General features: G+C 40.7%; 3 protein-coding genes across 3 annotated transcripts; all 3 read right to left on the bottom strand.

Annotated features, from left to right (window-relative positions):
• Positions 1–8,800: 8,800 nt before the first annotated feature.
• Positions 8,801–11,515, bottom strand: LOC125249169 (olfactory receptor 52K1-like). Its single transcript, XM_048161398.1, has one exon. It carries the CDS (start codon positions 10,083–10,085, stop codon positions 9,141–9,143), a length of 945 nt encoding a protein of 314 aa, XP_048017355.1. The 5' UTR covers positions 10,086–11,515; the 3' UTR covers positions 8,801–9,140.
• A 6,454-nt stretch (positions 11,516–17,969) lies between these two features.
• LOC125249246 (putative gustatory receptor clone PTE03) lies at positions 17,970–19,866 on the bottom strand. The gene is made up of 2 exons (XM_048161494.1): positions 19,646–19,866; positions 17,970–19,269 (listed from the first exon to the last, which is right to left on the bottom strand). The coding sequence occupies exon 2, from the start codon at positions 19,238–19,240 to the stop codon at positions 18,323–18,325; it is 918 nt and encodes a 305-aa protein (XP_048017451.1). The 5' UTR covers positions 19,241–19,269; positions 19,646–19,866; the 3' UTR covers positions 17,970–18,322.
• Positions 19,867–50,504: 30,638 nt separating this feature from the next.
• On the bottom strand, positions 50,505–53,675 carry LOC125249049 (putative gustatory receptor clone PTE03). The gene is made up of 2 exons (XM_048161239.1): positions 53,450–53,675; positions 50,505–53,087 (listed from the first exon to the last, which is right to left on the bottom strand). Exon 2 carries the CDS (start codon positions 53,056–53,058, stop codon positions 52,141–52,143), a length of 918 nt encoding a protein of 305 aa, XP_048017196.1. The 5' UTR covers positions 53,059–53,087; positions 53,450–53,675; the 3' UTR covers positions 50,505–52,140.
• Between the last annotated feature and the right edge of the window lie 18,414 nt (positions 53,676–72,089).

The following is a 72,089-nucleotide window of genomic DNA, read 5'->3' as shown; positions in this document are numbered from 1 at the left end:
GAAGAGAAATGCAGGGAGTGGCTAATGTGGAGAAATTCATTGCAAGACCTGGAAAGAATTCATGTTCAAAGGACATATAGCTTGAAGTCACTCTCAAAGGCAAAATGTACAGAGCTGTGCATATTTTCAGATGGCTCCTTCAAGGCTATTGGAGCAGTAGCATATCTTAAGACAATCCATGAAGATGGACAGATCAACATTGGTTTCGTCTTGGGTAAAGCTAAATTGACACCTCCAGACGAACCTACAATTCCTAGATTAGAACTTTGCACAGCTGTGTTAGCTGTTGAGATATCAGATCTAATCTTGGATGAGATTGATTTCAAACCAGACTCTTCTGGAGGTTCTATGTGTATGTGCACAATCGTGTTCAAAGAATCAGGCAATCATCAAAGGCTGAGCAATGGCATTATGTGCCTACCGAGCACAATCCAGCCGACTGTGCGTCCAGGTCTGTTCCAGCTTCTCTTCTTACAGACTCCATGTTGTTGACAGGACCAGACTTTCTTTATAGACCTTCGGAAAGTGAGCTAACCTTGCAAGAGACTTTTGAGCTGGTGAATCCAGAGACAGATTCAGAGGTTCATCCTTTACCTCAAGCGAGCACTGCTGCCACTAGTATAACTGAGAAATCACTTAACCCAGAACGCTTTGAGCGCTTTTCAACATGGAAGTCACTGTTGAGAGGAGTGACGTGCTTGATCCATGTTGCCAGTTCCTTTCATGCACACATGCACACTGGCATAAGTGTCATCAGCCTTACTGCCTGTGAGTTAGACCAAGCCAAAAAGGTCATTCTTCTTTCTGTCCAAAAGTCTGTTTTTCCTGAAGAGTACAGTGCTCTTAAGAGACATGTTGAAATCTCTCAGAACAGTCCTCTGATCAAGTTGAATCCTGTTCTGGGCAAAGATGGACTAATCAGAGTTGATGGTCTTCTTACACATGCGCCTGTGGTCAGTGATGAGAGAAACCCCATTGTCTTACCTGGACCTCATCATATCTCCACCTTACTAATTCGTCACTTCCATGATCAAGTGAAGCATCAGGGCCGCCTTTTCATCAGGGTCCGCTAATCTCACACTATGAAGCATTAGTTAAGCATTAGTTAAGCACTAGTAAATATTCAATTCATCATTTATAAAACATTAATAGACATTAGTAAACCATTTAAATACAGCTATAAATGCTTTATTCTTGATTTATAAGCATATCTATAATGAGTTTAATAATTGTATTTTCATACTTTATTAATAATCAATTTATCATTTCTAAATTATGTATTACATTATTCACAAACCATTTATTTAGGAGTTGTCAGTGTTCATAAGATCATTTAGGAAGTGTAAGTAAATTATTAATAAAATATTTACAATATCAAGAATAAAGCATTTATAGCTGTATTTATAAACTGCTTACTAATGTCTGTTAATGCTTTATAAGTGATGAATTAACTATTTACTAATGCTTAACTAATGCTTCATAGCGTGCAGTTATTATAAAGTGTTACCCATAAGTGTGTTGTATGCAGGAAGTTACGTGGGAGTACAGAAATTCAAAAAATGGCTGACCTTCCAGAGGAGCGTCTCAGTACATCCCCACCTTTCACTTATGTTGGCTTGGATGTGTTTGGTCGTTTTTCAGTCTCAGCTCGTTGTACAAGAGGAGGTCACACAGAGAGCAAGCGCTGGGCCATTCTCTTCACTTGTATGTCCACACGTGCTGTTCACATAGAGATAATTGAATCCCTTGATACCTCCAGCTGTATAAACGCACTATGGTGCACTAGGTTTTTTGCCATTAGAGGGCCCGTGAAACAATGGGGGCTTGGGAGTGTTTGATAGGTGTAGTAAAGAGGATTCTGGACTCAATGTTGCTGCAGTACAGATCTCGTCCCCTTTCACATGAAGTCCTATGCACTTTCATGGCTGAAGTTTCTGCAATAATTAATACAAGGCCCTTAGTTCCAATCTCCTCAGACCCTGACTCACCTCTCATACTAACTCCTGCAATGCTTCTGACCCAGAAGGTCGGTGTTCCTCCATCTCCTGGAAACTTCTCAGGTAGTGACATGTTCAGGCAACAGTGGAAGCAGGTGCAGAGCCTCGCTGACAACTTTTGGTATTGCTGGAGACGCGAGTATCTCCCAACACTACAAAGTCGCCGCAAGTGGACTAGTACTCAACCTGACATTAAAGAGGGTGATCTCGTACTTCTTAAAAACAATCAGAGCCCTCGTAACGTGTGGCCTATGGCTCTTGTGTCCAAAGTTTTTCCAAGCATTGATGGGAGAGTACACAAAGTTCAGTTGAAAGTTACAAAAAGCGGATCTGGAAAGGATGTAAAGTATCTTAGACCAATTACAGAGGTTATTCTTCTGTTGTCTAATGAAAATTAAGATTTTTAGGATGTCTGGTGGGGAGTGTTCTGCTCCAAGTTTACTTGTCACTTGTATAGTATGTATAGTTATGTAGTTTTGGTGCCCCCCAGTGGCAGTTCTCCAGAAAAATAAGTGATCACATTTCTCATGCGGTTAGCTCCTCAATCTTCAGATGCCATCCTTTGTTTTGCGTTTGTAAAAGCATCATCTGTAAGTTAATTCTTCTTTACATAATACTTGATGATACATATTTTCATATATTTGTCATAAGTTTATTCAGATTCTTTGATTTAATGTCATTTTTGTGATGGTAGCCTTTAGCTATTAGCCTAGCCTTTGTTTGACAGCACTCAATGTGTTAATCTCAATCTACTTTGATAAGATAACTTCTGTATGAGTCAATATTTGTATTTGTTGCCAATTTCTTGGTCATCTGATAATCCCATTTAAGTAAATTGATGACATTGATTTAATTTGGGCTATTTTCAGATATACTTACATGAATGCTCTTTAGTCATTGGTTAATTTTTCTGATTGTTGTTAATTTGCTGTTTTACTCTTAATTCATAATGTACCTGGCATCTTATTAAAACGTCAAAGACTAAGATTAATCCTGACTCGTCTGTACTTTATGGATGGAGTTTGGCTGGCTGTTAAATTGCATTGGTAGATGCAAGGAGAACAGTACACCTTCTGAAGTGAAGCGATGCATTTATGTAAAATAAATATCTATATTTAACAAGTTATGAAGTAAAATACCTAGCTTCCACCAGACCGCCTTCCGTATTGAAGTTACGAAGAAAGTGTAAACTGGCGTTGTCCGTTAGGGAAGGCGTAGGACATAGCGTAACGCAGCATAACCTTTTTGAACTGAAAGAGTTTTAGACTTTCTTCGTGCGTTGAATACGGAAGGAGGAATTGCTGATTATATTATATTATATAGTATTATATTATCAGGAAAACTGTTTAAGAAATGCAATTATTCAGTGTCTATATAGAAATTTGTTTGGAAATGTAAAAGGTTGAGTGAAAATGAGTCTTGAGTTAAGAGTTTTATTCTTTCACAAGAGATTTATGAATTTAGAGAGGTGTGGAATTACTCAGGCAACCTTAAAATGAGAGAATATAATGTAATGTAAGAGACAAAAAATAGTCGTCTGATCTTATGAAAAAAATATTTTCCCATATTAAGTCTTTCTACAAATGTACAAAAAAAAAATAAAGATTTAAATGTCATTACTTCAGTTCAAATGTCATTTGCTGCATTAGTGCACACAATTTGGACTTTTTTCTTTCTTTTGGCTCAGTGGTAAGCATTGACAAAAAAAAAAAAGGTCAGAGCTGAGCCAGGAGTCCTTTCTGTTGTGGAGTTATCCCTGTATTGGTGTGGGCCTCCGGTGAACGTCATTTCACCAAGTACAACATGTTCCTGGATCAACATCTTTGTTAACATTCCAGATTTGAGGGACAAGTTTACCATTTATGTCAAATTTAGGCTTACAACTTGGGATAGGTGCTTCCACAACAGTGTTATTCAACTATCATTTCCCTCTGATTTTAGGGATAAGTTATGGGTAGGGTTAGGTTTAGGGGTTGGGAAAAGGTTAGGACTAAATTTTCGGATAGGAATGTTGTTCCAGGATCAACAAAATATGTTGATCCAGGAACATGTCTTACTTGGCAAAATCACGGTGACTGTGGGCCTCTGATTTTCCACACAATCACAAGACATGTAACGTAGGTGTTTTGGACACTGTAAAATTGGCTGTGTGTGTTCTTGTATACATGGTTTATGAGGAAACAAATGTGTATAATGGGTATTACAATGTAAACATATTTTATGAGGACACTTCCTGTGTCCTTGTGTTTTTTGTTTTTTTAATTAAACAAATGCAGACAGTTTTCTGTGATGGGTATGTTTAGGGGTAGGGGTAGTGTAGGGGGATAGAAAATATAGTTTCTACAGTATAAAAACCATTACATCTATGGAGAGTCCCTGTAAACCACATATACAAGTGTGTTGTGTTGTGTTGTGTTGTGTTGTGTTGTGTTGGTGCATGTGCATTTCTGGTATTCCCTACATTATGGGGACCAAATGTCCCCACACGAGATAGCCCTGGGATAAGGTTAGCAAGTAATATGTTATAAGCAATGTCAAAAATGTTAACAATAGGCTTAATAATCTCAGTCAACTTTAAATGATGTTGAAAGAAATATATAGACATGTTTTAAAAAATTCAAGAAGAGACATTTGGAAAAGATATGTATGATGGTTCTTTTTAAGCTCATAGCTAACAACTGAAATCATCATGCAATGGACCAAATGATGTAATTCATATGGGGCCCCATATGGCCTAATTTGACTTTAATAAACATGGTTGTTACAGGTCATTATACTGTCATATTGCCTTAGTCCTTATACCCAGGAGGCCTCTCTGTCCAGAACTGCTCTCAGTGGGATAACTGAACAGATAATTACCTTGTAATGACAATACTTTAATTAAACCCCACTGACCATACAATTAGACTTGGATCCCTTCAGGCTGATCAAAGCTTTTAGTGACCTCTAAAAACATTCAACCAAATAGATCTATGGAAATTGTTTATTTTCAAAACAAAACCTATTCTATTTTAAACCATCTGAACTCTAATTCATACACTTCTTTCAGATAGCTCGCAAAGCTATCAAACACAAGCAATATAGCCTTAACATATTAGGCAAGGCAAGTTTATTTATATAGCACATTTCATACACAATGGTAATTCAAAGTGCTTTACATAAAAGGAAATAAATACATAAGAATTAAAATGGAATGCATAAGAAATAAAAATAACAATAAAAGCAGAGAATACCCCTATCTGGATGGAAGAGTCAGAATATTTGTCAGGTAGCTGTGTGTTTAAACTGTTACAGACAAAGTACTTTTGCAGACAAATCTTCCTGGAACCACCAGGGCTAACTCAACTTTGTTGTCCATTAGAGCGGATCTAAATGGATCTCCCTTGCGCCGGAGTCATAAAAAATATTTATATTTGTCAGGTAGCTGTATGTTAAATAGTACCCTTACAGACAAATCTTCCTGGACTAACTCCGTCCAGAGCTCCATACAGGGATAACAAAGTCTTACTTCCTAATTCTTCCAGCTCTTCCAACCAGACAGCAAGATTTAAAATGCATTAAAACAGTCAGAAATAAAAAGAGAATGCTTAAGAAAGTGATATAAAATGCAAATATATATATAAAATAAAAGAATAAAAAGATGATACATATAAAATAAAGTGCAATCAGTTTGTACAGTTTAGCACAGTGCTCAATTAATAAATGCACAGCTAAACGGAAATGTTTTGAGTCTGGATATGAATGTGGCTACTGTTGGAGCAGGTTTTTGTTGCTGTTGTTTGTTTGTTTTGTTTTTTTTAAAGACTAACAATTTAACAATTTAGCAGCTTGTTTAGCAATTATAGGTATGCAAAACTCAATTGAAAGCTAACCCAAATTAGATTTTCGTCCTTTATTAGCCTTTAAATGCTGGCAAATTAAAAATTTAGGTAAAACTAAGTGTTACATTGTCTGTTGCACATTAAATATACTTACTAAAGTAATAACAAAAAATTATACATAATTAAAAGCAACTAACCCAAAGCCAATCCCTACTCCTAACCCTTACCCTATAGTAAGTACATGTTGTTAATTAATATTATTCAGTACTTAATTATATAATTACACAGTAACATGGGCACCTTAAAATAAAATGTAACCAAATTTTATTCATTAGTACGGAACCCCGGACATGACATGCAGGAAAAAAATAGTAGGCTAAATCGTGTGCACGATTTACTATTTCGTTCCCTTGATGTATAAATCAAGGGCATGATTTATAAATCGAGGGAACAAAATAGTTAATCATGCGCACGTTTTAGTAAATCGAGGAAATGAATTAGTAAATCGTGTGCATGATTTCTTTTTTTCTTGCATGTCAAAAAAAGAGGTTCAACATGTAAAGTCAGTTATGTTCAGAGATTAAACATGTTAAGTTAAGCGAGTTATCTGCAGTATTCCATTCAGTTATCATGGATCTATGTGCAAGCCAGAGAAAGTTTGAGTTTAAAGTTCAAAGTAAAGTGGTCTTGCCACTTAATGTGTTTGGATTGAAATGTGTATTGTTTGGGTTGAAATAATTGTTTTTCCAAATTCTCTAGGCATGATTGTTTATATTTACAGTTCTGGTTTGAATTTAAAAATTAAAATCAGTAATAACAATTAAGTAGTTGTGTTCTTATTTTTAGATAATCTAGTGTGACAACTTACCCGCCGATGGGGCAAATTGTCACAAGTGCACATTCTCTATTCAACAGTCTACAACTCCGTAATGAGATAAGATATGAAAATGTAATGAATACAACATATGTGCCCAAGACTTCCTTCTTTCATTTGGTATGACATTTATACCATTGTGATGTATGGTGCTGAGTAAATGTTAGACAGTGTGAAAAGTGTGACAACTTACCCCGCTCTCCCCTACTACATTTCAGCACTTTTTTTTTTGATTTCATGTTTTGTAAATTTGCTAATTTTCAGTGTCAAATAGCATTCAGTGGTATGGTAGCAAATACCAATCTTTTTAGTGCACCATCAAATGATGTAACTCAAAACATGTAATTAACAAGTCGTTAACATGTTTTCATTCCTAATATGGTCCCTTGACCATTCCAGGAAAGCATTTTGACCACCACATTCTCCCAGTAGGCTAAGATAAATGGACCTTCAGGTTTAATTAGACATTACAAAAACAAATGAATCCCTTTGGTCAAAAGGTCAAAAGGCCAGTCCCAGTGAAGCTTGACTGATGTTTTTAGATGAAGAATATTCCGTCATTATAATGGATGATTACACAGAGATAATGCATACTTTTGAGATTTATTTCTCAGTTGTTTTCTCTGAGAACAATGAAATATACTGTATTTGTATAACAAAATAAAATAAGATAAACGCTGCTTTATGCCTTTGAAATAAGACCATCAGGGGCCAAGATGGGGGTTAAATAGAAATTTGATTTGGACCAAGCAATATATTTTTTTACATTCATATTGCATTTTCTGTCCAAGACACAGATATAGCACATATAAATATTTGTTTAGACTTTATTATCCTTACTGTAAGTATTCAGTCATATTAATTAACAAAATGTACTCACTATATGGTAGTTCGGATTAGTGTTTGGTTTAGGTTTGCATATAATTAGGCATAATTTACTGTAACACATTTCACATATAGCAATAACAGCAAATTCTGCCTATTTATTTGCAACCCTAACCAAACACTAATCCCAAATACCATATTGGGATTAGTGATTGTTTTAGGGTTGCATATAATGTGGACACTATGAAATAAAGTGTTACCAAATATTTCAGTTAAATCCTAGTAGGGTTTTAATTTATAGGATGGCGATTAATGACATTCAGGTGAAAGTTTCAGAAGTACTTGGGAAATAAATAAGGTGTGAAAGTGCATTGCTCTGAAGTCAGGGGGTAACATTTGTAGATAGAATGACAAAAATGCCAAAGCAAAGAACATGTAAAATGTAAAACACTTTAAACATGTAAATTAAAACCTTAAAAATCAATTCTTTGTTTCACAGGGTGCCAGTGGAGAGAGGTCTGGATAGGTGAAATATGTTCCCTCTTTTTTATCCAGGTCAGGAAATGAGCTGCAACATTTTGGACAAATTGTAATCGTGAGAGTGATTACCAACTGATTCCAGCATACAAGACATTGCAGTAATCAAGCCTTGAGGAAATAAAAGTGTGAATAACGGTCTCCAAATCCCTAAAAGTAAGAAGGTGCTTTAACTTTCAAAGTCACTTTAGCTGAAAAAAAGCTAGCCCTGACCACTGAATTTATTTGTTTGTCAAACTTCAGATCGGAATCAAAGATGACCCCCAGATTTTTTAAATAAGAATGTGTGTTGGTTCCCTCTGAGTCCCTGTTTGCTTTGATAGCTCCATACACTGTAAAAAACATCAAAAGTTGAGAAAACTTAAAAGTTTAAGGCATCAAACTTCAGCAAATTTTTGTGTTTTCTCAACTTGTTTTTGTAGGAGATTTTTTGAGTTCTCAACTTTTTGTTGTATAAATTGAATACAATAAGTTTAGAAAACTCAACCTGCTGAAGTTTGTTACCTTAAAAGTTTAAGTTTTCTCAACTTTTGATTTTTTACAAGTGAATGTACTATACACTATTCCCACATGCCCATGTAAATACAATACCTAAGGACAGAATATTAAAACAAGTATATTTTTATAGAGTTTTTCTATACATTTATTTTTTAATATAATTTAAATATTAAACTTCCAAAATTTAACTGCTGACATACAGTACAGTACTTCAAGCAAGAAAAAAAGAAGATTCAAACACAGTTCAGACAAAAGCATGTTAATACAAATAACAGCAAAATATATTCAATTGCACCCAGTATATTAAAATGTGTAGTGTTGAGTAACAAGTAACAAGGAAACTTGCCATAAGTATTTTATTGAATATTAAATTGGAGATTATTACAGAACATCAAGGAGATTATGACTTGTTTTATGATGACATAAGAAGTATATGTTACATGAGAAAATTTGTGAATGATGTGCCTCATCATATAGCACTACACAAATCATTTCAGGGAATTAAGTTTTAAGATAAAAAAACAACAACAACAAAAAAACATTGTAAAACCAAGTAACTTTTTATATGTCATATTCTCCTTTAATTACTTATTCTGGAAAATTGACAATTTTTGACCGCTGAAACAAACATAAAATGTTTTTGCGAATTTCTGGCAAATTTAAGCCATAAATAAGAGGATTGAGAACAGGAGGAATAACAAGAAATTCCACTGAAAAAATTATAGCCACAATCTTGTATTTGTCTGAATCATATCGACTTAGAGCAATGTCACAAAATGATGCAATAGAGTAGTTCAGAAAGCTTATAATGTGAGGAAGACATGTTTGTAATGCTTTGCCCCTAAATTCTTTGGAGCTTTTTTGACAAATGACCAAAATTCTGACATAAGTATATAAAATGAAGAAGGCAGGGAGAAAAATTGTTGTTGCTGTGACAAAAAATCCAATTATGTTGTTACTCAAAGTTGAAGTCCCACAAGAGAGTCGAACCACAGACCAGTTGGAGCAGTACAGTCGAGCTATGTCAGTCCCACACAAAGGCAACCTGGCTGAGAAGAGAATAATGAGACCCATAGAAAACGCTGCATAAAGTGATGCTATTGCCATGTACAATGCTGTTACTTTTAATGTCATAATTTTATGATATTTTAAAGGGTTGCATATGGCAACATATCTGTCATATGCCATCAGAGTTAATATTGTATATTCAGATATTGCATAAGAATAAATGGTAAAAATCTGAACATAACATGCTGGCCTAGAAATGGTATTTGTATCAGAAAGGAGATCAACCATTATCCTAGGGAAGAAACCAGCTGAGCCATAGAGATCATTGACAGACAAACAAGATATCAGTATGTACATTGGCTCATGAAGAGATCTGTCTTTAAACACCACAAACAAAATGATGGCATTAAATAATATAATTGCTAAATAAAGTGCAAGTATCAATATTAGGATGAGATATTTCATGTGAACAAACTCCTTGAACAAAGTGAAGTAAAAATATGAAGGCATGGTTCCATTTTCCATTTGCTGAAACAACGAAATAGCCACTTAAAAAGAAATATATGGATTCAGTCTAGTCCATTAATATTTTTTAAAGTAGAAATCAAGAGAGAAAAATTCTCTGAATAGTGAAGGTGAAAGTGAAGATAACTGGTTGTTGCTGTTGGTCTGAGGCAACTTCTGAATTTGCTGTAAACAGTTTTTATATAAGCTACTGTGACAGAACACATGGGAATTGACCACATTAGATTTGCTATTCATTAAGTAAAAAAACAAAACAAAAAAAACAATGGCAATAGATAATGGCTGTATATAAATCATAAAGTCACATAAAATGTAAGCTCACTGAATTTCAACCCACTTTGAATTGTTACAGTGTCAATAGAATATGTAAATGAACCATGTTTACTCTCTCTGTGTTTCCTGGATCGAGAAATTCCCTTTTTTTTCAGCAAAAAAAGAACTTTTGACTGCTTCCAGGATTTTCCTGAAAACTACAGATTGTACTTCTGCATTTTTGTATCCCAGCCCACGGACAGTTGGATTGACAGAAGGTTAACAAAACAGCTATTACAATAAGTTTATCACTGAAAATTGTATAATATTTTGTCTGCTCTTTAAACAACATTATGGTACAAATTGAACACTTCAACAACCTTCTCACCTGTATTCAATGGCTTTTTGCTTCAGGAGGTTGGGCAGAACATGCTCCCTTTTCTGCTTCTTCCAAATTAACAATTTTTCTCATTTTTTCCCTATCCCTTGGCCTTATGGAGGAAAAAAAGGAGACTACAAACACAGAGGTTTTTTTTTTTTTTTTTTAGTTTATCCATAGCAGTGTAATCTTTGTATTTACAATTCTTTGCAGTAGCCACTGCCTACAACATGCCGGATTCTTCACTGGAAACCAAAATTAACTCACTCCTGCTAAATGTTTACTCTCTGAATTCTTGCACAACTCAACAGAAACTCAAGTTGCCTATGTTTTGAATTGTTTATGGATGGTGCACCAAAAGTTGTTGCTCATAAGAGGGAAAATTTCAGGAAATTGAGGCGTCAAAACCTGTGTCAGGAGGAGCAGCTAATGTTCGTATGTGCAGTGATCACTTTGTCCAAGGTTAGTTAATATAACTTAAATATGCTAAGCCCTAGTGATTTAAATCATGTGGAGTCTGTAGACTGGACTCTTACAGTTCTCATCGGTTATCAGAAATGTAAGCCCATGTCAGAAGCATTGCTTAAAGGAACAGAGAGGATCAACATAGACGCGCAGAAGCTGCAGAGGCCTTGCTGGATCTCTGTGAGTCAGCTGAGAACCCAGAGCAAGAGGACAACACAGAGATGTTACTGTATATGAGCAACAAGGTAAAATGATTGTATTAATAAGTTTTGCCACTAAAAGACAGTTGTCAGCAGATGAGGTTCAACAAACTAGAGAAATAGCTAATGTGCATATTCATGTCAAAAGGGTTATTGGATTAGTTAGAAGGAAATATCAGATTCTGCAAAGTAGGGCCATGCCCATTGAACACATGGCAACAAAACCAGACGAGTCACTGACTTTGATAAGATTGGAGTTATTTGCCATGTCAAATTTTTCAGTCTGTGGTCCAACTAGAGTAAGAAATTATGAAACTATGGAATAATTAGTAATGATATGCCTTTTTCTGTCAGCTGAGCTGTATGAAAAAACTTTGGGTGGATAAATGATAGCTATATAAAATGTTGGTATATTACATAATAGCACACATTGCTACAACAAAAACAAAGCATATGCGCTCCAGAACAAACAACACTCTACTTTGTGTACATAATAATCAAATGACCTACCCAGGTATATCAGCAACACAAACAGGGAAAAAGCATGATAAGAGACGTACAGCTCCAAATCAGTGACCGTGATGGCAGGTTTGTAACAAAACACATGCTCAGAAAACAAACAATATTCTGTTTATTGCACATAGTAAATCAAATGACCTACTCGGGTATTATCAGCAACACGAACAGGGGAGAACAGACAATACAATTTATGCACTGTGTTCAGCCGCTCTCCACACTCCCACCAGTACAACACCAAACAACCATGTGCTTGTCTCGACAGTGTCACGCCAAACAGCGTTTAACCAATTTGAGCGGAAGTTACATGACAAGCATTCTTCCGTGATGTCTTCATCAAACAAAATAACTAAATAAACGAACCCACTACACATATAATGCAAAATTAATATTGTTTAACACATTCACTCTAACAAAGGCTAGGTTTTTCATTCAGGCAGCATTTACACTGGCACAAAAAATCTTTTGCTCACATCTGACACAGATCGGAATTAGGTGCACACGTGTGAACACAAAAATCCACACGAGATCCGATTTTTTCGCATCCGATCTGAGCCACTTCCAAATGTGGTTTTAAATCCGATACATATCCGATCTCTGGACATGCGACTTACGTCTAAACACGCATATCCGATTCCCATTGGAATTCCAAGCCACCACACAGCGAGGGCGGCACGTTTGCTCACTAAAAGATAGCTTTTATGTTGTAAGCAGACGTGTTTGTATGCACTCGCACTAAAATTCGCAGCTTATTATTGAGGTGGGAACTTTATGTCTAACGTTATCTATTTTTCTAGAAAGAGATTGCACACACACACACACACACACACACACACACAGCAGCTGAATTTCAACCTTTGCCCACAATGCCCGGTTAATTTAAAAGAGACCGCCGTTGTTATTTTCTTATAAGCCAAAAGCTTCACTGTACTCTCTCTCTCTCTCTCTCACTCTCTCTCTCTCTCTCTCTCTCTCGCGTGCGCGCGCTCTCCCTAGCCTGCTCGAATTCAGTTAAAAAAGTGGAATTCTAAATCTGATTACTGTAGATAAAATATCAAACTCAAATTACCTTTATTTTCCAGTCTATATTCGTTCAGTCAGAATTCGCGCTGCAATACATCCATGACACTGACAGCTGTCCATTCTGGCAGGTAATCATGACCACCCGACGTGAAATATATGAATAATTTTGATAGAACGGCCATTCAAAACCCGAGGATCTACTATGTGCATGTAAAACTATCAATGACAATCATTTTGGGGTAGGAAGTAATGTAAACACAGATATCGGATACCAGTCGCGTCTAAAGTCAATGTAAACACACTGGCCAAAAAATCGGATATGGTCAAAAGATCGGATCTATGCATTAAGACTTGCAGTGTAAATGCAGCCTCAGTCTCTCTTGTTAATTTATTTATTCACGTTTAAACGCCATAACCCTAGCAAAACATTAATGTGGTGGGTTGAATTTTTTTTCCCGGTCCAGCTCTTATGATTCCTAAGCAAGACAAAATTTCTAATGATGAAACTATTTAAAGTAAACTCATTAAGGCAGTTGTATGCTCAAAAGTTGTTGCTCTTTCTGGAAACCTTAATCTGTTGTAGCCTGGGATATTTATAATCCGGACCTCATTATGTCGGACTCACCGCAGGTAACTCATAATCTGCAGTTGTTAATCCTGTCTCCTGACAAAAACATTGCATGCGGCACCTGTAGTGTGTGGAAAGTTACTGGAGTGCGCAGCCGTGCATGTCTCGCACGTCTTGCAAAAGGAACGTAATGGCAGTGATTGACAAGCCAGAGGGCCAATCCGCGCACGTCTTTCACAAGGAACGTAATGGCAGTGATTGACAAGCCAGAGGGCCAATCGTTTACGCGAATGGCTGATGTTTTTAAGGCCCTACCTCGTGCACAGATGATGTATATTAATATTATTCCTTTCAGTGCACCTAATAAATAGTCTTTTATCAGTTAGTAAAGACAGTTATATTGCAAAAGTAATATTGCAAAAATGTATAAAACAAAACATCCTCTTTAGCACCTTTAAATGAAAGAAACTTATCCAAGATGACGATGGTGATGATGATGACTATTTAAACCAATTTGTTCTATCATTATAGGTGGGAGAGAAATGCTGAATTTCTTTATTCAATTCTAACAGTGCTTGTTGCAAACAGCACCATAGTCATTAAGGGCTTAAAGCTGCAGTCCGTAACTTTTTTTTTGGTTAAAAATTATCCAAAATCTATTTTTTGAGTACATTACCAGCCAGTGTTCAAAACTATCTCCTTATCTTAGCTCGATTCACAACGGTAAGCTTGTAATAATGTTTTATAATAAGAGCTGGTGGATTTCCGCGGGAAATTCGAGCATGCAGCAGTTCGTCTTTGCATCATTACGTCACGTCTGTAAACAGAAAGGAAGGAGTCCAGGCAAGTCAGTTTTATCATGTGAGGATGCTGCTTGTAGCGGATCATTTATAGCCTGTTCTCACAGCAGCTGAAATAATTAAATGTCAATCTGACACTGACAATCATCAGTGACAACTGGAGATTCACCCGTAGTCAAAAAGCAAAAGACTTTGGACTGTGGAGTGGCTACAGAAATTGAAATCTACAGGTAACACTAATATACACTAAATACACATATAGCGTGCATCTCAATCAGGCCCCTAGTTCAGTAGTCAGGGCTAGAGCCCTGCATTTCTGCCCGAGCCCGATGGGCCCCACGGGCCAGGCTTCGGGCCGATTTTCACGTCATAGCTCAGAGGTGGGATGGGCCTCAGGCTTGTTTTAGGCTTCTCCTCCTTTTAATACTTTGGACATCCATTAATTAAAATGGCGGGAACATGATGAGACCATAGCTGCGTCTCATTTCGTGTCCTCATGTTTAGTGTAGCAGAGAGTGCACCTTCAGCGCAGCAGCTGGAAGAGTGAGAATAGAGTGCCTCAGGGATGACACATTTTTGTAGGCAAAACCTGGAAGCGAGTTAGCATTTTAGGACTTCCGGTTCCAACGCCGTAAAGTCTATGGTTTTTTAAATGGGTTTTTGCTAAATCGCCTGAAATAAGGTCTGTGGTTAACAAAGCCTCTAAATACTTTCACGTTTTGATCTATGACATAAAACACACCAGTTATAACCCACTTGTGATTTTTTTAACTTTTACTGTGTCTTAAAATCGGCGGTTGCTAACAAATTGCTAAAAGGGACATGATTAAAAACGGGACATTTGGACAGCATTTCTCATGAAAAAGTGGATAAGTATTCATAACAGCACAGATCATAATCAGCGAGCATGTTTATAAATAAAGTTGTTTTCTAAATAAAGTTTGAGGAAGCTTGGTGGTGGTGACGTTGATCCGCGACCATGGTGTGCTGTAGTCCGTTTATAGCCTACTGTTAGCCTTTTATATCTGACGACTTTATTTAGGCTTCAAAATCTATAAATGTTGTGTTAACTTGTAAAGATTATCTTGATAGACAAAACGTGTCATAAGTGTCATAACCCTTTGTTAAACACAGAGCTTATTTTTAGCGATTTTCCAAAAGTCTATGGGAAAAATGCATAGGCTTTCAATCGAGGGAACCCATGCGCCGCTAACTTCCTGGTTGGCCTACAAAAACACGTCATCCCTGGGGTACTCTATTGGATTCAAATTAGGGATGTTCATTTCGGTGTGACACATTAAAAATACCAACATGTTATTTTCAAGGCTTTAGTTTTATACATGTGCAAATACGGCATATAAAACAACAGAATATGAGTATGAATGGTGAAATCGCGCCGGCGCCTTGTGCACATACACAACATAGCCTATCAGTTCTCACATTTTTAACTTGACATCACAGCCTGTTTATTATCAAAATAAAATACAGTCAATCAAAGTTACACTGCTCAATGTATATATAGATGTATATATAGGCTAGTCTGTACAATCTGTGGTGTTAAGGCCTATATCGACTCACTTAAAAAGCACAATTGAAGGATGTATTGTTGGAACGCGAGCGAAGTACAAAGCCTATAATTTACATAATAAATAATAGTTTAGCATTCAAATACTTCAAGAATATGGAAACATTTGGATTTGTGCCGAATTGGAGAGGTAGGCGACATGTTCTTTTATTTTTCATTATGGTTCTGTTCTGAATAGGCAACCGTTTATAGGATATGTTGTCTATAGCTATATGTTTATAGTTTGTTTTCTTTTTAAACCGTCTAACCGATAGTATTAATTGGTCAAACTTCTTGGTTAACAGTTAACTAGTCAATTATGAGCATCCCTAATTAAAACTTTCCAACGCGGATGCCGTGCTTTTTCTCTCACGATTCTCTTTCTCTATCAGAGCGTTCTTCTGTCTGTAGCATGTTGTCTCGCTTTTCATTTGAAAATAAAATGATCATGTTCAGTGGTGAAGCTTTGATTTTGATGCACAGCTGTGGTGTAAGGTAAGACAACCTGTTAAGTTTGTTTTTAAGCCAGTTTTGTTTTTGTTTTGTTTATTTTTCCGCACGCTGTTACGAGCAGCAGAGCAGCCTGCCTCAGCTTGAAAAAAGTTTCTTTTTACTGTGGTAGTGCTAATAAACGTGTCACGGGTGTTTTGGTTTTGTTCACGTTTTTGATTTCATGTCTTTTATTTTGTAGTTTGTTTTATGTTGCTTGTTGTGTCATGCTTCCCTTGATCCTCATGTTCTCCCTTAGTCCATGTGTCATGTTCTGATTGGGTGTTTATGGTCATGTGGTTTTCAGTCCTGTTCTTTCATTGGTTCTCTTGTTCCTTGTGTCACTTCCCCATTGGTTGTCCTAGTCATGTGTTCATTCAGTTCTTGTATTTATAGCCCTCATGTTCCATTGTTATCTTGTCTAGCTTTGTTTTATGTAACCTGCTGTTTGGTGAGTGTTAGTGTTTATAGTTCAAGTCAAGTCACGTCTTTGTTTATGTTCATGCTATGTTTTTGTTATGGATTATTTTCATTATTAAAGCTGCACTTGGGTTCTAAACTACGCTTGCCTCCAGTGGACTCCCTCTGTGTTACAACGTTACACTAACATTGTGATATGTTTATATTAGTGTTTTACATCTATGGCTTTTATTGAACAAGTGTTGATTTGAGAGTCTAAATCGATCAAACGTGCTCAACTCACTGTCGGCCGCTGTGGTCGTCACTTTAAAAACATAAGAAGTGCTCCAAACATTTTTCTAAATTAACTAAATAAAGAAACGAAAAGGTTTACAACTACTTTGCAATTAAAAACAAAACTGAACATTTTAATGGCTGCAACAAAGGCTGCGTTATGGAGAGGATTTAAAAAAAGGGCTCTGGTCAGGGCACTGATCAGGAAATCGGCCACATTCATTTATTTACATGATATACTGATTCACGACCTTTGGAGCAAGGGAGCTGAGTGAGAGTCAGGGATAGGCAATGCTGATGTTGTTAACATTAACAATTTGAGAACAAAGTATAACAGTAATAATACATTTCACGGATTGGCGTGATCCAAGCTAAGGGATCATTAGATTTAATCATCATTGGCAGCACAATTTATTGTAGGCCTAATGCTTTTTTCCTCAGTTGGTCAAAACAAAAGTGGCAGAAATGTTACATACTTGTTCAGATGATATTTTCCAGTGAAAAATCTTAAATTGGCCTTACTTTCAAGACATAGAATCTGTGATTCTGAAGCACAGTATCCACACCGGCGCGTTGACTGACAGCAAACATTAGATTCATCCGCTGAGGAGTCGTGCTGATGCACAACGCACGAAACGATAACTATTCCGCATATGACTGCAATCGCAGGTTTCAAACAGAAGACAAAGAGGAAAAATTGCGGAATGCAGCTTTAAGAAAGCATTGCATAATTTAAAGGGGAGGCTCGTGTCAATTTGTAACAAGTAGCTGGATTCATTTTTGTGCTCATTTCTTGTTTCCTTCCAGAATGCAGGGAGACATACTAACCTTAGCACATATAGTGGACAGTCACAATATTTCACAATATTGGATGTAAAGTGAATATAATAATGAGCTACATGGTTAAAGTATACACACACACACACACACACACATTTGGTTTTCATGTTTTATGGGGACATTCCATAGACAAAACTATTTTATATTGTACAAACTCTCCTTATGCTAACCCTACCCCTAATCCTACCCCTTACAGAAAACGTAGGAGCATAACACAAAGCAGTCTTCATTAAATCCACAGTGGATAAACAGAGACATTGTAGGAGAACTCAGAATACTACCACAATGAGTTAATGAGACAGGACAATAAGGAAACACAGGGCTTATAAATGCAGGGAGTAATCATTAACACAAAACACTTGCACAGAATGATTAACTGCTTGGTGATCTAGGAGACAAACTGGAACTCAGGCAGACACAAAGGGAAAAACAGAACATACTTGTGACACTACCTGAAGGGGTTTATAAGACAAATAATTTTTTTGCGAATATCAGGCAGGTTTAAAGCATAAACAAGGGGGTTCAGAATGGGTGGGATAATAAGAAACTCCAGTGAAAGGAAAACTGACAGCCCTGTAGGAAGTTCTAAATTCACAATTCGACTCAAAGTGACCTCAGAAATAATAGCAATTGAGAAATTCAAAAGGACCACTATGTGTGGAATACAAGTTTGAAACGCTTTGCTCTTGAACTGTGCTGAGCTTCTTTGACAAATTATAATAATTTTTACATATGAATATAATATTAAACTTAAAGGTATTACAGTAGTTGTGATTAATATAACCAAGCCAAAAACATTATTAATTATAGATTTTTCACAAGAAAGCTTGACTACTTCATAGTTGTGGCAGTACACTTTAAATAATTTGTTACCACACATTTTCAGTTTTGTACTTAAAAAACTAGCAACACTAAGTAAAATCATTGGATATGCCAGGTTTATAACTACTGAAACAGTCAAAAACCTTGGTGTAATTATGTTGTGGTATCGTAAGGGTTTACAGATTGCAACAAATCTATCAAATGCCATTATCATTAATATCATATATTCATTTGCGGCATACATGAAAATGACAATACACTGTAAGACACATGCTTCAAGAGAGATTGAGTGTGTATCAGATAGCAAGTCTGTCAGTACTCTTGGGAAAAAGCCAGCAGTTCCAAACATAGAGTTGACAGACAAACACAAAATAAGAATATACATGGGCTGGTGTAAAGTCCTTTCCAGAAATATTGCAAGCATAATAAGGACATTAAATAATATGATAGCACAGTACAGCATAAATCCTAAACTGAAGAAACCATATCTTGTGTACCCAAGATTTTCAAATAACATGAAGTAAAAATATGTCCCATTTTCCATTTTGCATTAGGCAGAGTTCCTTTATTGACCTGAAGAAGAAAGTACACAAAGTTTCTATGATTATTAAACATCTTTACTACTTTGCATTATTAACTTGAGATCAATAAGGTTAAATTTAAATTATATTAATTTCTGAATATTCTAATACATTTCTACATGAAGTAGCATTAGTTGATGAATTATGAACAAACATGGATTATCAATGAACAGTAGTATATTATAAATAAATTCACAAAAACTTAGATTAATATTTGCTGTGTATATAAGATATGTATATATGTGTGTATATATAAGAATTGTGTATACATAATCTTCAGGTTTATTCGGTTTAACAAAATACTTGTGAGATATCACACCAGGCAAATATTTCTATACCTTAAAACACACATTACATAATGGAAATACCTTCTGTGATGCACCATGAAATGACCATTGTTGCTCATTTAATGTGCGAGAGAAATCACTATATGTGTTTTAGAAAAACTGTGGGTCATCATTCTTATAGCATCCAACATGTCTCAGGAGGTCTCTCTGCTTTTCTGCATAAAGAGCACAAACCCCTCCTAACCCTTTATCTTTTCTTTCTTTTTTTTTTTTTTTTTTTTTCCTTTTTTTGTCATTTTGCCTGTGTCAATGCCAAATGCATACATTTTGGCAGAAGTATGTATTTTTATTGTAATTTTAATATTTCGTCATTATTTCTTTCATAAATCTATTGGTAACACTTTAGGTCATGGTAACCCACTAGTAATGACTGAAGTATTACCAAATACTTAAGAAGAAATTACTAATTATTTGGATCAGTATTCTAAAGTGAGAAACATGATAACTCATGATAACTACTGGAGTCATTGTAAACTTTTGAGGTTTTTGTAAAGTATTGGATAGTATTAAATCAAGAGTTACTATATAACTCTAAAGTAACTACTTCTTATTTGTATCAGTATTCTAAAGTGAAGATCATAGTAAGCCACTAGTAATTACTCAAGTGTTACTACATCCTTCTAAAGGAACTACTAATTATTTGGATCAGTATTCTAAAGTGAAGATCATGGTAACCCACAAGTAATTACTCAAGTGTTACCAAATATATAATAAGGAATTACTGTAAAAAAACATACAAAAACATCAAAAGTTTACAAAGATTTAAGTAGTTACTAGAGAGTTATCCTGTTTCTCACTTTAGAATACTGATACAAATAATGAGTAATTCCTTCTTAAGTATTTGGTAATACTTCATTACTAGTGGGTAACCAAGACCTTTACTTTAGAATTAATTATACATTATGCATCATTCATGTTAATTATGAACCTGTATATAGTAGTTCTTAGTAGTTCTCTGGGAGGTATGAAAAAACAGTAGTTACTGATTAGTTAATAGTGAACTACCACCTTCAACTGAGCACTATTACTTACTAATTCATTCATCAGAGTTTCTTGTTAGTTAATAGTAGTTACTAGAGTGTTAATAATGCATTATTCATTTGTTCCTGTGTAGTTATTCATTAATGAAGGATCAGTATTCTAAAGTGTTACCAATCTATTTTACACTATAGGTGCACAAAATAGATACATGTAGGAGTTTGAAGGCAAAAATTTCCTCAATGAAACCCGATAAAACTGCTATTATACTGCCATTTCTACACGACACAAGCAGTGTTGGACACGTTACTTTAAAAAAGTAATTACTTATAGTTATTATTTACTTCTCACCAGTGTTGGGAGTAACGCGTTACAAAAGTAATGCATTACAGTAACGTATTACTTTTTGCTGTAACGCAGTAGTGTAAGGCATTACTAATCAATTTTCAGTAATATTTTACTTGGTACATGTTCAGTAACGCTTGCGTTACAAGACACTTTTAGCCCAAAATTAGCCCAGATTATTTTGATAGCGGCTGGTTCTGAAGTAGATGTGTCTGGAGAGCGCAGTTCATGGTTGCATGGTTGCATAGCAACGACAGATGCCACGGGAGCGCAAGTGCTTTGTAAAGGAGAAGAAAGAGGCGCGGGCGCGCTTTCCACACGGCATGTGAACGGCCCCTAATATTAGAGAACAGAGAACTGTCCGTCTTGCCTGCACTTTTTCACTCCTCCACTCACTACAGCCACCTACTCTCACCTACATTTCAGGCGAGGCGCATCTCAAAGACAACTATGCGTTCATCCTACCTGGTTTTGTGAATGCAAAGTCGGTGTGTCTTATCTGCAACGAAGTTGTCGCTGTTTGCAAAGAATATAGGCTTGTTTGAGATGTGCCTAGCCTCGCCTGAAGTTCAGCCGAGAGTAGGCGGCTGCAGAGGAGGAGTGAAAAAAGTGCAGGCAAATTTGCTGGATTCGAGTACTACGCGTGCACAGAAGAGTCACCGGGTTTTTGCGTAGTATAGAGTGACAAATCGTACCAGCGTACTTTGAGGACAAAATGCATACACGCTACGCAAAATGCGTACATGTTGGCAGGTCTGCAAAGTATTTCTTGCATTAAACCGATTATTGATTTATGTTACCAGATGCAATACTTTGCATTAAACCAGTTATTCGCGTTCCCGCCTGACCCACCCATTGTCCTGTTCTTGTCGTTCCCCTGTTTACAGGGTTAGGAAGCTGCTGGACGTGCGCCACCAAGGACGTGGTCATCAGTATTTGGTTGACTGAGAGGGTTACGGTGGAGGAGGAACTGGAGAGGAACTGGATTCCAGGCCGGGATGTCCTGGACAGCTCGCTTATCGAGGACTTCCTTCGCTCTCGCCAAGTTCTCTTCCTCGGGAGCGCCAAGGGGCACTCCTCGGGGGAGGGGTACTGTCATGAGCCAGGTTTGATTTTGTCCTCATTCTCTCTTTTTCCCTCTGCCCTCATTGCATATTGGATTCAGCTGTTTGTCATTACTATCGGCGTTCGCGCTGATTGCTCTCACACCTGTCACACTTCTTCTCTGATTTTCTTGACTATTTCTCCCTGCTGTTCTTCACGCTTCTTTGCCGGATGATTAAATACCTGTTACAGGCGTTATCTCTCTGCTCTCCGTCAGATATCCATAACCTTTGTTTGTGTGTTCGTCTCTGTCTAAGTCCCAGTCCCAGTAGCCGTCTTGTGAACCATCCATCTGAGCTCTCTACTCCTCAAGTCTGGTTTCTTCCAACTGCCAGGCATTGTTCTCTCCATCTACAAACCGAGGTGCTTCCAGATCTGAGGTCGAGCTACTGTTCTCTGCGGACCATTGCCTGTGACTGCTACTTGTTTTCTCCTTTGTGATTTCCAGCTGCGAGCAGCCCTTTGTGACGGCAGTTGGCAGTCTGTCTTTGTTATACTGTTTGGACTGTGAATTAAACACTGTTAACTTGCACTTTCACCTCTGGGTCTTCTGCTTCACACAACAGTAACTACATGAAACAAGAGTGTAACAAGCACCACTTTAATTTACGGCCCGCAATGTCATGCTTAACCTGTAACTACATGAAACAAAAGCATATTTCCCCATATTAGAAAAGACTGCAATAGTTCTTTCTACTTGCCTTGAAACAACTTAATTCTCACTAAATTGCTTCCAAACGTGAGATTGTTGTCTATCATAATAGTATGAGTACCCCTTAGTTCTAAAATACTTACAGTATAAATAATTTATTTTCCTGGTTGTTACCCTTTTATTCCCCAGACTTTACATATTGTTCCCCTACACATACTTACTTTATTGGTACACTATAAGTACCGAAAGTTGCGGTGTAAATTTGTTGTAATTACACAGTACTTTCCGGGCTGTAATCTATAGCGTTACCAGAAATTTTAATTAGAAAGTGGACTTTAACAAATGAAAAATGCTGCAAGTAAGTTCTATTACCTGTTCGTGGCCAATCAATAGCCACGTGTGGTGTCCAGGTTTGTAAGATAGCTTCTGATATATTTGTTTAGCTATTTATTTCATTCATCTCCCTCTCGCTGGTGTAACTTTGTATTGTGTGACATAGTCCAGTGAAGGCGGGTTTTACAGGAGTGCCGCGAGGCTAATAGGCCGACAGTGGAAACACAGCACGATTTCGGCCTCTGTGTTCACGCTGGCCAGTGGAAAGGTGGCTAATGGGTGAAGATGGCAGAAGAAGACTGAACATTCGCGAGATGGGCATATGCACATTACTTCGAGTTTGTCAGATAAATACTTTACCTCTACCATACTTTTAGACTTGGATCGTTTGTGATTCTGTCTGTCATCTTTTCTTGCATTGTCTTGAGCCTTCACATTGCCAATTATAAGCTATATTGTTAGTAGCCTGGATAGCCCACAGTCATTATGCTACATCATATTGCCCTCTACTGGATGTAAAATGCTCTGCAGTACATTTTGTAATTTTACTAGTAGTTATTTTGGTGAAAGTAACTCAAAAGTAATACAGGAGTAATGTAACGCATTACAATTCTGAGACAGTAATATTGTAAAGTAAAGAATTATTTTTAAATAACAGTAACAAGTAATCTATAATGTATTACAGTTTGGAGGTAATTTGCACAACACTACTTCTCACAAATAGTAACTGAGTTAGTAACTGAGTTACATCATTATAAAAGTAACTAATTACCAGGGAAAGTAACTATTGTGTTTTAAAAAAAAAAAAAAAAAAAGTCAATTAACTTGGATGCCCCCAATATTAAATAAGTCTAAAAAATAAATTATTTGTTTAAGTAGGCCTATGTTATGTTTTAAATGAATCTATTTGATTATGAAAAGTGAACAACATGAGTAAGATAGAAAACATCATAAGATGTGCAATATGTCGGGAGACATGGGGTGGGTCAGCCATGATTTTGACCACTTCATTAAGTTTTGTTTTGTAGAAAGCCTTTCTTTAAAGTGAATTTCATTTTGTTAAAATTGTATCTTAATTTTAAACAATGTTTCATCAACCAATTGTCTGGATTTAATAAATAAGAAGCAAATATACCAGACAATATAATCATGACTTGAAGGCTCCGGCGTGATCACTGGCGCGTGAACTGGAGCGCGTCTTATAGGCTAAATGAACCGAAACTCAGCGTATAGGCTGCTTGCCTCACAGATATGAGAAATATATCTATAGAAAGCTTGAAATGTCTACTTTTAAACTAAATAATTTGAAACGAAAAGAAATAGGCTACTCTCTGATTATGCAATAATCTCTCTAAGTGCGTCCACGGAGATGATGAGAGTCAGCAATGTCAACTTCATCTCTGCAGCCAACACGGATTCAGAAAACATTAGTTTAATAATAAACAATTAAAATGTCTCCTTGCTGTTTTTGTCACATTCAGAATCATTACTTTTGCCGGTTCTTTATGGCAAGCTTTATGTGTGTATACTTTATATATACCCAGGTGAAAAAAAAATTTCAATAACGTACTTGAAATATGAAGCCCTATGTAGAACACTTTGGGTTCAAATGTACTATAAGTAGTATCTAAATACATTTTTTAAAGCTGCTGTCCGTAACTTTTTTTGTGTTCAAAATGTACAAAAATTATATAATGAGAATGTACAACATGAATCCATTTTCCCAACCGTGTTTTTGTCTTACACTGAATCATTATGGTACACTTATAATAAGTGTTTATATTCTGACTATTTCAGACCGGACTAGTAGGACCCGCCGTGGAGTATCACAGTAACTGCATGAGTCACCATAGACATACAAAGAGAAAAGTAGCTCCGGCTACAATGTTCTTCCGCAAGACACATGCAGTGTTGAGAATTCCCAGGTGGTCACATGACAATGTCAGCCAGGGGTGGAGCTAAGTCTCCTCAGGTGCACAGAATCATTATTTAGCTGATGTTGTTTGGTGTGTGTGAAGCATGCAGCTGAACCTGACATTCCTTGTCCTTCTCCTCAAAGAGAGCCTCTAGTAGAGTTGATGCGTTTCTGACTATACACCATACAACTCTGTCAGAAACTTATGTTGCCATGGCTCAATTCCTATGCCTCCAAATGTCAAATAAAGATCATGGACTGAGTACTAGATCCACTGTGTTTTAATGGACACACCATCCTGGTAGCACATTCCTGAACCAATCTAATCTAAACTTTACATGGTCCTTCGAGCCGGAGAGGCTGCTAGGATGGGGAAGGATGATGATTCTAGGAGACCTAAACGTGTATCAAAACCTCCTAGATGGCATCAGGATTATCTATTGACTTAGCCCAGTATCCCAGTTTGTACACAAGGAGAAATCACTTCTGAGCATTCTGTGCCTCTGGAATTTTCACAGGGTGCTGCCATATCTGAGACTCAAGCTGAGGTGAGAAGTCTTGCTGCAGATGTACAGCAAATAAAAGGAATGTTGTCAGAACTGAGCCAGACCATGAGAACAATGCATATAAGAAGTAGAAGTTCTTCTTTTTCAATCAGTTCTGACCAGAGTTCTAATCAATCATCTCCTGTTGTTAAACCTAATCAAGAGGATGGCAATACCAGAGCTTCTCTTGTCCTTGAATTGGGTGAATGCCTAAGACAACATGAGGCAAAACGAGATACTGATCCATCTACATCTCCTCCTAAACTCAGCAGACAAAGTACTCTCCCTCCTCCACCACGATCTATGCTGCCTACACCATTGCCACAAGAAGGGAGAGGGTCATTAGAACCATGTTCTCTACAGCTTCCTGATTCACAAATGTCAACTGAACCTGTTGCTACACAGCATATTCATTTGCAGTCTCAGTCTTCAGAAAATCCTCCTGTAATGAGTATGAATCCAACTCAGTTTGGCAATGTTCCTCCTTGGTTTTCATCATCAGTACAACACCCATTATATCCAATCTATCCATCCAATGATCAGCATGTAACACAAAGTGTTGGGCCTGTTTCCAGTCAGATGCCGGGTAATGCCTTCTTCCCATGGATGTTTCCAAATTATCCAGCGCCCTTTTTTACTCCTGGATTATATCCACCTTATGGTCCATTTGTTCATCCAAGCTCTCTCTTTCCAATGGCAGTAACATCCTCAACTAGTCAAGTTCCTTCGATACCTCCAGTTTCGATGAGACCAGTAGGGCCTCTCACTAGACCCTCAGATGTGACCGCTATTAGTAATGTTCCTGTGTCTGTACCTCAGACATCATTTGGCCGTCCATCAGTGATCCCTACTAGAGCTTCATCTATGAGTCAACCAGTAGCAGCAGCAGATTATGTTCAGCCCTCTCTACCATCTGGGACTTTATGGTTGGGTCCAGTTGAGAGACCTTCATTTCCATGCTTTAAAAGTAATGATCCTCAAGAATTTGCAATGCTAAATATGGCACTGAAGAATCTGCTGTCTCCAGAGGAAACGGAGCAGTATAAATATCATATACTTTTGGATCATTTAAAGCTAGATGCTGCTCGGCACTTAGCTTTGGCCTATGCTCATGATCCCCAGCCTTATACTACAGCACTAAAAGCCCTCCAAAGGAAATATGGTCAGCCTCATCATTTGGTGTTGCGGGAGATTGCTTCCATTCAGAGTCTTCCAATGATTCGTTCCGGGGATTCCAATGGATTCAGTCAGTTTGCATTACGAGTCCAGGCTTTTGTAGGCATGCTTCAGTCATGGGGTCAGGATGAAGGGGCAAAGGAACTGGCATGTGCTTCTCATGTTCACCAGCTTTTAAGTAAACTTCCAGCACATCATGTTTCCAGTTTTGCTAGACATGCTCGAACTGTCAATCCAGATGTTCCTTATAATCTTGTGGATTTTGCTAAATGGCTTGAAGAGGAAGCAGAATGTCAAAGTTTAGTAGTTCAAGTATTTGATCAGTCAAAAGGGGCACCCAAGATTCAAGTGAGAGAAGGGAAACCTATGAAGGCTTCTTTTTCTACAGCTACTTTTATGCAGGGTGTAAATCAAGATGAGAGCTGTAACCAACAAGGAAGGTTTCCATCTAATAGTTCATATCGCAAACCACGAGTAGAAACCAAACCATTCTGTGCCTTCTGTGGAAATCAAGCTCATCACCTGAGTCAGTGTCCGGAATTCCAACAGTTTGATGTAGATGCTAAGAGAAAATGGATCCTGGATAATCGTCGTTGTTGGAGATGTGGTCGGACACATCATTCATCTAAGTGTGATTTGAAGAAGTATTGTCCTTCTTGTGAAGGGCGCCATCTAGGAATCCTGCACGAAGTCAATGTTCGGAAACCTGACTCTGGTATATTCTATTTGAGTAGACCAAGTGGTCTTAACTCTGTCCTTTTGAAGGTGGCAAAAGTTATTCTGAGTTATCAAGGAAGGACTGTGGAGACCTATGCCATTCTTGATGATGGTTCAGAAAGAACTATGCTCCTTTCTCCTGCAGCGGATATGCTGGGTTTGAATGGGGCGGCTGAGTCCCTGAGGTTGAGAACAATTCGACAGGGTTCGGAGAAGATTGAAGGTAGTAATGTTACATTTTCGATCTCTCCAGCTTCCATTAAGCAAAAGAAATATCAGATCAGAGCAGCATTCACATCCAAGATGTTGGATTTACCTGAACAGACTTACCCTGTCCGCACTCTCCAACGATGTTATCAACATCTCAGAGGTATTCAGCTTGAAGAATTTAACCAGGTTAAGCCTCTGTTGTTAGTAGGAGCAGACCATCCCCACCTGCTATGCTCTACTGAACCAGTAGTGTTCGGTCCTCCCGGAAGTCCAGCTGCACTACATACTCCCTTAGGATGGGTATTGCAAGGTCCTACTTCTTTGATACCAGAAATTACTTCTACCTCTCAGTGCTACTTTTTAGCTGCTTCAACTAGAGATCAGTTACAAGGGGATGTGGAAAGATTGTGGCAGGTTGATGTACTACCTTATTCCCAGACATCAAAGGCTGCTTTACGATCAAAGCAAGACAAAGAGGCTCTCGAATGCCTGGAGCAGAGAACAGAATTTCTAGAGATCAATGGTGTTGTAAGATATGCTACTCCCTTACTTCGAGCCAAACATGCACCGAAATTGAATGCTCCCCAGCAATCAGTAATGCCATCACTGCGTCGCACAGAACGGCAACTTGCAAAGAATCCAGTGCGTGCAGCAATATATGATCAGGAAATTCAAAAACTTGTGAACTCTGGCTATGTGAAGAAATTGACTCCAGAAGAAATTGCTCTCACTGATGAATCCTGGTATGTACCCCATCATTTAGTTGAACATAATGGGAAACATCGTTTAGTCTTCGATTGTTCCTACCAGTATAATGGCAAAAGTCTGAATTCCTCCTTGTTGCCTGGCCCTATCTTGGGCCCGTCTCTTCTTGGAGTTCTTCTTCGTTTCAGAGAACACCAAATTGCAATTAGTGGTGATATTCGAGCCATGTTCCATCAAGTTCGATTACTGCCTTCGGATAGGCCTTTATTACGTTTTTTGTGGAGAAATATGACCAGAGATGCTCCACCTGATGTGTATGAGTGGCAAGTTCTACCATTTGGTACTACGTCAAGTCCCTGTTGCGCTATCTATGCCCTTCAAAGACATGTACAAGGTTTATCCATGACCTATCCAGAAGTTCAAGATTCAGTCCTTACCTCATTCTATGTGGATAACTGCTTGCAAAGCTTTCCTACTATGGGTGAAGCAAAGGAAATGATCATGAAACTATGTTCTGTTTTGAGTGAAGGAGGCTTTGAGATTAGGCAGTGGATCAGTAACTATACCTCTGTGATTGACCATTTACCGGAGGAAGCTCGTTCCCTGCAGACCGACTTATGGCTGAGTCATGATTGCAATGATCCATGTGAGGGTACACTTGGACTGAGTTGGCATTGTATGCAAGATACTTTGGGGTACAAGCATCGTCCAGTGGAATACCAGACCCTTACTTTGCGAGTTCTGTATCGCATCCTTGCCCGGCAATATGATCCCTTAGGGTTTATTATTCCTTTTACTACCCGTGCTAAGATTATGCTCCAGCAGTTGTGGATCAAACCCGGAAGAGGATGGGATGATCCAGATATTCCTGAAGGCATTAAGGTGAGCTGGGTAGCTTGGGAGAATGAGCTATCCTGCTTGAGTAAACTTCAAGTTCCACGGTGGTATGGATCAGCAGGATCAAATGACGAGATGAGGGAATTGCACATATTCTGTGATGCATCGGAGCAGGCTTATGGAGCTGTAGCCTATCTTCGTCTTTCAAATGAGAGTGAAGTTATCACCTCATTTGTTTTGGCTCGATCTAGGGTCGCCCCAAAGAAGACCATATCCATCCCACGTCTGGAGCTATGTGCTGCTCTTTCTGGATCTCAGCTAGCAAATCTCCTAGTAAAGGAACTCTCTGTGCCCCTTCATAAAGTTACACTTTGGTCTGATTCTACTACAGTTTTGACATGGATTCGCTCTGAATCTTGCCGGTATAAGGTGTTTGTTGCTAATCGTGTCACTGAGATCTTAGACCACACTACAGCAGAACAATGGAGATATGTGGACACTGGAAACAATCCGGCAGATGACATTACTAGGGGAAAGAGGTTGGCTGAGTTATCCCCTACTAGTCACTGGTTTCGAGGACCTCCTTTCCTCACTTTACCTTCTCATCAATGGCCTAAATATCCAAGTATTGCTTCTGATGATGTGGCACTGGAATTGCGGAAACCTTTGTTTTGTGGCCAGACACAAGTTTCATCAAGTCTTTCCAAATTAAATCCTTCCCAATTCAACACTTGGTTACAGCTTGTTTCATATACCATCGAGAACTTTTCTCCTGATTCTACACCAGAGAATCGACTCAGTCAGAATCAAGCAGAGCTGTTACTACTACGTCATGCACAAGAAGAAGATTTTCCTGAGGAGTTTAAGTTACTCCAATTAGGTCAGAATGTTTCTGCACGGAGTAGGCTTGTTGAATTGGCACCCGAGTATGACCCTGTGACATGTCTTATAAGAGTAGGAGGACGCCTCCGTCAGAGCAAGGACTTGGAGTCAGAAGCTCTCCATCCAATAGTTTTGGACCCTAAGAATCCAATTACTAAGCTTCTGATTGCATATTTTGACTTAACTTTGTGTCATCCAGGACCACAAAGAATTTTTCGCTCAACTTCGAAGAAAATATTGGATTTTACGTGGACGGCAAGCGGTAAAGTCAGTTCAACGATTATGTTGTGAATGTCGGAGATGGAAAGGTTCTCCTTCAGTCCCTAGGATGGCAGACCTTCCTCCCTCAAGACTCCGCCTTTATAAGCCCCCCTTTTGGTCAACAGGCATGGACTGTTTTGGCCCTTTCAGTATCATTGTGGGTCGTAGACAGGAGAAACGGTGGGGTCTTCTTTTCAAATGTCAGACAACACGATGTGTTCATCTCGAGCTTCTATCTGGGTTGGATACAGACCGTTTCCTACTAGCCCTCCGACGTTTCATAGCTCGTAGAGGTCGTCCCTATGAGCTCATATCGGATCAAGGAACTAATTTCCGGGGAGGAGAGAGAGAGCTCAGAGAAGCCTTTGATCAACTTAGTCCTGCTCTTCAGGAGTTGCTTTCTCAATATCAGATTCGATTTAACTTTAACCCTCCATATTCTCCACATTTTGGAGGCTGCTGGGAGAGAGAGGTCAGATCCATTAAGACAGCCTTACGGGTGACACTGGGTTCACAGATGCTTTCAGAGGAAGTTCTATATACAGTACTTGTTGAAGTGGAAGAGATGTTAAATTCTAAACCCCTTGGATATGTGTCTTCTAATATCGCAGACCCTGATCCTATAACTCCAAATATACTGTTGATGGGGCGGCAAGATGCTTCCCTTCCTCAAGTAATGTATGCTGACTCAGAAATTCTTTCATGTAGGAAGTGGAGACATAGCCAAGTACTGGCTGACAGATTTTGGTCGAGCTTCATTAAAGATTATCTTCCTTCTCTTCAAGGTCGCCAGAAGTGGAAACAGGATGGGAATTCAATTTCAAGTGATGCTGTAGTTATGGTAGTGGATCCTCAGCTTCCACGGGGACTCTGGCCTATAGGAACTGTTACAAAGATCTTGCCAAGTTTTGATGGCAGGATAAGGGTTGTGGAAGTTATTATTGATGGGAAAACCTATGTACGCCCTGTCAGCCGTTTGGTGGAACTTAGTAAGTTTTCAGATGACTCAAAATAATTGTACAGAATTCTTTAAATGCAAATATGTTGCCATATTTGGGGGCGGCTGTTGAGAATTCCCAGGTGGTCACATGACAATGTCAGCCAGGGGTGGAGCTAAGTCTCCTCAGGTGCACAGAATCATTATTTAGCTGATGTTGTTTGGTGTGTGTGAAGCATGCAGCTGAACCTGACATTCCTTGTCCTTCTCCTCAAAGAGAGCCTCTAGTAGAGTTGATGCGTTTCTGACTATACACCATACAACTCTGTCAGAAACTTATGTTGCCATGGCTCAATTCCTATGCCTCCAAATGTCAAATAAAGATCATGGACTGAGTACTAGATCCACTGTGTTTTAATGGACACACCATCCTGGTAGCACATTCCTGAACCAATCTAATCTAAACTTTACATGCAGTTCTGTTTATTAACCGCTAGAGGGCCAAATATCTTGGACTGCAGCTTTAAATACAGAGATAGTATATTAAAAAAAACATTTAAGTTCATATTTCATGGTGTCTCAAAATAGCACAGTTGAGTACACTTAGATGTTCTAAAGATTATCTTAAGAAGTACTAAAGAAGAATTTTTAGTATATTAAGAACAAAATTAGTGCATGAAAATACAGCACTTTAAGTACATTATATAAATGTATTTTTTTTTTCACCTGGGTAGCCTATATTATGTAAATGCTCATTATTATGGTTTATTCTCTCCAGTATTTAAGAAATTAAATTAACATAAATGTGATTAGTCAACTAATGGCTTAAATGCTCCTAGTTGACATGAAAAAAGAAAAAAAAAGAAAAACTTATTTCACATATTTTTGATCTAGCATGTCACAAAGTGTTACATGTGTCCTCAGTCCATGCTCTATTCTGATTATATGGACTCCATTTCCCACAGATCACCACTTAGGAACTAATCACACACTCACACCTGTTTCCCGTCAGTGACAATTTATAAGCTGCACTCAAACACACACTTTGCTGAGTATTGTTTAGCCTTGTTTTTGACCTTTTCTCTGTGTTCTGTGTTCTTTGTTCCTTGCCTGTGTTTTTTTTTTTACCCTGGACTGTTTCTTTGTTTGATGATCGTTTGCTGCCTGCCTTGACCATAGCCTGTGTTTGGATTACTCTTTTGCCTTGTCTTCCCTGTATCCATTTGCTGGTGTTTGACCTACTGCCTGTACAACTATACTCTCCTGTAATAAAGCCTGCATGTGGATCTACAACTCCGATGCCCTGTCCAAACCAAGATCCAGCGGCTTTTATGAGTGTTTCCAGCCACAACATGGATCCAGCAGTATGTCTTGTCTGCCTACGTCAAGGTAATTGTACCCTCAAGGACCACATCCAAAAGTTTCTGGACATTGCACATTTATCTGACTTGCCTGACATTGCTCTCATTGATTTCTTCTGTCATGGATTAAACAAACCACTGCAAGATTATTTAATCAGTTATGGTCCTTGAGGGTCACTCATTAAATTTTTGGATTTTGCTCTACTGTTAACTGGCTCTCTTTTCACTGTGGGGGTCGCGGAGGAATGCGACATTACTCCAGTGCCTTTAATGGTGGCTACGCTAGAACCTACTCACAAAATGGCGGCCCCAACAACATCAAATCAAGTCACAGTTGATCTTCGTGAGCCCAGTCAAGTCACAGTTGATCTTTCTGAGCCAAATCAAGTCACAGTTGATCTTTGGGAGCCCAGTCAAGTCACAGTTGATCTTCCAGAGCCTCGTCACGTCTCAGCAGTCCTCCCAGAGCCTCGTCACGTCTCCTCTGATCGTCCAGAGTCACGTCACGTCTCCTCTGATCGTCCAGAGTCACGTCACGTCTCCTCTGATCGTCCAGAGTCACGTCACGTCTCCTCTGATCGTCCAGAGTCACGTCACGTCTCCTCTGATCGTCCAGAACCTCGGCACATTATGTCTGACACCCCAGAGTCACGTCTTGTTGTGGTTGTCGTACCACAACCCTCCTCTGTTACAACCCTGATTCCTCCCTGTTTTCCAATGGTAACACTGTAGAACCTCCAGAGGTGGTGTCATCTGCTGCAGACCCTCTAGAGGTGTCAGTGGTACTTGGCTATGAACATTTGCCCTGTCCTGTCACGGCTAAGGAGGCCGTCTATGAATTTTCACCATGTCCTGTCATGGCTAAGGAGGCCGTCTATGAATTTTCGCCCTGTCCTGTCATGGCTAAGGAGGCCGTCTATGAATTTTCGCCCTGTCCTGTCACAGCAAAGGAGGCTGTCTATGAACATTTGCCCTGTCCTGTCATGGCTAAGGATGCCGTCTATGAACTTTCACCCTGTCCTGTCACAGCAAAGGAGGCCGTCTATAAACATTTGCCCTGTCCTGTCACAGCCAAGATGGCTGCCACACCTGAGTCCTCAGCCAAGATGGCTGCCATGCCTGAGCCTTCAGAGATTGCAGCGATAGGCCATTATGGCCACAGCCATTTGGTGTGTGTGGGCTGCACATACATCGAATCCAGTCCTTGAATCCGCTCCAGAGCCCGTTCCGTTCCATGAATCCTCTCCAGAGACTGCTTCAACCTATGAGTCCAGTCCAGAGTCCCCCTAAGTCAATGAATCTGCAGGACCTGGAGGATTTTTCTGAAGAACAGAGCTCAGTTTAACTGCTCCGAACAAACAAGGGACTCATGAACAACCATCACAAAACACAAAAACAGTCATAGATCATCCAGGTAACCACTCACAGTATTAAGAACCAATGGTTCACATACCTTTGAATGGGGCCATTTGAATAAATTCAGCTTTTTTTTTTTTTTCTCTTGTGGACTATATGTAAATATCTTTTATGTAAAATATCTTACTCAGGACAGTACTAAACAAAAAATAACATGCATTTTGTATGATCTCTCTTATTTTATCTGCATGAGATTTTTACAATTTCTTCGTACGTTGAATACGGATGGCGGAATTGCTAATTATATTATATTGTATTATATTATATTATATTATATTATATTATATTATATTATCAGGAAAAACGTTTAAGAAATGCAATTATTCAGTGTCTATATAGAGAGAACTTCGTTTGAAAATGTAAAAGGTTGAGTGAAAATGTCCAGAGTCTTAAGTAAAGAGTTGTAATTCTTTCACAAGAGATTTATGAATTTAGAGAGGTGTGGAATTACTCAGACAACCTTACAATGAGAGAATATAATGTAATGTAAGAGACAAAAACTTCGTAATTTCAACCTGATCTTATGAAAAAATGTACAAAATGGTCAGGTGGTCAAAGACAAAAAAAAAAAAAAAAAGATTTAAAATGTCATTACTTCAGTTCAAATGTCATTTGCTGCATTAGTGCACACAATTTGAACTTTTTTCTTTCTTTTGGCTCAGTGGTAAGCATTGTTGCCTCACAGCAAAAAAAAAAAAAAAAAAAGTCAGAGCTGAGCCAGGAGTCCTCTGGTGTGGGCCTCCGGTGAACGTGATTTCACCAAGTACAACATGTTCCTGGATCTTTGTTGATCCTGGAACAACATTCCAATCAACCAATCAGACTGGAGGGACAAGTTTACCATTTATGTCAAGTTTAGGCTTACAACCTGGGTTAGGTGCTTCTACAACAGTGTTATTCAACTATCATTTCCCTTTGATTTAGGGATAAGTTATGGGTAGGGTTAGGTTTAGGGGAAAAGGTTAGGACTAAATGTTGATCCAGGAACATGTCTTGGCAAAATCATGGTGACCGTGGGCCTCCTCTGATTTTCCACACAATCAAAAGACATGTAACATAGGTGAATTGGACACTGTATTGGCTGCAGTTTTGTGTGTGTGTGTGTGTGTGTGTGTGTTCTTATATACATGGTAAAAGGAGGACACGTGTATAATGGGTATTACAATGTAAACATAGTTTGAGGACACTTCCTGTGTCCTCGTAAACAAAATGGCTTAAAAATCATATTAAAGTGCAGACAGTTTTCTGTGATGAGTAGGTTTAGGGGTAGGGGTAGGGGTAGGGGTAGTGTAGGGGGACAGAATATACAGTTTCTACAGTATAAAAACCATTACATCTATGGAGAGCTCCTGTGAACCACATATACAAGTGTGTGTGTGTGTGTGTGTTGTGGCCGTGCATGTTCGTATATATAAGGAGCGCCTAGAGAATCAGTCAGTATCTTATCGTCTGAGGGACTGTTAAGCAGGTAGCCCCGGAGCATGGCAGGGAAACGCAGAGCCTCGTTCCCTGTTCTCAGGGAACCCTGGTTACATACGTAACCCGAGACATTCCGTTTAGAAAGGGAACTCTACTCTGCATTTGAAACGCATATGGGGAACAATATACCCTTGCTGCCATGCTTGAGGGGAGTGCATGCCACATTGGCTAGACAAACATAATGCAGTTTAGAAAGAAACACCAGCAACTCACCCTCGGGTCACACAAAGGCTGTCAGTGACAGCATTCCCTACAGCCCAAACTAAACCTCAAAGAGGCTTTCTGTAGAAAGCCTACCAAGGCTGCTCCAAAAGCTTCTGGGACCAAATCTTCCGCAGAAGGAAGGTCCCTTTAAGGGAACGTGGCCAAGGATCTGAAAGGAACCCCAGCCAGTCACTAGAAGGGGGACATAGTCACCACAAATGCCACCAGGGAGGCCTACCTGGTCTGACAAAGGACAAACCTAGTCTTTGGCCAACCCTGTCTGAATACAGAGTCTCAACAACGCGTTCTTCAGAGAAGACACTGAGGAGGCTGTGCGCTAAGAAACGCTGATAAAGGGGAGCACAAACCAACCTGAGGACTGGTCCTCAAACGGGAGGCCTCATGGAAGCCTTTAACCAATGACCAGCATAGGGAGCTAAGCACTATATAGCAACCCTAGCAGGGGGGTACAAAGCTCAACCTAACAGATAGACCATACTGTAGGCACATAATCATGGAGGCCAGAGTGGAGCTTACAACATGACAATAGTTCTACATGGAGTAGAAACTCATACATGTTATTCTGTCACAACCCCAGAAGCGGGAGTGGGAAAAATCCAAGGGCGGCCTTTCAAGGCCACACACCTTGAACACCTATCTTGCTGGGAGCAAGAATCTACCACTTGAAAGTAACCGCAGATAAGACTGTAGAGTGCCCACACAACAGTCTACCTAACACAATCCAACAAGCATTGTACTCAGTAAAAGCACCTTTTACTCTTTAAAGCAAGAGGAGTACAACATACGCCATCATGATCTGAAGGAGGCCCAAAAAGCGGGCCTACAACTTCAGACAGACACGTGGCGTCAGCTTGTGGCAGTGTTTCAATCTCCAGGTAGGACAACAACCGAACTACAGAGAGGTTCACTAAATCAACTCAACCTGGGGCCATGGCCACCCAGCAGTGTACTCAGTAAAACAACTTTTAAATCTCTAAGCGAGAGGAGTACACATTACATACACTAACGTACTCTCAAAGGAGGCCCCGAAGGCCTACTACTTGTAAACATGTGGCATTAGCTAGTGGCCACTAAATTCTATGAGCAAAATAGAACCAACCTACTCATGAGGTAGTTATTTAGCTCAACTAGAGCTAAAGGAAACCGACATAAAACCAAGCTCAAGGGAGCAAATGAAGAAAACCGAACCGCAGTAAAGTTTACTAAATAAACTTGTCCTGAGAGGCCAGCCACTCAGCAATGTACTCAGTAAACTCTTTAGTCACTTTAGTGAGAGGAGTATGAAAAATGAACACCAACATGCTTAACAGGAGGCCCAGAAGGCCTACAACTCACAGACACGTGGCATTAGCTAGTGATTATTATGTCCACACAAGCCATTAGGCCATGCACTCACTAAAACACCTGTTACTCTTTAAACAAGAGAAGTGTAGGGAAAACACCCTAGGAAGTAAAATTAGCTCAAATGAATAAAGAGTTGTTTAGATTACGACTGAGCAACTGATTCGTCCAGCGTTCATTTGCTCGAGCCGTAATAAGCTCTTGTAACGAATATAAATATCCAACAATCGTGAAAACACTGATTAGAGCACGGTAACTTGAAATCGACAGTTTAAGACATTAAATCATAAAGCACATAATACAAGACACTTTCTTTTTAAAATCTACAAGAGATTTTATTTATTCTAACACAAACTAATCTAACACAAAGGCACGCACATACACACACACACACACATACATTCATACGCGTTGCAGTAAGAAGGAAATGAGAGAGAAAGAGTTTTGAGAGAGAGGGAGAGAGAGAGAGAGAGAGAGAGAGAGAGTGATCTGATTAACAGAATTACTATCAATGCATTTCAAAGATCTGACCTGAACGAACCCTGAATCAATTTAAATGCACCAGTTCAGTTTAATCTGGAGGTACTTGCTTGCGTTGACTTTAAATGTGAATATCCCTCGTTGGCGTGTAGAGAAGGGTTTTCCAAGTCGATAATTTGTCGCAGGGTCTTCAAGGTCCGTGTTGTGTTCGGTAGAACCCAATCACGTTTGAGCTTGCTGAAAAATTGAAGGGAAGTCTCTTTGTCGCTGGAGTTAAAGTTGAAGCGGCAGAAGTAGTTGGTTGAACTTTTGCGGCAAAACTTAGAACACAAGACTTTCAGCGGTAAAGGAAAATTAAGTAAAAGAAAAGAAAAGTGAGTGAAGGTCGGATGGCTTGAATGAGCAGCTTGTCTGTTCTTTCTTGTTACTCCATTGTTCTTGGTACTTGTCTTGACTTCTCTTACCAGAACAGAACCAACTCCTTTCTCGTTTACTAACCAACTTCTCCCGCGTTTAGTGACCAACCTCTCCGTTCACTAACTTGCAATATGATCATTTAAACTTAGTTGTTTGTCACACCTCTGAGGAGTCCTGGCCAATCAGACATTGTCCTGTTTCAAGAGGGCCTTCCTCTGACCCCAATAAAACATAAGTGTTACATCCTGTTTCTGCTTCAGCAGAGAGTGCCATTTTAACATAATTTCTATTAAATTGAACACAATACATTTTAAACAGATTTCATTCAAGCCATGATTTAAGAAAGATGAAAAGAAATAGATCAAGTCCAAATAAGGCATACTTTCAGTCATTCAGTCAAGAGTTAACACATTTACATGAATTGTGAGTGTTCTAAAGCCTAACTGTTTACAGGTAGTACTTGTGGACACATAATGCAAAATGTATGTAGTTAAAAGATGTTTGATAAGTCCGTTAAAATTGTTGAAACAATTTTGAAGCAGTTTTATTTGTTCAACAGTCTCTTTGGCTTTCCTGTGAAGTAAGGAGACAAAAGGGTCTGGAATGTCTCTCTGTCTTCTTGGGTGACCCTTTGGTATGTCGCTTCTGCTATCAGGAAGCATGTGTCGTAAAAGTAATCAGCCTGGCTTTATCTGCAGACGGGCCGGAGCCGGACCCTCAATTCTGAATTAGAATTATGTTTTGAAAGAATCATCTGAATGATTCATTTGTCTGGTTCGTCCACAGTTCCTACAGAAGTACACACTCCACCACAATACTCTGAGAGAGGCCTCACAGAAGGCCTACTCCTAGCAGAGACGGGCGTGGCCAATGGTGGTGATGGAACAAAACCAGCACAGAACTGTGCCAACATGCCATTTGAAAGGAGGCCTTAGCAGGGCCTACAACTCCAAACAACACGTGGCACCAGCCCGTGGTTATAAGGGGACCAAGCTCAAAGGGGACCAGCTCTAAACCCAAAAAACAGTTGTGAGTAACTAGCTGAACACAACCTGAGCTAAGTCTACACATTCCAACAGGCAATGTACCAAATACCATTACAGGGGGCACAACAACATGCTACCATGGTCTGAAGGAGGCCTAAAAAGGCCTACTACCTCAAACAGAAACGGGCATAAACCTGTGGCAGTGCTAAATTAAGTAAGCAAAACTCATGAACTTCTACCACCAATGCTTGTAAAACACAAGCTACCATACTAGAAGGAGGCTCAAACTGATAGAGCCTACAACTCCTACAGTATATGCAATATAGCAGTTGTGGCAGTGATCAATCTAAATTGACCTAACAGAACTAAACGGAACGTGAGGTTCCCTACACTCAACCTGAGTGTGCAATCCATCAGGTGATGCACTCAGTGAAACACCAAACCCTAAACGTGGAGTACAAATAGGAACAAACATACTATCCTGAAAAGGATAAATGCTCTCACCAAACAGAAAAACATCTGTACTGAACCCTAGAGAACGGGAGCTAAATAAGGTAGCACCATAACCTCAAACTTGAATGTTAATTCAAGGGGCTCAGGGGAAAGACAAATTAATAGCATGAATAAGGTTCTAGAAAGTGGGGCCTAGCATACACAGCATAAACTTATCTACGCAAAGATAAGGGCCTACCATCTGAAACAACAGCATCAGGGAGGCTCACAACAGCCTTCTACCTTAGCTGTTAACTTCAGCCATTGCACCTACACTATTAACAAGGGGAAAATGGGCATATGGCCTAACAACTAGCTCAGGAGGAGGCCAGAACTAGGAACTATACAACCTAACAAGGGATAGTAATACAAAGAGTGATTTATAATGATAAACACCTAATCCTAGTCCTAGCCTAGGCCGCTAAGCTGTGGGCCTGCAAGCCCGCAAGCAGCATAGAAATGCCTGGGCTTCACCTCTGAACTCCACTGAAGAAGAGGAAAAGAAATAAAGTGAAGCTCAACAAGCAAACAATGTCAGGCGACCGAGGGGCTGACACTAGACATAGATCTAACTGAAGTGACGAGTGCTAACTCAAACTTACTCTAGCTAAAACCAGAGAAGAAGCTACTCTATAAAATGGTGGCTAAGAGGCGGCCATTTTGTGGCCTGCACAAATATCATTCTAGCCAACCTAACAAACTTCAGTTTGCCCAAAAAACCCTTACTTTTTCCAACTACATTGGAAATATTTAGAAACAAAAATATAGACCCAGCTAACATATATATATATATATATATATATATACATATATATATATATATATATATATATATATATATATATATATATATATATATATATGTATATGAGGCGGAAGAAGAACAGGAGAGGGCAGATGTAAATTAACCTTGCAGCTGGGGGAACGATCACGAATGGCGCTGGTGTTTATAATCGATCACCCATCTCAATCTCGCTCCTTCCACCTCCCGTCTGTCTGGGCCCAGATTCAGATCTGAATGGCTAGGGTTTTTCTATGCCCTCCCTGATCTCAAACATGGAAATCAGGAAGGAATGGAAGGCTCACTGGAGCTGCAGAGCTATGGACAGAAAGGAACCGCTCGTTGAGCCGTCCGCGTGTGGTCCCTTTCTTAACGCGCCCTCAAGGCAGCTGCAGCCTGCCAGGCACGCATCACACAAACTCCAGCAGTTCCGCATATACAGCAGCCAGAAGAGCGCTCGCTGCCGGACGTGATGACGACATCATCATCCAACAACTTATCTTTGTCAGCCCCAGTAGGAGCTGAGAGAGAATACACCTCTCTCAAACTTCCTAACGAGTTCACCTGCAAGCCCCATGACTGCATCTGCCGTTTTGCCTCAGCACAAATGGGGCCAGAACCACCAGGCACAGATGCGGACACCTCTTCCCTCAAGAAGAGTGCCAAAAGAGAACGGAGCGTCCTAAAAGAGAAGGGAGACGCTCACAGTAAATAACAGAAAAACACAGACAAAAACACGGACAAGTAAATAAAACAAAAACACAGCGACCTCAAGCGCTGTCTATGCGCGCTCCTCTCCCAGACAGAAAATGCCCAGAATGTGTATATCAAGTGCCAAAAACCTGGGACACGGATGAACACACTCTCTGATATGTTTGTAAGGCATAATATAAGATTCCCTTACCAGATTCGATGAAATCGCGATTAGACAAAACAGTCCCGAAAGACGAAAAGATACTGACTGATTCTCTAGGCGCTCCTTATATACTTCCGGGTCGCTCTATGATGATGTCATAGGCTGTCGCGGGCCAATAGGATTGGAGAGATTTGATACTTGGCTTTCAGACATCGGTTCACGTGTGACGTTCCCCCCATATGCGTTTCAAATGCAGAGTAGAGTTCCCTTTCGAGAGGGAACAGAAACAAATAAACAATACAGTATAACTAAATGAATAAATCAATAGAAAAAAAAAAAAACAAAAAAAAAAAAACAAAAAAAAAACAAATAAACAAACATTCAATACCAGGAAAAACAGTGGTCTAATGTTTGATCAGCTCCCAGGTATGTCTGCTAAAACACAATTACACATTTAAATACACTTACTTTCATACACTATATAAATATACAATTTAGATTTAGACCATACCTTTCAATTCATTGTACTCTTATAAAGTATTAAAGGTGCCCAAGAACGTTCTTTCACAAGATGTAATATAAGTCTAAGGTGTCTCCTGAATGTGTCTGTGAAGTTTCAGCTCAAAATACCCCATAGATTTTTTTAAATAATTGTTTTTAACTGCCTATTTTTGGGGCATCATTAACAATGCACTGATTTACACTCGGCGCCGCCCCCTTAAATTGCGTGCTCCCTGCCACGCCAGCTGTCGACTATATTACAGCGCTTTTACAAAGTTAACACAGCTAATATAATCCTCAAATGGATCTTTACAAGATGTTCGTCATGCATGCTGCATGCATGCTTCGAATTATGTGAGTAAAGAATTTATTTGGATGTTAAAGTTTTATTCTTAGTGAATTTGAGGCTGTCCTCCGTGGCTAACGGCAATTGCTACACTGTTGGAGAGATTTATAAAGAATGAAGTTGTGTTTATGCATTATACAGACTGCAAGTGTTTAAAAAATGAAAATAGCGACGGCTCTTGTCTCCGTGAATACAGTAAGAAACGATGATAACTTTAACCTCATTTAACAGTACATTAGCAACATGCTAACGAAACTTTTAGAAAGACAATTTACAAATATCAGTAAAAATATCATGCTATCATGGATTATGTCAGTTATTATTGCTCCATCTGCCATTTTTCGCTGTTGTTCTTGCTTACCTAGTCTGATGATTCGGCTGTGTGCAGCTCCAGACGTTAACTGGCTGCCCTTGTCTAATGCCTTTTATAATGTTGCGTACACCCCGACTGTTACGTAACAGTCGGTGTTATGTTGAGATTAGCCTGTTCTTCGGAGGTCGTTTAAACAAATGAGATTTATATAAGAAGGAGGAAACAATGGGGTTTGAGACTCACTGTATGTCTTTTCCATGTACTGAACTCTTGTTATTTAACTATGCCAAGGTAAATTCAATTTTTGAATCAAGGGCACCTTTAAAACACAATATTCAATTACCTCCACAATGTTTTCTATTTTAGACACATCATATCACAAGTTAAATGACCATGCTGCCCAATTTGTTACTACAACGAAACAAAACGTACTCGGTTACTAACGTAACCTCGATTCCCTGAGATACGGAACGAGTACTGTGTATGGGGAAAGGTCTCCTTTTTCCCCATTACTGAAGCCTTTTTCAGTAACGCAGTGTAACTGCATCGTCATTGGTTCACTCATAGACAAGTTGTTGAACCAATGACGGCGCAGCATAGCTGCGCGACCTATGGCGACAGAGCGCGCGAATATTCCCGCCGAAATGGGCGGGGTTTAGGGCTATATAAGCGGGGGTTTCGCCATAGGATTTCAGGTCATTCGACTGAAGCGACGACACTGAAGCCGCAGCCTCGTGGCACGGCATGTAACGCAGTACTCGTTCCGTATCTCAGGGAACCGAGGTTACGTTAGTAACCGAGTACGTTCCCTTTCGATACTTCACTCGTACTGCGTATGGGGAACGAATTCAACCGCGCTGTGCCACGGCAGGGAACGACTGGACTTGTCTTGGGCACCGTGAGGGAACCAGAGGACAAGTGAGAAGGCCGGAGCCGTCGAACCCTCGTTACACTACAAAAAGGGAGTTAACTCCCAGAGTGGCATGAAGCGGAGCTCGATAGAGGCCGCTGGATCATACCGAGAGGACCCGAGCTTGTAAGGTCGGGACGTCCAAATGATAAAATCTGACAAAAGTGGACGGCGAGGACCAGCCGGCCGCCTCACAGATGTCTTTAATAGAAACTCCACTAGACCAGGCCCAAGAGGAAGCCATTCCTCTAGTAGAGTGAGCTCTAACTCCTATGGGGCAGTCGAGGCCCATAGAGGAGTAACAAAGAGCAATAGCGTCGACTATCCAACGCGAAAGACGTTGCTTTGAGACCGAAGACCCCTTGGTGCAGCCACCAAAGCAGATAAAGAGCTGATCAGATTGCCGAAAAGGCTGTGATCGATCAACGTAGGTCCTTAATGCCCTGACAGGGCAGAGTAGTTCCAACTCTCGCTCGTCCGACGAGGGAGGAAGCGCTGAGAGGGAAATAACCTGTGCTCTGAATGGAGTCGAGAGCACCTTAGGGACGTAGCCATGCCTAGGTTTCAAAACGAGTTTGGAGTCATTGGGCCCGAACTCAAGGCATGCAGGGCTCACGGAGAGGGCCTGCAAGTCACCAACTCGCTTAACCGATGCTAGTGCAAGTAGCAGAGCGGTTTTGAGTGTCAGGGGCCTGAGGTAAGCTGAACGCAGTGGCTCAAAGGGAGGCCCTTTAAGAGCTCTGAGGACCAAAGAGAGGTCCCAGGTGGGAATAGTGAGAGGACGAGGAGGATTTAATCGCCTAGAACCTCTCAAGAAACGCACCACGAGGTTGTTTCGTCCCACTGACTGGCCAGCGATAGGAGCGTGAAACGCTGCAATGGCTGCTACGTAAACTTTGAGCGTTGAAGGGGTGCGACCCAGATTCAAACGCTCCTGGAGAAAAGACAGTATCGGAGATACGTCACACTCCACTGGGTCTATGTTGCGTGTAGAACACCAGTCAACAAAGACCGACCATTTCTGGGCGTAGAGGCGTCTCGTGGACGGAGCTCTTGCCTGAGAATTGGTATTCAGCACGTCCCCAGGGAGGTTAGCAGGCTCCCGTCGAGGGACCAGAGGTGCAGAGCCCAGAGTTCTGGCTGGGGATGCCAAATCGTCCTGTTCGCCTGAGAGAGGAGGTCCCGTCTCAGGGGGATCGGCCACGGAGCTTTTGTGGAAAGCCTGAACAGCTCTGAGGACCAAACTTGGCTCCTCCAGAGCGGGGCCACCAGGAGGACTCTGTGCTTGTCTTCCCTGATTCGTCTGATGACCTGTGGGATCAGAGCGATCGGGGGAAAAGCGTAAAGGAGGGTGCTGGGCCAGACATGGGCCAGCGCATCTTCCTCCTTTGAGAAATAAATTGGGCAGTGAGAGTTGCCTTCTGAAGCAAAGAGGTCTACCTCTGCCTTTCCGAAGAACTCCCAGATCATGAGAACCGTCTGGGGGTGGAGCATCCACTCGTCTGAGGGGACATTGCTCCGAGATAGCATGTCTGCTCCCAAGTTTGTTCTCCCGGGTATGTGAGTCGCCCTGAGCGACTGAAACCTCGGTGATGCCCATTCCAGAAGACGCTTCGCCAGAGCGCATAAGCGGCTGGACGAAAGACCGCCCTGGTGATTTATGTATGACACCACTGTCATGCTGTGCGACTGGACTAAGACGTGGCGCCCTGTCAGGTGTGCCTGGAACGCATGAAGGGCTCGAATCACTGCCAACATCTTGAGGCAGTTGATGTGCAGATGGCATTCCTCGTGAGACCACGAGCCGAAGGCCGGTCTGCCCTCGCAAAGAGCGCCCCAACCTGTGTTGGACGCATCCGTTGAGAGCACCGTCCTTCTGGACACCGCTTGTAGGGGTACCCCTTGGCTGAACCATACAGCGTTCATCCAGGGTTTCAGAGCTGCCAAACAGGCCTGATTGACCTTGAGATGCAGGCGGCCGTGCCGCCAGGCGTGAGGAGGGACCCGGAACTTCAACCAGTACTGCAGAGGCCGCATCCGAAGAAGGCCGAGCTGCAGAACCGGGGAGGCGGAAGCCATCAGCCCTAGCATCCTCTGGAAAAACTTCAGAGGGAAATAGGCTCTGTTCCTGACCGATGCTGCGAGCTGCTGAATGGCCAGAGCGCGCTCTGGAGATACTACAGCCGTCATACGGACTGAGTCGAAAACTGCACCCAGGAACGTTATACGCTGGCTGGGGAGCAGTGAGCTCTTGGCAAAGTTGACCCTGAGACCCAGGCACTCCAAGTGGCTGAGTAACACGGATCTGTGATGCTCCAGCTCGGCTCGTGACTGGGCTAGGATGAGCCAGTCGTCGAGGTAATTGAGAACCCGGATTCCCATCTGTCTCAGTGGGGAAAGCGCCGCGTTCATGCACTTGGTAAAAGTGCGAGGAGCTAGGGACAGTCCGAATGGAAGGACCGTATATTGGTAAGCCACACCCTCGAACGCGAATCTCAAGAATCGCCTGTGATGGGGGGCTATCTGGATGTGAAAATATGCATCTTTCAGGTCCAGCGAGCAGAACCAGTCCCCGGGGCAAACCGGCGCGAGGATCTGCTTCAGCGTTAGCATCTTGAACTTCCGTCTCATGAGGGAGAGGTTCAAGAGCCTGAGATCTAAGATGGGTCGGAGACCGCCATCTTTTTTTGGGAACTAGAAAATAACGGCTGTAGAACCCCAAATTGCTCTCTGAGGGGGAGACTATTTCTATAGCTCCTTTCCTCAGAAGAGACGTGACTTCGGCTCGGAGGACATGAACGTCGTCCGTGTTGACTGAAGTCTGAAGCACCCCGCTGAAGCGCGGGGACCTTCGGGCGAACTGAAGCGAGTAGCCTCGACTTATGGTTCCCAGAACCCAGCTTGACACTCCGGGGATGGCCCGCCAGGCCTTGGCCCGCGTGACAAGGGGCTGAATGGTATCGGGTGACGGGCCGCCAATCGGGGGCCCGTGCACTGGAGAGAGTGGAAGAGGAACTTTGCTCTTTCTTAGAGAAGGTAGAATATTCATAGTGTTCACCATAAGAATAGCGTTTTGCATGGACGCAGCACTGGGCCCAGTTAGTACAACACTGAACATATCTCCCACGCCTGGAGCTGAACGAGGCGGAGGGGGGTGGAACGAAAGAGCTTTTGGGGTGGTCCGGCCGTGGCGAGACTTTGCCCCATCCTCTTCCTTCCTGAAATATCAGGAGGGCTTAGGAGGCATCGGGTCCAGCGTAATCTTAGGCCGGGGTCCCTGACGTTGCCTCAGGAAGGAGGAGCGCTTACGATGGCGCTGTTCCTTGGGTGGTGCTGCCTGAGAGGTAGAGGGGGCAGTTTTGTTCTGCTGAGCCGGCGCAGACTTGGGGCGGCTGGAAGCAGACGTGGAGCTAGGGTGTTTAGGCAGGAAGTGTCGCATAGCCTGAGACGACTTTTGTGCTGCAGTAAAACGCTCCGTAAAGCCCTCTACTGCTGGCCCGAAGAGACCAGAAGGAGAGACCGGGGCATCCAAAAAGGCCGTCTTGTCCATCTCCTTAATCTCGGTCAGGTTGAGCCACAAATGGCGCTCAAGCACGACCAGGCTGGCCATGGATCGTCCAATGGCCTGAGCTGTGGCCTTTGTGGCATGCAGGGCTAAGTCAGTGGCGCTGCGGAGGTCACGGAAGGCAGGTGCATCGACGCCGGACTCATCCAGAGAACAGAGGAGCTTCGCTTGAAACACCTGGAGAATAGCCATGGTGTGCAGCGCTGAGGCAGCCTGGCCCGCAGACGTATATGCTCTGCCAGCCAGGGCAGAAGTGGTCCTGCAGGGCTTGGATGGAAGGGCCCTCTTAGTTTTCCAACCCACAGCCGTGGGGGGACAGAGGTGAGCCGCCACCGCTTCGTCCAGGGGCGGTAGATGCTCGTAACCCTTCTCTTCAGAGCCATCCACAGAGGTGAGAGCTGAATAATGCATAGTACATAGGCGGGCAGAATACGGGGCGCGCCATGACTTCGTCAGCTCGTTGTGAACCTCTGGGAAAAACGGTGCGGCGCGTTGACAAGGGGCCTGGCGGGAACCCGGCAGGAACCACTCATCGAGCCTGCTCCGTGATGGCTCCTCTGGCAGAGCCCATTCGAGGTCCAAAACCTCTACTGCTTTCGAAAGGATGCGGAAGAGCTCGGCATCCATACCCGGCTTGCAGTCAATGGGCTCCAGCGAGGGAAGGCGGGCGGGGTCAGAATCACCGGCCCAACCTTCGGATTCAGAGGCCGCGAGAGACATGACGTCATCAAGCGGCTCGTCCTCAGAACCGCCAATAAGGGATGAGGTCGCTCGCATCTGCCGAGGGACGCAGCTCAGGGCGGGAGAACAGGACGGGGGACTGCTCTCTCGGGGGAGAGGGTGAGGCACGCGGGGAAGCCGGCGTGACGTCATCCAACTCCGTGCGCTGGGCCGCTCTACCCCGCCGTCTCTTCCTAGCCGGCTCGCGGGAGGAAGAAGACGATCCGCGAGCGCAGAGAGGCGAGACTCATGTTCTCACAGTGAGAACACGAGGTCCTGTTGAGCGCGGCCTCTGCATGGGGTCTGCCCAGGCAGCCGACGCACTCACCGCGACCGTCGTCGTCATGCAGAGGGGCTCTGCATGTGCCACACGAGTGGCGCGGCATTTGTAACAACGCCGCCGCCGTGAAAACGGCATTTGAGGGGCTCTTTTAGAGCGGCGAGGGCCGCTAGAGCAGTGAAAACCACTGTTGGAAAGCTCTTTTAGAGCGGCAATAAGCCGCGGGAAAATCGCTCTTTTAGGCGCGCCGGATGGCGGCAGGAGACGGGCTGGCAGGCGGCCGGAAGCGGGAAGCGGGCAGCTCGAGACGCCGCTCGAGGCGGCAGTTGACGAGGGCGCTGGCGCTTCTTCCTCGGCAAGCTCAGCAGTCCGCTGCGGGAGCCTCTTCGACGGCGGCAAGAGCTTCTTTCCAGGCGAGCTTCTTCCAGGCGGCAAAGGCTTCAGCCGGAGATCAGCGAGGAGCGATGTGAAGTCGTCGCTGAAGGCGAGAGAACTGAAATCCTATGGCGAAACGCCCGCTTATATAGCCCTAAACCCCGCCCATTTCGGCGGGAATATTCGCGCGCTCTGTCGCCATAGGTCGCGCAGCTATGCCGCGCCGTCATTGGTTCAACAACTTGTCTATGAGTGAACCAATGACGATGCAGTTACACTGCGTTATTGAAAAAGGCTTCAGTAACGGGGAAAAAGGAGACCTTTCCCCATACGCAGTACGAGTGAAGTATCGAAAGGGAACACACGCTTAAGAACAAACAACGCACTGTTTATGTCACATAATAAATCAATCAACCTACCCAGGTATTATCAGCCACATGAACAGGGAAAGAGTCACAGTAAGAGATGTACAGCTCCAAATCATTGACCGTGATGCCAGGTTTGTTGCTACAACAAAAACAAAGCATCCAGAACAAACAACACTCTACTTTTTGTACATAATTAAATGACTTACCCAGGTATCATCAGCAACACAAACAGGGAAAAAGCATGATAAGAGACGTACAGCTCCAAATCAGTGACCGTGATAGCAGGTTTGTTACTACAACAAAACAAAACATATGCTCATAAAACAAACTATATTTTGTTTATTGCACACAGTAAATCAAATGACCTACTCGGGTATTATCAGCAACACGAACAGGGGAGAACAGACAATACAAGTTGTGTACTGTGTTCAGCTGCTCTCCACACTCCATCCAGTACAACGCCAAACAACCATGTGCTTGTCTCTACAGTGTCACGCCAAACAGCGTTTAACCAATTTGAGCGGAAGTTACATGACAAGCATTCTTCCGTGATGTCTTCACCAAACAAAATAACTAAATAAACGAACCCACTACAAATATAATGCAAATTTAATATTGTTTAACACATTCACTTTAACAAAGACTGGGTTTTTCATTTTGTCTCTCTTGTTAATTTATTTATTCACATTTAAACGCCATAACCCTAGCAAAACATTAATGTGGTGGATTGATTTTTTTTCCAAGTCCAGCTCTGATGATTCCTAAGCATAAAAAAATTTTTAATGTTGAAACTATTTAATGTAAACTCATTAAGGCAGTTGTATGCTCAAAAGTTGTTGCTCTTTCCGGAAACCTTAATCTTTTGTAGCCTGGGATATTTATAATTGAGACCTGGTTATATTTTAAGCTTTTATGAGCTGGATCATAGTTTCTGTAAAAAGCTGATGAAGAGTTTATCAACTTAATCTATATATTTAGGACATGTCAAATATCTACATTTGCACACTAGTGCCTGTATTGGGTGCTTTAGTTGCAAAAAAACTTATCCAAGACGATGATGGTGATGATGATGATTTAAACTAAATTGTTCTATCATTATAGGTGGGAGAAAAAATGCTGAATTTCTTTATTCAATTCTAACAGTGCTCGTTGCAAACAGCACCATAGTCATAGAGGGCTTAAAGCTGCAGTCCATAACTTTTTTTGGTTAAAAATGATCCAAAATCTATTTTTTGAGTACATAACCAGCCAGTGTTCAAAACTATCTTAGCTCAATTCACAACGGTAAGCTTGTAATAATGTTTTATAATAAGAGCGACCTGGTGGATCTCCACGGGAAATTCGAGCATGCAGCAGTTCGTCTTTGTATCATTACGTCATGTCTGTAAACAGAAAGGAAGGAGTCCAGGCAAGTCAGTTTTATCATGTGAGGATGCTGCTTGTAGCGGATCATTTATAGCCTGTTCTCAAAGCAGCTGAAATAATTAAATGTCAATCAGTGGTGTATAAAGTACTCGAAAAACATACTTGAGTAAAAGTATAGATATCTTACCAGAAAATGACCTTGGTAGAAGTTAAAGTCACTGTTTAGAATGTTACTTGAGTAAAAGTTTTAAAGTATGTGATATTTTTTGTACTTAAGTACGTAAAGTATTTTTTTGATATTAAACGTACTTAAGTATTGAAAGTAAAAGTACAAGTAAATGTAAAATACAAAAGGAGCAAAAAAATATCATTAAAAATTGTTCTATACAGTTTGAGCAGCAAGATTGTGTTCAGTTTTAACTCTCTTACATTTTGTTTCTTTGAATTAAAAAAATGGCTAAATGTTTATTGTAATTTTTAAATATAAAAATACTAATTTATTAATTATACATTGATTGTTCATGTTAATTCATAGTGCACTATAACTAATGTAAGAGACAACTTTAAAATGTTAAAATGTAAATGTTGAAATTAAAAATGAACAATACTTTTATTAACCTTATTTAATGTTACAAATGTACTCTTATTGTAAAGTGTTGCCATTTCAAATCCTAAATCCATTTCCATCTTTACACACAAAGGCATAACATAGGGCTATTATATATATACTTTAACACATTATTTGCCTTTATTTGAGAAAACTTGATGATTATCTAATCAAAATATGTGTTACAGTGCCAATAAAAAAGAATTGAAATTAGTAGTACCTCAAGCGGTTAAAACAATGTGACAAAAACACCAACTGTTTAATGTCACGATTGTTACCATTTATTTGCATTAGTTTATATCCATTTGTTCGCTGTTATGTATTCATTATCCAGCGAAGTTTCATATTTAAACTGTTTTCACATCATACAGCGACAGAAACATAACAAATCAGAAATATATTCAATGTTAGCATCCTCCCAGCCTCGACGGCAAACATACTGCTGTTCTCCTCTAATGCAGCATCTAGTCAACAAACTAATTACTTTATAATGATATGAAAACATGTACTGTAGTGTACAATGCCTAACATGCCATTTTGTTGTTGGTTTTAAATCCGTTTTTTGAAGTGTTCTGCTTTGTGCAGTGCGCAGCCTCACGTCACGTGTCAAAACAAACTCTTAGAGACATCAGTGTTAGTTTTTATTACGCCTCTAGAGGTGAATCGGCCACATTCATTTATTTACATGATATACTGATTCACGACCTTGGGAGCTAGGGAGCTGAGTGAGACGCAGGGATAGTTAGGGATAGACAATGCTGATGTTGTTACCATTGAGAACAAAGTATAACAGTAATAATATTTTTCACGGTTTGGCGTGATCCAAGCTAAGCTATCGTTAGATTTAATCATCATTGGCAGCGCGATTTATTGTAGGCCTAATGCTTTTTTCCTCAGTTGGTCAGAACAAAAGTGGCAGAAATGTTACTTACTTATTCAGATGATATTTTCCAGTGAAAAATCTTAAATTGGTCTTACGTTCAAGACGTAGAATCTGTGATTCTGAAGCACAGTATCCACACCGGCGCGTTGACTGACAGCAAACATTAGATTCATCCGCTGAGGAGTCGTGCTGATGCACAACGCACGAAACGATAACTATTCCGCATATGACTGCAATCGCAGTTTTCAAACAGAAGACAAAGAGGAAAAATGGGGGAATGCAGCTTTAAGAAAGCATTGCATAATTTAAAGGGGAGGCTCATGTCAATTTATAACAAACAAAGTAGCTGGATTCATTTTTGTGCTCATTTCTTGTTTCCTTCCAGAATGCAGGGAGACATAATAACCTTAGTACATATAGAGGACAGTCAGATTCACAATATTGGATGTAAAGTAAATATAATAAAGAGCTACATGGTTAAAGTATACACACACACACATTTGGTTTTCATGTTTTATGGGGACATTCCATAGATAAAACTATTTTATATTGTACAAACTCTCCTTATGCTAACCCTACCGCTAATCCTACCCCTCACACGAAACGTAGGAGCATAACACAAAGCAGTCTTCATTAAATCCACAATGGATAAACAGAAAAATTGTAGGAGAACTCAGAATACTACCACAATGAGTTAATGAGACAGGACAATAAGGAAACACAGGGCTTATAAATGCAGGGAGTTATCATTAACACAAAACACTTGCACAGAATGATTAACTGCTTGGTGATCTAGGAGACAAACTGGAACTCAGGCAGACACAAAGGGAAAAACAGAACATACTTGTGACACTACCTGAAGGGGTTTATAAGACAAATAATTTTTTTGCGAATATCAGGAAGGTTTAAAGCATAAACAAGGGGGTTCAGGATGGGTGGTATAATAAGAAACTCCAGTGAAAGGAAAACTGACAGCCCTGTAGGAAGTTCTAAATTCACAATTCGACTCAAAGTGACCTCAGAAATAATAGCAATTGAGAAATTCAAAAGGACCACTATGTGTGGAATACAAGTTTGAAACGCTTTGCTCTTGAACTGTGCTGAGCTTCTTTGACAAATGATAATAATTTTTACATATGAATATAATATTAAACTTAAAGGTATTATAGTAGTTGTGATTAATATAACCAAGCCAAAAACATTATTAATTATTGTTTTTTCACAAGAAAGCTTGACTACTTCATAGTTGTGGCAGTACACTTTAAATAATTTGTTACCACACATTTTCAGTTTTGTACTTAAAAAACCATTTATAGCAAGTAAAATCATTGGATAGGCCAGGTTTATAACTACTGAAACAGTCAAAAACCTTGGTGTAATTATGTTGTGGTATCGTAAGGGTTTACAGATTGCAACAAATCTGTCAAATGCCATTATCATTAATATCATATATTCATTTGCAGCATACATGAAAATGACAATACTCTGTAAGAAACATGCTTCAAGAGAGATTGAGTGTGTATCAGATAGCAAGTCTGTCAGTACTCTTGGGAAAAAGCCAGCTGTTCCAAACATAGAGTTGACAGACAAACACAAAATAAGAATATACATGGGCTGGTGTAAAGTCCTTTCCAGAAATATTGCAAGCATTATAAGGACATTAAATAATATGATAGCACAGTACAGCATAAATCCTAAACTGAAGAAACCATATCTTATGTACCCAAGATTTTCAAACAACATGAAGTAAAAATATGTCCCATTTTCCATTTTGCATTAGGCAGAGTTCCTTTATTGACCTGAAGAAGGAAGTACACAAAGTTTCTATGATTTTTAAACATCTTTACCACTTTGCATTATTAACTTGAGATATAGGAGTTATAACAATGAATATTAATTTCTGAATGTTCTAATACATTTCCACATCAAGTAGCATTAGTTGATGAATTATGAACAAACATGGATTATCAATGAACAGTAGTATATTATAAATACATTCACAAAAACTTCGATTAATATGTGCTGTGTATATAAAATATGTATATATATAAGAATTGTGTATACATAATCTTCAGGTTTATTCGGTTTAACAAAATACTTGTGAGATGTCACATCAGGCAAATATTTCTATACCTTAAAACACATTACATAATGGAAATACCTTCTGTGATGCACCGTGAAATGACCATTGTTGCTCATTTAATGTGCGAGAGAAATCACTATATGTGTTTTAGAGGAACTGTGGGTCATCATTATGATAGTGTTCTTATAGCATCCAACATGTCTCAGGAGGCCTCTCTGCTTTTTTGCATAAAGAGCACAAACCCCTCCTAACCCTTTATCTTTTCTTTCTTTTTCTTTCTTTTATACTGCTATTATACTGCCATTTCTACGGAGTCCTGCACACGACACAAGCAGTGTTGGGCACGTTACTTTAAAAAAGTAATTACTTAGAGTGATTAGTTACTTCTTGGGAGTAACGCGTTACAAAAGTAATGCATTACAGTAACGTATTACTTTTTGCTGTAACGCAGTAGTGTAAGGCATTACTAATCAATTTTCAGTAATTTTTACTTGGTACATGTTCAGTAACGCTTGCGTTACAACACACTTTTAGCCAAAAATTAGCCCAGATTATTTTGATAGCGGCTGGTTCTGAAGTAGATGTGTCTGGAGAGCGCAGTTCATGGTTGCATGGTTGCATAGCAACGACAGACGCCACGGGAGCGTAAGCGCTTTGTAAAGGAGGAGAAAGAGGCGCGGGCGCGCTTTCCACACGACATGTGAACGGCCCCTAATATTAGAGAACAGAGAACTGTCCGTCTTGCCTGCACTTTTTCACTCCTCCACTCACTACAGCCGCCTACTCTCACCTACATTTCAGGCGAGGCGCATCTCAAAGACAACTATGCATTCATTCTAGCTGGTTTTGTGAATGCAAAGCCGGTGTGTCTTATCTGCAACGAAGTTGTCGCTGTTTGCAAAGAATATAGGCTTGTTTGAGATGCGCCTAGCCTCGCCTGAAGTTTGGCCGAGAGTAGGCGGCTGCAGTGAGGGGAGGAGTGAAAAAAGTGCAGGCAAGACGGACAGTTCTCTGTTCTCATAGTGGATCAGACACCTACGAGATCAAAGGCGGATATCGTGGGATTCACACTCGTGCGCTGTGTTGCTGATAAACTGGATGTAATTTAAGTTCTGTTGCTTTTATATGAAAATAAACATAATGGACAAGACACCCAAAGTACTTGTTATTTATTTCCATTCAAAAGATGTGTGTATTACTCATTTAATTATAGACATGTTTTTATATAAATTACAACAATCACATAACCCACAGAGAGATCGCAGTGTCAGAGAGTTTTGGAATTTCACACATAATTTATACATATAAAAACATGAGTTTTAAAATCAAACATTTTAAAACAGATCAATACATCACACTTGTTTAAACCAATAAGCTTTAAGCTGTGTCGTCAGCAAGTTGTTTCCCATCGTGCTTTTGGTCAGCGCCGTCAGTGGAAAGCAACTGCGCCTGACTCCGACTGCAGAATCCGATGAAGCCACCTCGCCCTTGCGGAGGTTTTTGACACACGTCGGCATGACATCAAAGTCAGGCGGCCCACCCTCGGACACATTTCTAACCAGCATGCATCTTGCGGTGATCACCGGTGATCGGTTCTGCGCAGAATTTGCTCATCTCAAACAAGTCACCTTTATTTATATAGCGCTTTTTACAATGAAGATTGTGTCAAAGCAGCTTTACAGTGATAACTGGTATATAATTTTGGCTGCACAGCAGCTCTTAAAGTATAGTGTCAATGCAGGCAGATCAAAAGCACTGTTGAATAAATGTCAAGAATACTGTTGAATATCGAATGTCAAGTCAAATGTCAAGTGTCCCCAACTAAGCAAGCCAAAGGCGACAGCGGCAAGGAACCCAAACTCCAACAGGTGACATCAGGTGGCAAATAGGTATTAAAATGGAGAAAAAAACCTTGGGAGAAACCAGGCTTAGTTTGGGGGCCAGTTCTCCTCTGGCGAACAGTGCTTTGTTACGATTCAGGTTGCTATCATAAGTCTGATAGGATCGCAACATTCAAAGTATTTATTTAAGTTCCATCTGGTTGAGGATCGTATTCATCATGCCGGTATGGACGGTTTGTTGAGGAACTGTGTTACTGGCTGTCGTGTCGATGAGGCCTTCACAATGGATGATCTAGTTGACTCAATCTCTGCTGATACTTCAGGGCTGCGTTGTGGTCCAGTTGAGGATCGTATTTATCACGCCGGTATGGACAGTCTGTTGAGAAACTGTGGCACTGGCTATCGTGTCGATGAGGCCTTCACAATGGATTATCTAGTTGACTCGATCTCTGCTGATACTTCAGGGCTGCGTTGTGGTCATGTCAGGGCACCGGTCCTCGGTCTCATCTGGATACGGCCCAGATCCGTTTGACTACGGTAAACCTCAGGATAAAAATAAAAACTAATATTAGCGTAGATGCCATTCTTCTTCTGATGTAAGGAGTACATCTGGTGTTATAGGAAGTGTTCCCGGTTCCAGCTGACCTAATTTATGCAGCCTAACAATCCTTTAACGGATTTGAAAATATAAATTGATAATGTGTTATGTGTATGCCAGGTTAAAGAGATGCGTTTTTAGTCTAGATTTAAACTGACAGAGTGTCAGTTTAACAAGCCTTTTCTTTGTATGCCCTAATTTTGCTGTCAACTTTCCACTTTTGACTCTTTGATCATGCCATTTTCTCTTACCAGAGCTTAAATGTTAAAGGTGCCCTAGAACGTTCTTTCACAAGATGTAATATAAGTCTAAGGTGTGCCTTGAATGTGTCTGTGAAGTTTCAGCTCAAAATGCCCCATAGATTTTTTTTTAACTGCCTATTTTGGGGCATCATTAACTATGCACCGATTCAGGCTGTGTCCCTTTTAAATCTCGTGCTCCCTGCCACCCCCCCAACCCCCCAACAAATATCATGTTGTCATGGATCATGTTATCATGTTATCATGGATCTGTTGTCCTTGCTTGCTTACCTAGTCTGATGATTCAGCTGTGCACAGATCCAGACGTTAATGCTGCCTGCCCTTGTAATGCCTTGAACACGGGCTGACATATGCAAATATTGGGGGCGTACATATTAATGATTCCGACTGTTACGTAACAGTCGGTGTTATGTTGAGATTCGCCTGTTTTTCAGAGGTCTTTTAAACAAATGAGATTTACATAAGAAGGAGGAAGCAATGGAGTTTGAAATTCAATGTATGACTTTTCCATGTACTGAAATCTTGTTATTCAACTACGCCAAGGTAAATTCAATTTTTGATTCTAGGGCACCTTTAACATCACTCTGTACAAGACGCAATAGCGTACCTATAGCATGCAAACAGTTTAAATAAATACAGTTTAGTATGTGAGGATGTCAAGGAATAATTCGGAGTGTAAAAGTAGGCTACGTCAAATAATTATTACAATAAGTTAGGCTCCATTGTGTAACAAGCAAATGAAAATGATACACATTTATTATTCACAATATGGAAAGAGGAAATAAAACATAGTTCGTTAAGAGCATGACTCAAACATGCCATTAAAGGATTAGTCCACTTTTAAATAAACTTTTCCTGATAACTTACTCACCCCCATGTCATTCAAGATGTTCATGTCTTTCTTTCGTCAGTTGAAAAGAAATTAAGGTTTTTGATGAAAACATTCCAGGATTATTCTCCTTATAGTGGACTTCAATGGCCTCCAGACGGTTGAAGGTCAAAACAAACAAACGGGTCCCCGCATGCCAAGACGCTGAGGCCGACTCTCGTCACTTCGGTCGAAACATCCGCGATCTCCTTCCGTGTATTTTCCCAGTCCTGCCCATTCTATCATTCCTGCCATAAAGAAATGGACAACAAGGCAGTCGAGCACCAAGCTCGAGTCTCGGGCAATACTGCCTCTTCCCATGAAGGAACATCAGGCCGCCGCAGCATGCCTTCAGCAAGCCAGAGCAGCGCCGCAGCGTGTAGATTCAGTCCCAGTCAACTCACACTTTCCACCCCATCGGATCAACCCCGCAAAAGCACAGTTAAATCCTTCTCGTTTTCTGTCCCTGAATTCATTTCCACAGTTATGCCATTTGTATCAGTGTTGATCGGGGGAATTCATGTTTTCAACTGTTTCTGTAAAAGTTTACCGTTCTAAATTAACGTGCCGCTTGTGGTTTAAACACGCAAACAGCTGTTGTATGCTCGTATGACGCACGGTCGCAGACAGACTTATTGAAACTCGGAACTTATTGTCGTTGCTGTCCTGCGATTTATCAACAAAATCACTTTGAAACTTAAAGTCATAATATGTATTTCTGTTTTGAAGTATAACCACAACTTCACTATTGGAGACACAGAGACTGGTAGGACAAATTCTTTTCAAATCGTTATTTTGATGCATTTAAATAAATCTTACTGTTCCCTTTTTATCTGTATCTGTTTTACGAGCAGAAATCTGTAAATAATTTAACAAACCATAGACAGATAACCAATGAATAAACTATTACGTTGCAGTTTGGGAAAGTATGGAATTTAGTAATTTCCAGGTCTGGATGGAAAATATAATAAATATAAATAAACAATATTATACAAGCAGCATGTTCATTCATGGTAAAATTTTTGAACCCAATTGAATAAATTCAAGGTGCACATTTTTATTATGCAAAGCTCTGTCTTTGCCAAATGAGTGTCTTTTGATCTTTACTAAATGAAGGCGCTTGTGACTCAAACCAGCAACAGTTAAAAGATCATCTAAATCATATTGTACTTTGCTGTTTGATGATCATTCAACATCAAACAATGACAGTACAAACAGTACTGTCATTTACAGTATCAAACCTTGTGTCAGAGGTGAATATATGCAGGTTTAAAGGATTGAGAAAATAAGAATATGTACAAAGTTTAATAATCTATCTCTCGGCCCTGCACAGTTTCGCTGAGCTCAGGTTTCCAATCGCCCCGGATAAAACGATGGGTCCAGCCATGTCCATTGAATTTCTGGGCTTTAACTTGAATACAGTTAATTTCCAGGCCTCCAGCATAAGGAATCAATAGGATATTTATGTTCGCTTCCACCTTCCTAAACAGTCCAAACTGTTCTAAACAGGAAATACTATCTTCGCTCAGCTACTTAAACTTAATGATGCAAGTAATTCCACAAGGCCACTCTTTCATCTTACATCTCCTCACTCTTGTATCTTCAATTCATGCGCTAGAAACAAGTGTCAGGCCACCGCAGCAGCAAGCCTGGGTCATGCTCCACATTCCCCACTTTCCTCCTCCCTCCGCTTAGCCACACACCGTGGCTTTCACCAGCACCACACCCCATCCAACAATGCCCGCCCCTCTTGGTGAATGCCTTCCCTCCTAACGTGAGGATGCCTCTTCTAGCGGAGCAAGCTCAGCCATCTCAGCCATTTCATCCTGCCATCTCTCACCCTACCTCTCTTTTGTCTTTGGTCTATAGTTCAACTACGGACCTTAGCGTGAGGCTGCCTCCACTATCACCGCAGGCCTAGACGTCCTATTTTCCGCAGCCTCCCTGTTTTTCTAACCACCCTGTTCCTTCCCAGGCTCCAGCGGCCAACCCGAGCAAGAGGCTGCCTCTGCTAACGGTGCAGGCTCGGACGCCTCAATTTCCCTTTCTCAGTTTCCCTCTTTTCTAACTTTCTTATCCCTCCCCTGGCTCAAGGGGCCGACCCGAGCGTGAGGCTGCCTCCGCTAACGGCCTCGGTCCCGGCCTTTCTTCCTCCTTGCACTGTCCCATAAGCAATGCCATTCACCCTGTCTACTACAACACTGATGCCCATCCCACCAAATGCTACAGCCTTGGAACCAAACCTCATTGCCAACAACATCAGATCTTCTTAGAAATTCAAGCTGTTGGCACCAGAGGTGGACCCATTCTCAACCCTGGTACCTTATTATTCAGAGCTGATATTTCCATAAACCACCCACTAAAAACTCTCCTTGACACCTCTCTCAACTACATTCTTCAAGCTGCCTCCCCTAGAACCCTACAATCCATTCCGCATAGGAGCAGCAACTACAGCCACCCAAAAAGGCCTCTCCCAGCATCAGATTCAAACATTTGGTCACTGGTCATCAGAAGCTTACGAACTACATCCGATCTAATCGCTTCCATATTAAAGAAGACCAACGAACACCTATCGGCTAGTTTCAGCTCCAGCTCGTTCTCTCACACATACCTGCAAGCCACCATATCCAACTCAACTAATACCATCATTCCAATACAATGGAAATTTTCTATCATTGCCGCAGCAGTGATGTGCCTCGGCTCCCACAGGAGCTCGGTTATTCTGGCTAATATCTCCACTGCAGCAGCAGTGATGTTCCCTCGGCTCCAGCAGGAGCTCAGTTATTCTGGCTAATATCTCCACTGCCGCAGCAGTGATGTCGCCTCGGTTCCCGCAGGAGCTAGTTCCTCTGGCTATTCTCTCCACTGCCGCAGCATTGATGTCGCCTTGGCTCCCACAGGAGCTCAGTTCCTCTGGCTATTCTCTCTACTGCTGCAGCAGTGATGTCGCCTCGGCTCCCGCAGGAGCTCAGTTTTCTGGCCAATTTCTCCACTGCCGCAGCAGTGATGTCGTCCCGGCTCCCTCAGGAGCTCAGTTCCTCTGGCTATTCTCTCCACTGCCGCAGCAGTGATGTTGCCTCGGCTCCTGCAGGAGCTCAGTTTTCTGGCCAATTTCTCTACTGCCACAGCAGTGATGTTGCCTCGGCTCCCGCATGAGCTCAGTTCCTCTGGCTATTCTCTCCACTGCCGCAGCAGTGATGTTGCCTCGGCTCCCACAGGAGCTCAGCCCTGTCTTAACTCACCTTCACTGCCTCAGCAATAATGTCTTCATCCATATGACGAGAACTCTCCCGGCCCTTCAACCTAACTCTCCAAACAGCACATTCAGCCAACGCAATGCAATTTTTGGGGGTCATCAATAACGTTTCTGGCTGCTGTCCTGCACTGGTTTGCAATTTTTGGGGGAGTACTTTGGGTTCGAGCCAAAATGCCGAGCTCGGAGCCCTCTCCTCAGACAGCACGCCAAATACGCATACTACTACGCATACTATTTACCATCTGATTATTTGTAAGTGTGAACTCGTGAAATGATGTTTTATTAACAAAATTCAGGAGGAACAACGTTCAAATAATCTGACTAATCATCACGTCATTGCAGCCAGCTGTTAACATTCAGTAATTATCATATCTACCTAATCAACATGAGTGAAAGCATATATATAGACACAGTCGACTCAGCCATATTCCTCGACAGTTTTACAGCATCCCTCCACCACCCCGTCTCCTCACACTTGCCTGGTTACTTTCCTAATCAGAATACGGGGGGAGTACTTTGGGTTCGGGCCAAAATGCAGAGCTCGGAGCCCTCTCCTCAGACAGCATGCCAAATACGCATACTACTATGCATACTATTTACTATCTGATTATTTGTAAGTGTGAACTTGTGAAGTGCACAGCTGTCCGGGGAGGGTCCTCCAGGGAGATTTGCATCCTATGTGGAGTGGGTGCTGGCATCCTGCGGATCACCATTCACCATTGAAGTTGCCGCCAGCCCCACTCCCCAGCCAGTGCCCAGCCAGAACCACCTGTCACAGACACGCCAGGCTCTACCCTCACACAGACACAGTGCACGTCATCATCAGAGTTTTAATCACGCACACCTGCAGCCCATCAGCACACTCATCAACAGCAGCACATAAGACTCATGCTCTCACTCAGTCACTCTCTGAGTGAGACAGATCATCGCTGTCGCTGTCCCCTTCTGTATTGTAACACCACCCAGACGGCAAGGATTTACGACCTGAGCCCACCGCAGGTAGTACGACGGAGACCGCCGCGTTTGAGCCGCCCACGCACACAAGAGTGATTGGGGGTCACATTGCCACAGAGCCCGAGCAGCGTGTACCTGACCAGGTGTGTGAGCCGGCTGAACCATCCATCGCCAAGGGAGTGTTGGTGGACCTTGAGGGTTCGGAAGTGAGCCCCGCCCACCAGCTGCCTCTGTTCATCACCCTGACTCCTGCACCTGCGTTCGTTCCACCCTCGACCTCGGAGTTGACCATCGGCCTTTCGACCACGCCGGACTCCCTCGGCACGTCAGCTCCACCTTGGTAAGACAATGCTTCACCTCCGCTGCAGACCTACGGACCGTCCGCTGCTCTCTGGTCCTCCACCCCTTCCACTACGGCTTGCTCCACCCTACCTCAGGCTCCATCTCCACCCTCGGTTGCTCCAGTGCGTCTTCAGACCTCCGGATCCCCTCCTCGATGTCAGGAGGTCGTCACTGCAGCTCCGTTGCGGCCGCTTGGATCAGCTCGTCGACTACGCAGTGGGCCCCATCCTCGCCAGCGTTGACTACGGTCTTCCCCATGGCGGTCATCATCAACACTCTTCCATGGCTCCTCCCTCCATCAATGCCACCATGGGGCACTACCCTGGTTGGTGCCTGGCACAACATCCTACAGCCCCTGTTCAAGGCCATCTGCCAGACTTCACCACCTCCTGCACCACCCTGGACTCCTGGACTCTGTACTCCGCCACCTCCCGGTTAGCCATCTGTCATGTGTTCCTTTGTTCTAGTTTCCCGCCACAATCAGTAACCATGGACACTAATCACATTCATCACAGCTGTTTGTCATTTGTGTTAATCTATCAGTGTATTTAAGTTCCTGCTTCTGTTCAGTATGTTGTCGGGTATCATTCATGTCTACACTGGTGTATTCTCCTGTCTGTATTCTCCTGTCTGTATTCTCCTGTCTGTATTCTCCTGTCTGTATTCTCCTGTTGGATTTTCAAGTAAAGACTTACTGAATTCTTATCTCCTCCTTCGTGTGCTTTATACACCAGTAGAATTGTAACAATTATAAGGAGAATAATCCTGGAATGTTTTCATCAAAAACCTTAATTTCTTTTCAACTGACAAAAGAAAGACATGAACATCTTGGATAATATGGGGGTGAGTAAATTATCAGGAAAAGTTTATTTAAAAGTGGACTAATCCTTTAATGGGCTTATTCATGTCTCCTTTGACTATGTCCTGAATTTTTTTTGGCCCAATGCCAACTTAATTGCCGACCCCTCCATTAAAGGATTAGTCCACTTTCTAATATAAATGTCCTGATAATTTACTCACCCCCATGTCATCCAAGATGTCCATGTCCTTCTTTCTTCAGTCGAAAAGAAATTATGGTTTTTGATGAAAACATTACAGGATTATTCTCCTTATAGTGGATTTTAATTGGCCCCAAATGGTTAAAGGTTAAAATTACAGTTTCAGTGCAGCTTTAAAGGGTTTTACATAATCCCAGATGAGGAAGTGTCTTATATAGCGAAACGATCGGTCATTTTCTTTAAAAAATGAAATGTATATGCTTTATAGACACAAAGGATTGCATCATAAGAGCTTCCACCAGACCATGATTCTGTATTCTTCAAAAAGCTTACACTGAATGTCCTACACCTTCCCTAAAAAACTTACAAAAAAAAAAAAAAGCTGGTGCCACGTTCATTCCATAAGTTGAATAGGGAAGGTGTAGGACATTCAGCGTACGCTTTTTGAAGAATATGACCGATTGTTTTGCTAGATAAAGCCCCTTGAAGCTTCACTGAACTGTGATTTTGCCGTTCAACTGTTTGGGGCCAATTGAAGTCTACTATAAGGACATTAGAAAGTGGACTTTAACAAATGAAAAATGCTGCAAGTAAGTTCTATTACCTGTTCGCGGCCAGTCAATAGCCGCGTGTGGTGTCCAGGTTTGTAAGACTAAATGACAGCTTCTGATATATTTGTTTAGCTATTTATTTCATTCATCTCCCTCTCGCTGGTGTAACTTTGTATTGTGTGACGTAGTCCAGTGAAGGCGTGTTTAGGGCGGGTTTTACAGGAGTGCCGCGAGGCTAATAGGCCAACAGTGGAAACACAGCGCGATTTCGGCCTCTGTGCTCACGCTGGCCAGTGGAAAGGTGGCTAATGGGTGAAGATGGCAGAAGAAGACTGTACATTCGCGAGATGGGCATATGCTCATTACTTCGAGTTTGTCAGATAAATACTTTACCTCTACCATACTTTTAGACTTGGATCGTTTGTGATTCTGTCTGTCATCTTTTCTTGCATTGTCTTGAGCCTTCACATTGCCAATTATAAGCTATATTGTTAGTAGCCTGGATAGCCCACAGTCATTATGCTACATCATATTGCCCTCTACTGGATGTAAAATGCTCTGCAGTACATTTTGTAATTTTACTAGTAGTTATTTTGGTGAAAGTAACTCAAAAGTAATACAGGAGTAATGTAACGCATTACAATTCTGAGACAGTAATATTGTAAAGTAAAGAATTATTTTTAAATAACAGTAACAAGTAATCTATAATGTATTACAGTTTGGAGGTAATTTGCACAACACTACTTCTACTAGCCTGGATAGCCCACAGTCATTATGCTACATCATATCGCCCTCTACTGTATGTAAAATGCTCTGCAGTACATTTTGTAATTTTAGAATGTTAAAGGTGCTCTAAGCGATCCTGGGTGGAGTAACTTCCTGTTGACGTTCAAAGTGTTGTCAAACAAAACAGAGGCCAGCTAAAAGTGAACAACATGAGTAAGATAGAAAACATCATAACATGTGCAATATATCGGGAGACATGGAGTGGGTCAGCCATGATTTTGACCACTTCTTTAAGTTTTGTTTTGTAGAAAGCCTTTCTTTAAAGTGAATTTCATTTTGTTAAAATTGTATATCAACCAATTGTCTGGATTTAATAAATAAGAAGCAAATATAGCAGACAATATAATCATGACATGAAGGCTCCGGCGCAATCAATGGAGCGTGTCTTATAGGCTAAATGAACCGAAACTCAGCGTATAGGCTGCTTGCCTCACAGACATGAGAAATATATCTATAGAAAGCTTGAAATGTCTACTTTTAAATTGAAAAATTTGAAACGAAAAGAAATAGGCTACTCTCTGATTATGTAATCCGAATGAAATGTGCATTTTCTCTCTAAGCGCATCCACGGAGATGATGAGTTTATTAATAAACAATTAAAATGTCTCCTTGCTGTTTTTGTCACATTCAGAATCTTTACTTTTGCCGGTTCTTTATGGCAAGCTTTATGTGTGTATACTTTATATATACCCAGGTGAAAAAAAAAGTACATTTCAAAAACATACTTGAAATATGAACCCCTATGTAGTACACTTTGGGTTCAAATGTACTATAAGTAAATAAATATAAATCTAAATAATTTTTTTAAAGCTGCTGTCCATAAATTTTTTTGTGTTCAAAATGTACAAAAATTATATAATGAGAATGTACAACATGAATCCATTTTCCAAACCGTGTTTTTGTCTTACCCTGAATCATTATTGGTACACTTACAATAAGTGTTTGTATTCGGACTATTTCAGACCGGACTGGTAGGACCCTCAGCCGAGTATCACAGTAACTGCATGACTCGCCATAGACATACACAGCTCTGGCTACAATGTTCTTCCGCAAGACACATGCAGTTCTGTTTATTAACCACTAGAGGGCCAAACATCTCGGACTGCAGCTTTAAATACAGAGATAGTATATTAAAAACACATTTAAGTTCATATTTCATGGTGTCTCAAAATAGCACAGTTGAGTACACTTAGATGTTAATAAGATTATCTTAAGGAGTACTAAATAAGAATTTTTAGTATATTAAGTACAAAATTAGTGCATGAAAATACAGAATTTTAAGTACATTACAGAAATGTACTTTTTTTCACCTGAGTAGCCTATATTATGTAAATGCTTATTATTATGGTTTATTCTCTCCTGTATTTAAGAAATTAAATTAACATAAATGTGATTAGTCAACTAATGGCTTAAATGCTCCTAGTCGACTAGAAAAAAACGTATTTCACATATTTTTGATCTAGCATGTCACAAAGTGTTACATGTGTCCTCAGTCCGTGCTCTATTCTGATTATATGGACTCCATTTCCCACAAATCCCCACTTAGGAACTAATCACAGACTCAGACTCCTGTTTCCCATCAGTGACACTTTATAAGCTGCACTCAAACACACACTTTGCTGAGTATTGTTTAGCCTTGTTTTTCGATCTTTTCTCTTTTCTCTTTTTCTTTTCTCTTTTCTCTGTGTTCTGTTCTTTGTTCTTTGTTCTTTGTTCCTTGCCTGTGTTTTTTACCCTGGACTGTTTCTTTGTTTGATGATCGTTTGCTGCCTGCCTTGACCATAGCCTGTGTTTGGATTACTCTTTTGCCTTGCCTTCCCTGTATCTGTTTGCTGGTGTTTGACTTACTGCCTGTATGACTATGCTCTCCTGTAATAAAGCCTGCATGTGGATCTCCAACTCGGTTGCCCCGTCCCGTACGTTACAGTACACTCAGCCAAACCAAGATCCAGCGGCTTTTATGAGTGTTTCCAGCCACAACATGGATCCAGCAGTAAGTCTTGTCCACCTACGTCAAGGTAATTGTACCCTTGAGGACCACATCCAAAAGTTTCTGGACATTGCACATTTTTCTGACTTGCCTGACTTTGCTCTCATTGATTTCTTCTGTCATGGATTAAACAAACCACTGCAAGATTATTTAATCAGTTATGGTCCTCGAGGGTCACTCATTGAATTTTTGGATTTTGCTCTACTTTTAACTGGCTCTCTTTTCACTGTGGGGGTCGTGGAGGAATGCAACATTACTCCAGTGCCTTTAATGGTGGCTGCGCTAGAACCTACTCACAAAATGGCGGCCCCCACAACATCAAATCAAGTCACAGTTGATCTCCCTGAGCCAAATCAAGTCACAGTTCATCTTCCAGAGCCAAGTCAAGTCACAGTTGATCTTCGTGAGCCCAGTCAAGTCACAGCTGATCTTCTTGAGCCCAGTCAAGTCACAGCTGATCTTCCAGAGCCTCGTCACGTCTCAGCAGTTCTCTCAGAGCCTCGTCACGTCTCAGCAGACCTCCCAGAGTCACGTCACATCTCTGCTGATCGTCCAGAGTTACGTCACATCTCCGCTGATCGTCCAGAGTCACGTCACGTCTCCGCTGATCGTCCAGAGCCTCGGCACATTATGTCTGACACCCCAGAGTCACGTCTTGTTGCAGTTGTTGTACCACAACCCTCCTCTGTTCTGTCAGGGGAACCCGTCATCAAGCATCAGAGGTTGGCATCCAGCATGGAGGATCCACCGTTGGTGTCAGTACGTACCGCTGATTTCCCCAAACCAATTAATCTTAGCCCTCCTGTTCCTGAACTGATTCCCCTGTCTGCAATGCTCCCCACTGTACCCTCACCGTACATCACCGCTGAATCTCCAGAGGTGGCGGCTTATGCTGCAGAACCTCACAAAGCGGCAGTGCTTGTTTCAGCTACTTGCATGTTGGTGGCGTCCTGCGACACATTTTCATCCAGCCCTGAATCAGCCACGGAATCTGTTGATGAACTCTTGTCCTGTCTCGACCCAGCCGCAGAGGTTGACTGTGAACTTTTGTCTTGCCCAGAACCAGCCACAGAGGCCATTTATGATTCCTCCCTGTTTTCCAATGGTACCACTGTAGAACCTTCAGAGGTGGCGGCATGTGCTGCAGACCCTCTAGAGGTGTCAGTGGTACTTGGCTATGAACATTTGCCCTGTGCTGTCATGGCTAAGGAGGCCGTCTATGAATTTCCGCCATGTTCTGTCACGGCTAAGGAGGCTGTCTATGAACTTTCACCCTGTCCTGTCACAGCAAAGGAGGCCGTCTATAAACATTTGCCCTGTCCTGTCACAGCCAAGATGGCTGCCATGCCTGAGCCTTCAGAGATTGCAGTGATAGGCCATTATGGCCACAGCCATTTGGTGTGTGTGCAGCCCACACACATCGAATCCAGTCCTTGAATCCATGCCAGAGCCTGCTCCAGTCCTTGAATCCACTCCATAACCTGTTCCATTCCATTAATCCTCTCCAGAGACTGCTTCAACCAGTCCAGTCCAGAGTCCCCCTCAGTCAACGAATCTGCAGGACCTGGAGGATTTTTCTGAAGAACAGAGCTCAGTTTAACTGCTCCAAACAAACAAGGGACTCATGAACAACCATCACAAAACACAAAAACAGTCACAGATCATCCAGGTAACCACTCACAATATTAAGAACCAATGGTTCACATACCTTTGAATGGGGCCATTTGAATAAATTCAGCTACTTATTTATTTATTTTTTTCTCTTGTGGACTATATGTAAATATCTTTTATGTAAAATATCTTACTCAGGACAGTACTAAACAAAAAATAACATGCATTTTGTATGATCTCTCTTATTTTGTTAAATTTTTTCACATTTTCACAGATTCTGCAAGTGGTTCACATACTTTTTCTTACAGCTGTATGAAGTAAAATACCTAGCTTCCACCAGACCGCCTTCCGTATTGAAGTTATGAAGAAAGTGTAAACTGCCGTTGTGTCCGTTAGGGAAGGCGTAGGACAGCACTTCTCAAAGTCCGGACTCCGGTCCGGATCCGGACCCGGAGGGAATTCAATCCGGACCCGCCTCAATTTCGTATTTCAACAGTAGTAATTGTGTTAAGGGATTAAAAGTCTGGATTTCCTACTTTGATAAACGCATGCCAGAATCATTTGTTTAGTGTTTTATGTCTTTTTGGAGATGGTCAGAAATTAAAGCGAAGGCGAGATATTTAAAGTTTTCCTCGATGATTCAGTTGCCATGACATCCAGTGAGTGTAATTGGGCGCGAGTCGCGCAACGCGACACTTCACTGCAGCAAGCATTTGAATGGGTGTGGAGCATAGACTGTAAAAAAAAATGTGGAGCAGTGGTTCTCAACCTGCGGCCCGTCACGAATGTAAATGCGGCTCGCGATATGCCGATCACAATAAAAAAAAAAAAAAAAAAAAAAAATATATATATATATATATATATATATATATATATATATCATACAATTTATTTTTGTTTTAAAATTTAAATTAAAGTGAATTAAATAAATATAAATGAGCTATAATGTTTTATTTGTCATATAAAATAATTTTGGTGAGCATTTATTATTTTCAGACATCAGGCAATGTAGGCTAATGATGTAATCACTCAGTTAACGAAACAAACACAAGTGCGCGCTTAGGAAGAATTCAAACAGTAGCCATTAATTTTGTAAATTTAAGCCTGGTCAAAAATGGTCAAATTTGTTATTAGAGGAGAAAAACAAAATGAGGAACATACAATGAAGGAACACATGCAAGAAGAGTCGCAGCATCGAAGGTAAGAAGAATGGAAGAATCAGTTGAGCGAGATGGACGGCCTTTCTGTTTGCTCTGTAGTAAACTAGGCTACTTGACAAGCAAAACCTACAATTTCAAAAGACTGAACTGTGAATTCGATGTGTTTTTTGATGTGTTTTAAATCAGTAAAAATAACCGCATCAGCGCACCCGCGGCTGGAATGAGTCCAACTCTGCGCGCGCTCGCAGATCCGATGCAGCGCGAGGGATTGCGACGTGACCGAATGCTTGATATCGTCAGAGATTGTAATTACAGTGCGCTCAATGTTGTTTGTAAAAAGAGCTGAGTAACATTTGCTTATTAAGGCGTTTATGTGATTGTTTGGTGACTATTGCGACGCTGTTGAAGAGAGTCATAAAGTCATACAGAATTAAATAGCAACTTAAAGTGATTTATACAGTTTGTGTGTTCAATGAGCATTACTGATAATTATTGTAAAGCTAATGTCAGTAAGTTAGTTTTTATTTGTTATTTATTGTGTGCAACATCTATAATAATAGTGCTAATACGATAACATTAAATCTGATTGGTTTGCATTGGTGACGTCATATGTAAATTATATGCGGACCGTGAGACTTTCACTTAGACCACTGTGCGGCCCACTGGGAAAAAAGTTTGAGAACCACTGGCGTAGGACATAGAGTAATGCAGTGTAAGCTTTTTGAACTGCAAGAGTTTTACACTTTCTTCGTACGTTGAATACGGAAGGCGGAATTGCTGATTATATATTATATTATATTATATTATATTATATTATATTTGTTATACAGGTGCAGGTCATATAATTAGAATATCGTGAAAAAGTTCTTTATTTTTATTGTAAATTATTTTTAAAAATGAAACTTTCATATATTCTAGATTCCCTACATGTAAAGTAAAACATTTTAAAAGTGTTTTTTTTTTTTTTTTTTTTTTTTTTTTTTAATTTTGATGATTAGAGCATACAGCTCATGAAAGTCCAAAATCCAATATCTCAAAATATTAGAATATTTCCTAAGATCAATCAAAAAATGGATTTTCAAAACAGAAAAGTTCAAGTTCTTTAAAGTATGTTCATTTGTGCACTCAATACTTGGTCGGCAGCACATATTACAGCAAATGACTTGCTCCTAGCAAAAATTACAGCATCGTTGAAGTGTGGCATTGAAGTGATCAGCCTGTGGCACTGCTGAGGCACTATTGAACCTTCAGATCATCTGTATATTGTTGGATCGACTGTTTCTCATCTTTCTCTTGAAAATATCCCATAGATTCAGGGGTCAGGCATGTTGGCTGGCCAATAAAACACAGTAATATCATGGTCAGCAAACCACTTGGAAGTGGTTTTTGCACTGTGGGCAGGTGCTAAATTCCTGCTGGAAAAGGAAATCAGCATCTCCATAAAGATTGTCAGCAGATGGAAGCATAAAGTGCTCCAAAATCTCCTGGAAGATGGCTGCATTGACTTTGCACTTGATAAAACACAATGGACCAACACCAGCAGATGTCATGGCCCCCCAAATCATTACTAACTTCAGAAACTTCCCACTAGACTTCAAGCAGCTTGGATTCTGTGCCTCTCCAGTCTTCCTTCAGACTCTGGGACCATGATTTCAACATGAAATGCAAAATTTACTTTTATCTGAAAAGAGGACTTTCGACCACTGTTCACTGTCCAATTCTTTTTCTCCTTAGCCCAGGTAAGATGCTTCTGACGTTGTTTCTGTTTCAGAAGTGGCTTGGCAGTCCTTTTCCTGAAGATGTCTGAGTGTGGTGGATCTTGATGCGCTGACTCCGGCTTCATTTGACTCATTGTGAAGCTCTCCCAAGTGTTTGAATCGGCTTTACTTGACAATATTCTCAAGCTTGTGGTCATCCCTGTTGCTTGTGCACCTTTGCCTACCCAATTTCTTCCTTCTAGTCAACTTTGCATTTAATATGCTTTGATACATCACTCTGTAAACAGCCACCACATTCAGTAAAGACCATCTGTGACTTACTCTCTTTGTGGAGGGTGTCAATGATTGTCTCCTGGACCATTGCCAAGTCAGCAGTCTTCCCCATTAGTGTGGTTTCAAAGAACAAGAGATACCCTGAATTTATACTGTAGGGATGGACATTTAATGAAACTCAAATGTAAATATTCTAATATTTTGAGATACTGGATTTTGGACTTTCATTAGCTGTACGCTCTAATCAACAAATTTAAAATAAAAAATAAATAAAATAAAATTTAAAAAAAAACCTTTTGAAATGTTTTATTTTACATGTAGGGAATCTAATATAAATGAAAGTTTCATTTTTTAAAAAATAATTTACAATAAAAAAAAATGAACTTTTTCACGATATTCTAATTATATGAGCGGCACCTGTATTGTATTATATTATATTATATTATATTATATTATATTATATTATATTATATATTAATCAGGAAAAACGTTTAAGAAATGCAATTATTCAGTGTCTATATAGAGAGAAATTTGTTTGAAAATGTAAAAGGTTGAGTGAAAATGTCCAGAGTCTTAAGAGTTGTAATTCTTTCACAAGAGATTTATGAATTTAGAGAGGTGTGGAATTACTCAGGCAACCTTAAAATGAGAGAATATAATGTAATGTAAGAGACAAAAAAATCGTAATTTCAACCTGATCTTATGAAAAAACTATTTTCCCATATTAACACTTTCTACAAATGTACAAAATGGTCAGGTGGTCTTTGAAAAAAAAAAAAAAAAAAAGATTTAAATGACATTACTTTAGTTCAAATGTCATTTGCTGCATTAGTGCACACAATTTTGACTTTTTTCTTTCTTTTGGCTCAGTGGTAAGCATTGTTGCCTCATAGCAAAAAAAAAAAAAGTCAGAGCTGAGCCAGGAGTCCTCCGGTGTGGGCCTCCAGTGAACGTGATTTCACCAAGTATAACATGTTCCTGGATCTTTGTTGATCCTGGAACAACATTCCAATCAACCAATCAGACTTGAGGGAAAAGTTTACCATTTATGTCAAGTTTAGGCTTACTACCTGGGTTAGGTGCTTCCACAACAGTGTTATTCAACTATCATTTCCCTCTGATTTAGGGAAAAGTTAGGGTTAGGTTTAGGGGAAAAGGTTAGGACTAAATGTTCGGATAGGAATGTTGTTCCAGGATCAACAAAATATGTTGATCCAGGAACATGTCTTGGCAAAATCACAGTGACCGTGGGCCTCCTCTGATTTTCCACACAATCAAAAGACATGTAACATAGGTGAATTGGACACTGTATTGGCTGTAGGTTTGTGTGTGTGTGTGTGTGTGTGTGTGTGTGTTCTTATATACATGGTTTATGAGGACACATGTGTATAATGGGTATTACAATGTAAACATAGTTTGAGGACACTTCCTGTGTCCTCGTAAACAAAATGGCTTAAAAACCATATTAAAGTGCAGACAGTTTTTGTGATGAGTAGGTTTAAGGGTAGGGGT

The sequence above is a fragment of the Megalobrama amblycephala genome, linkage group LG16, assembly GCF_018812025.1.
Source record: "Megalobrama amblycephala isolate DHTTF-2021 linkage group LG16, ASM1881202v1, whole genome shotgun sequence".
In the NCBI taxonomy this organism is placed as follows: Eukaryota; Metazoa; Chordata; class Actinopteri; order Cypriniformes; family Xenocyprididae; genus Megalobrama; species Megalobrama amblycephala.
The sequence above is the reverse complement of the archived record's forward strand: the minus strand, read 5'-3'. Positions and strand labels throughout refer to the sequence as shown.

Coding starts and splice junctions, on each gene's coding strand:
- LOC125249246 (XM_048161494.1), bottom strand. CDS start 19,240: ATGGAAAATGGGACATATTTTTACTTCATGTTATTTGAAAATCTTGGG.
- LOC125249049 (XM_048161239.1), bottom strand. CDS start 53,058: ATGGAAAATGGGACATATTTTTACTTCATGTTGTTTGAAAATCTTGGG.
- LOC125249169 (XM_048161398.1), bottom strand. CDS start 10,085: ATGGAAAATGGAACCATGCCTTCATATTTTTACTTCACTTTGTTCAAG.